Raw genomic sequence first — 72089 nt, 5'->3', positions numbered from 1 at the left:
GTTATGATGTCATATTTCTTTATTTTGTTTGGTTGCTTGTTTTGATCAATTTTGTTTTCAAGGTCTATTGCTAGGTAGATATCATTATTAATTAGTATGGTAGGTTTTCTAATGTCACCACATTTATGATCAGATTGTGCAGTGAACATTTCTTTGATATTTATAATTTGTGCTTTGTTTGCATTGAATGCTACAATCCATGTTTCATGAGCAAGTAACAATGTGTGTTCATTAGTTCTAAAAAGTGCATATAACATATGTTTTTCTCCACAATAATTCTCATGATCAATATGTAGATTGTACCTTACATAGTGTATGGTATGTGGATTTTCTCTTTTTTGCATCTTTGTTGGACCACTAGAGTAGAAAGTTACATATTTAGTCAATGATAGCTTGTCAAAAAACTTTTGGTTGCTACACATATTTGTCTATTGTAGATGCATACATGATATTTTTAGAATCATCTTGTTCCTTTGCCAATAGCTTGGGGCTTTTTAACATGAAAACTCTACTTTCTAGTGGTGTAGTGTTTATGAAAATAGTTTTACTCGAACATTTACACAATGACAATGAGAAGACAATGTGAATATCTTGGTGACTAGACATTTGTCGATGGTTAAGATTTCCATTACCTAATTTTTGTATGAAATATATCTTATCATCATAGACATAAGTGCATTTTTGTTTCAAGTGATAAAATGCAAGAGAATGTTCTATCTTGGTTTGTCATTTATGAACTACAATGAGATGTAACAACATATGCATCTAATATAAATTGTGTGCTTTTGATAAAGTGAAACAGGTTTTACAGGGACCTAAAACCCAGAGTATTGCAGACCAAGGCCAACAGCCAACTAGACTGAGAAACTAAGAAAAATCAGGGACAAAACCCACACAAACTGACAACCAAAAAAGAAAAAAGGATGAACCAAAAAATAAGGCAAAGCACTCAACTAAGAGAGTGCATCAATTCAATAGTTTTCTGAATAATTCTCTTATTAATTTTCTCCAAATCCTCTATGATGAATCTGGAGGTTCCCTAGTCTTGGCTCTGACTCTTGGTTCTACTACAAGGACCCGAGCTAGTCTTCCCACCAACAACACTCTATCCACCCTTTGAAGCAATCTTTTTCTGTTTTTCCACCAAAGGAGGGTCATTGGCGATGTTCCTAGTTCTATAATCAGTCATCATGGAATTTATTTTTTCCAAACCATCAACACTATTGTTCATTGCCTGCCTACTGATTTCCACCAAATTGTTCAGGTTTTCCTTGATCTCACTCATATCCTCTTCCAGTTTCTCAATTTGGTGCTCTTGCTCAACCTTCTTAGTTTCCACATCCTTAGAAATTATTTGGATCATACTCATGATCTTCTCAGTTTTATTGGGCCCAAGAAATTCTATGAAAGTCTCAACAATTCCTTTAATCCCATCTTTTAGGGATCTAATTAACTTCTCAACCGACTTCTAGTAGTTCTCCTAAGTTCTAGTAGTCTCCAATAGGAGATTCCCATCACCCTCTCCTCCTTTATCTTGCCTTTATTTTCCTTATTCACAAACCCCTATTTCTCATCATCCACATTGATAGGGATGTCCAACCTAATCTCGTGGTCCAGGAATTTGGACCCACTAGATTTGGTTAATTTTGTTTTCTTTTTGGTGGGTGGCTAGATTTGAACTTACTTTCCACTCACCTTGGAGGATTGATTTTCCTTCTACTGTTAGTTCCCGATGTCACCATAAGCTACCCTTCTTTCTTTGGTCTATACTCAAGGTCCTTCATATCCTTGATATCATGCCAATCCATGGCAACACCACTATCATCCTCATCCATCTCCATATCAAAAACTAATTGCACATTAGGGTTAGAGGAGGAAATATGGGTTTTATCCTTGGGGGAGGGTTTCACTTGATGAGCTTGGGTGTATTCCATAATCAACAAGATAAGCCCTTCACGAATCATGGGGTTATCCTAGTTTTCAAAATGTTTAACTATATTATTCTCCAAGGATGAAACCAAATAAAAGGGAATGGAAATAAATCTACCATGCCTAAAATGGTTTAAGATAGTAAAATGATGTGCGAAAATGCTAGCATATCTACCATCTAGGGTGATGTACCTCATAATAAATTCTATCATATCAGCCCAGAGGGAAATCAACTCTTTCCTGTTATAGCCATCGTCGGCCATTTTCATAACCCTTTGTCTATCCTTTTCCTTATCATAAAAGATAACAATATCCTCCTCGCCCGACTTCTTGTCTCTATAGAATTTTATGCCTTTCATATCTAGACCAGTAACAGTGCCAACCAGGTTTTTGTCAACTTGAAACTCCGCACCAAAGGAAGTTAGCACACCCTTATTCCAACCTTTAACAAAACTTTCCGTAACAATGGTAGAATGACTGTGCAGTCTCTCCAAAAAGGGCACCATCCCACCGTCAGAAATTTCCTCCCAAACCTTCTTATTATTTTCCAAATTATCATAGGTTGTGGGTTCAAACCTATTCTTTTTACCTCCCATTCTATAGCTCGAGGAAATAAGAGACTCCAGAAAAACCAAGAGGAAAAAAAACCAGAAACAGGGCAAACTGAAAATTCTAAAACTTCTCAAAGTGGTAATAATTCAAAATAACACCCCAACAACTCTCATCCCATCATAATATTTCATCATAAATTTCATTGGAAAGGCTGAAAATCTTGGCATGATTTCTTTCCAAGTCGCACAGGGTTTTCAGGAAAGTTTCCTCTCCTCTCCACCATTTAAATGCCACGTTACCCACCACAAAGTTGGCCAAATGATCCATTAGTTTGTTTCCTTCCCAGAAAATGTACAAGATCTTGAAATCCTCTAGGTCAGCTATCATTTCAAGGAAATCCTTGATTAAGTTTTAAATAGTCCATCTAGGAACCGTACATCTCTTAATGCATTTGACAATGTTAAGAAAGTCACTTTCTAGCTAGACCCATTTGAACCCCTTCTTGCTCACGATGTGTAGTCCTATGTAGGTGGCACTGGCCTTCGCAAAATGGTTAGTCTCTATTTGTATTTGTATTTGTAAATTATGTGTTTGTATTTGCATACCATAGAGTTAGAACTTGATTTTCAAATTAATTTATCCAAATTTTATTTGGGTGTCTTTTTAGTAGCACAAATTTATGTGATAATATTTCTTATAGAATTGCAATGTGGTTTGCTTCATCTATTTGGAATTTGTCCAAGAAGGTATCAACTGTACATCTATCTTTGTGACGTGTTTATTTTCACAAAAATATTCTTTCTCTATCTTTCATAGCAACACTAGACATTGTAAATGGGTCTAATATTCTTGTTTTAGTCATGCAAAGAAAGGGGGAGTTGAATCAACAACTAAAGGTTTTGAAATTTTTACAAGTTTTTGTGTGATGATGTATTTTCATTTTGACAAGATTTGTGTTTAGTAATGAAGAATCATATGATATATACTTGTCAATAAAGTTTTCTATTTTAGTGACCGCAATTTCAATTTATAGGTGCATCTCTTATCCATAGCATGGATTGGACATGTTCATTTCTTTGGTTACTGACATATAGGTTTTGGTTATCGGCAGAGGATCTAGTATTACTGGCAGAAGGGACTACTTATTGGACACTTTCGACATGTTTGGATCGATCTTTCGACATGCATTTTTTCATATCTCAAACTTCCAAAACCCTCATCTTTCAGATCCTAATTGTTTGACTTCATAAGATGTTCATGTACCTTTCCTTTCTAATATCCTATAAATCTAAAGCCAATTTTGATATGTGGCGACCTCTAACAATTGACTATTTGATCCAAAGCGTCTATGCTCTTCCCAAATTTTAACTTTAGTTGACTGTTTTCTTTTCAACATCTCTTCTTAATGCCACAAACTTTGCTTCATATTTTTCACAATATTTTTTTACGGTTAGTAGCCTCTTTGTCAAAAATTATTCAATTTTCTTTACTTCTACTTAAATCCTTAAATATAAATTACTACCTTTTCAAGTTTATGAGTAACTTTGTCATTAGCCTTCAATTCTTTAATGATTCTCTTCTTCAATATCTTTATATCATTTCCATCACAAAGCAATTCACCCACAAGATCAATCTCATCATCATCATTTATGAACTTCATTCTAGTATTGCTAATAGGAGTCTCCATCACCATGAATAAAGACTTTTTCATCTTTATTTTTGGAAGTTCATGGATCTTCTTCTTCATTAGATGAACAAATATCCTCATTTACAAAGAAAATCTTCTAATCCTTTTAAAAAAAAATCTTCTTATTGAAAAGACATGTTTTCATTCCTTTGAGCTTCATTGTTAGGATCCTTATATAGACACTTTGCCATAGAATATTTTTTGTCATTACAAGTGAAACATTTAAAAGGCAGTTCTTAACCTTATTCTTTCTAGAACCTGTTTGCAATCTTCTAACAAAATTTTCCTCCTCTATATTTGATTTATCTTTATAATTAGAGTATTCTTGCTTCTTTGATACCTTGAAAGCAACCTCCTTTGTTGAGGATTTTGCACTATAAAATTTTATCTCATAATAGTTAAATATCCGTGTAAGTCAAATATAAGTTTTATTTTTAGATCTTTAGTGTTTTCAATTATAACCACCTTTGGATCAAAACATGGGGGTACGGATTTGGGTATCTTCTTTATAATTATTATTTCCTTTAGTTATTTAGTGAACCCTCTTCTCAAGAGGACTATCATATAAAACCATAGTAAAAAGATAGAAATATTATCATCCTCTTTCACTTTTAGACATTCCAACTAATTTGTTTAATTCTAAAGCTTTGATTCCTCAAGTTTATCATTTCCTTCATTGTCTTGCAATGCATGACTTTCACAATATCAAATATATGTTAAGAAATATTTACTAATAGTTATTGCTCTAGAATTATTCTTACATATCTTGTTTTGTACATGATCCTTTGGGGGGTTATATAGAATTTCATATCGATCCATACCTAATCTCCAAAGCTCAAATCCTAAAGCCATTAAATAGGATTTGATCCTTCCACTCTAAGCATGGTTTGATGAAAAACCTTTTAGGGAAATTGAGTGTTGCATTGCAGATCCACCTCAAGTTGTTAATCTTTCTCCAAGGAACTCATACCTGATACCAATTGATGGGCGCAAAATATCCTAAGTGTGGGAGGTGAATCAGTTTATCCCAATTTCAACTTAATTGAAGATTAATTACCATTCAAAACTTCTCTAACAATGTACCTTAAGAACATCAAAGTAGGTCTAATAGGTCTCTCCAATAAGGTATAAATTAAACAACACATTAAATTAAAAAATCACACATATGAACACAAGATATAGGTAGAAACTCAAGATGGGAAAATTCAAATTGAGAATAGCTTCTTGGATCTATTGTCCAAATCTAGTGTCACAAAATAATGATTCACTCGCAATTATGAAGTAGATGTCAACCTAGTAGAAATGTTGATCTCCTATTATGTTTGAAAGGACCAACCTATAGGACTCCATGTACCTAAGAAAGTGTCCAAGGGGCATGGTGTTTGAAATTATTTAATGTTTGTGCCCTATTTCTAAAGACAATTATATTTTTCATGTGTTGACACATATTTTAATTATTTATCATGAAAAAATAAGAAAATATTCATAGTTTGCATGGATTTGGAGAAGGGGAAAATTTATGCATTTGAATGCATTGGGTGGTTACAAATAAAATGAGAATAGATACCTTGTTAAGTGCCCACTTTAGAAAATTGAAGAGACACCACCTTAGGTGCCTTTTCAGATAAACTGAAGAGTTATGTATTGGCTATGTGTTTATTTTTTAGATAGCCATATGTTGTGACAATATATTGAATTTGAAAAATATTGCACTAAAATTTGTGATGGAGTGTGCGTTTGATAAAGTTGAAAGAGGATCTATGTAGAGAAATTGTGGAGCAAGTTTTTGAGAGTATGTAAATAGATCACCAAATGTGAGGCAATTTGCATTAGGGCTTAAGATTGTTAGTAAGAGGATTTGTGTAGAGGAATAAATAAATATTGAAAGTGTAAAAGACTTGAAGAAGATAATAATATTTTTTATTGGATGGATATATAAGGATTCTTGCACTTGAGAGAAGAGACAAGAAATTTAGAGATAAAATGATAGAGATAGATTGGCAATTGGATGATAAAAAAGAAGAGATTAAAAAGAAAAAAGGAAAGAATAATAAAGGCGAGATTGATTTTCTTTCTAATGATGTTTTGATTGTAGGAAAGAAGGGAGATGTAGTATATTTCCTTGCATGTGACACTAAAGAAGAAGAAGTTGCAATAGATGACTTGGAATGTTTAAAACTCAATGGAGATGAAGAAGGGTTTGCGATAGAGACATATATATTCAAAGACATGGAAAAATAGTTCAAGGAGGTATTGGAAAAGACAAAGATGATGGAATTTGATGTTTCCTCACATGACAAATAAAATCGATGAAGTTGAATCTGAGGATGATTAGATTATAATAGAGGCAAGTCTTTACGAAGGCTTGAAAATATTGATAGTAGAATAGGATGGTGAAGAAAGAGTTGAAATAATGGATGGGATTGCAATAGTAGAAGCATAATGACTTGCATAAAACAAAGGTAAAGGAGCATACCTTTGAGAAGGAATGGAAGAAGAAAAAGAGATTGTAGTTGTTGGTTTAGTAGAAGATAAAGATGTGTTAAAATTTAACAAATATCCTTTGATAACCATATGGAGAGTGTGAAGTAACTCAATATAGAGAAGATGATTGTAAAGAAAGACATAGTATCAAAAGATGATATTATAGATATTGCAACAAAGGATGCTAGAGAGATGTATATTGAGGTGGTGAGTGTAGAGGAGGTTATAGAATGCATCTAGTGGAGGTTGTCAAAATAGGGTGGGTTAAAACCCATGAAGAAGGGGAAAGGAATGTTAAGTGGAGAAATGAATAGGAATGTTGAGTGCAACTACATTTGGAGGAGCAAGTCAAATGATGGTGTAAGAGATTCCACATTAAGGAAGAGGAGTGCAAAGAGGATACAGAGAAGGCGATTAGGTTATGGTGGAGCTAATTTCACATTGAGGAAGAGGATTCAAGAGAAAATTTGTCAACAAAAGAGTATGGTTGTTTTGATTAGGTGTTGAAAGATGAGTAAGAAGAACCTATTGGAGGTATAGACTATAGTGATGGATTTTAATGAAGTTTTCTTACCATCTAAAAGGATACCTCTATTAGGATAATTAGTGAGAAACTGAGAGGGGAGGGGGGGGGTGAATCATTTGTTAATAGACTATAACTTTTAATCCATAATGTAACCTTAAACAAATCAAGTATCGGTAAAGCACAGATAGATGCCAGAAGGAATAGATACCGGTAAACAATACAACTTAACAACTAACCAGATAATCAATATAAAGCAACCATACCACATAACACCATGATTTGTACGTGGAAAACATAGAAAGTGAAAAACCATGGTGGGAAGCCTACCCACAATTAGATGATACTTCTGAAGAAAGTATGTGTTACAATGAAGGGACTGCACTTGCAGGAAGGTGCACTGCCTAGAGAGTACTGCTCATTACAAAAGAGTCTCACTGACTATAGAGAGGCTACAACCTTCTCAAGATAAATGGACAACAATCCAATAGAGTGAACTGCCAGAAATAACATCTATGATGCTTGATAACAGTCTCTGTTAAGCTCAATACCGAAGGACTAAATCCTCTTCTAAATCTAATTCGATCACCAATGATCTATCAACTCCTCTGCCTAAATGATATTACAATATTCACACATTACATTCCTTGACCATGACCTTCCCAATAACCATGATACTTTACAAAGAGTTTCTACCTCTTATTTATACAAACCCTAAGGCCTAAACCAATTAGGTTGGCCACCTAAAGATATTACAAATAAGATCATTGCATAATTATTTATTACAATGATATGCCATGTCGGCTTAAGACCAAAACAATAATAACAAATCCATAAATTATCTCGAACATCCAGGTAATGTGTAGAGTACACGTTAGCATGATACCGGTCCATAACCTAGATAGGTATTGGACCTATTCTGGGTCCACCATGCCAAAGAAACATCTTCAAGAAGTTGGAGCACAATCAAAGAACATCTTCAGCATCCTGAAATCCATGAAGAAGTTGCACTAACACCAATTATGCATCTTGTCATGATTCCTCAATGAAAGCTCTACCGGTAAAGCCTTAAACCAGTGCTAGTAAGGGTTTACTAGAGTGTATGATAACATCCAATTACCAAGACAATACCAATTGACCAAAACATGCTCATGGAGCATATAACACATGAAATCAAATATATTTTACTGATCCAAACATGTCAGAAGTGTCAACAGATAATCTCTTCTTCCGATAACACTAGATCTTCTACCGGTAACCAAAAACCTATTTGTCGGTAACCATCCATAATAGCTAGTGTTGACATCAATGACAAAACATCAATGCAACACATAATCAATTCATCCATAATGCCAACAACCTTTACCATCTAACTCCATTTTGTGAGAGGAAACTCATAAAATTCCAGACTGAGTATTTAATTTTGGAGAATATAGGGGTGTAGGATAATCTTGCATCATCCAAAAATATTTCTATTTAGGATATGTGAATAAATTAAAATATATGCATATATATATAGGTGTACATGTACTTAGGAAAGTATCCAATACGACATAGGGGTTGAAATTATTTAATATATGTGACCCATGTCTAAAGGCAATTGTATTCTCATGTGTTCGCACATATTTTTATTATTTATAATACATGTATTGGCTGGTTACAAAGAAAGTAAGAAACAACACATCTTTAAACATCCACTATAGAAGATTGAAGATCCTATGCACCTTACTTGGAATGGTTATGAGTCATCTATTGGCTATGTGTTTCTTTTATTGATGCCATGTCTTGTTCATCAAGAATGGGTGTGGGATTTTCAAGATGCAACAAAATTGTACAAAAAGGAGGATTAGTGGTGAAACATTAAAAATTGTGTTCTTCTCTTAAGAGATAAAGAGGAGTAGTAATCAAGGAGTCTAAAATAATTGCTTGTAGCTTTGGCTTGCAAACTATAAAATCCATGAGGCTAATATTTTGTAATTGATGAATTTTATTTCATTTTAAATTGAAATAAAAGGCAAGTCATCTCTTTGTTATGCTATGCATGAATATTGGGTGACTAACCATTCATCTAGTGCAATAGAGCATGTGTTTGGATTAAGGGTTACTTACCTTCCAATATGCTTGGAATTTGATGTCACTCTTATGTATCATATAAAATTTCATAATTGTTTGATCCTTTATTTGAAAAAGTTTATTAATTGTCAAAAGAAGTTTGATTTATGAAATTTTATGTAAAGTTATTATGTATAAAAATATTTTTATCTATCTTGTTAATCATACATACCAAATATTTAAAAATAAATGTATCTTTAATAAAGTATTGCAAATAATTAGTTAATATTTAGAATATATTAATAATATATAATTTAAAATTATTGAAGAATTTTGAATAGAAATAATAGTACATTAAAGTGTTAATAAACAACAAAATATATAACAATATAATACAAACCTTCAATATATAATTTGTTTATATTATAATGTATATCTTATATATTACAATTTGTTTATTTATATTATTTATAAATGATATAAAACAAGAAAGCAAGGATAACTCTTTGTAATAAATGAAAAAATTTAAAACATACAATTGTCAATAAATTTTTAAATTCATATTAAATATATTAAAAAATTTAAAATAATTATATACTAACATTAAAAAATTATATTATATTATATGATCTTTGCATCTCATATATATGGTCTATTAAATTTTAAAATTGTCATATACATTTAAAATTGACAAAATAATTAGAAAGACCATTAAATTCCATGGTCAAAATTGAAACTGAATTGAAAAGTCATTTTTCTAATACTTTCTGCAGTGGATAGCTGGCATTTAAATTTTACTTTCTGCTGATATATATGTGTTTATGTAAATATAATGCAAGTTTGTAAGTTTTAGAAAGGTCGATCAAGGATCTATATAACGCGGAAAATCTTTTATAATCTTTAGTGCAAATGGTGAAATTTGATGTTTGATGCTGCGAAAATGGCCCTTAACTTTGACTGTTTGTCAAACCTTATGTGCGAGGAAGATGCAGATTGGGATGATGAGGTCACGAGTTCGAGTTTTCCCGAGGACAAGGTCGAGAATTTAAAGAGGCATTCAGCTCACTACACTACCAGACTTTCCTGTTGAAGACGACGAAATGATATCTTTGTTAGTGCAGAAGGAGAAAGAGCATCTTCCCCGTGAAGACTACGTTGAGCGTTATCTAAACCTCGATTTAGATCTCGCGGCTCGTCAAGAAGCAATCAGCTGGATGAACAAGGTATATCAGAGCTCAGTCTCGAGAAAACTAAAATTTTGAATCTTGTTACAGATTATTAAGTTTATTTCAATACTGTCTAGATTACGCGACGGTAAAAATAGGAATGCATTAACTCCAAGAAAATAATTGCTTTATATACAATTTGTTTTTCTGTATACGAATTAAGGAGTGGATTTAATTGAAGGTTCAAGCGCATAATAATCTGAGACCTCTTACAGCATACTTATCAGTAAATTATCTGGATCGCTTTCTGTCAAGCTATCAATCGCAGGTAAAGCATCGTTGAGGCCTCACCGCTACATTCTGCATTGAATTTTAATTATTGTACTGTTAAAGTTTTCTTTGCGTTTGATTTGTAAATACTTTTGTTAAACAGCAAGGGATAGGCTGTCCGTTACAGTTATTATTGGTTGCGTGCCTGTCACTCGCTACGAAAATGGAGGATAAGGTTCCGCCACTTACTGATTTACAGGTAAAATAGAGTCTCAGCTCTATTACAAGCTTCAACAATTTCCGATATGGTAAAAGCGGAGCAGTTATGGTAAAAAGTCAGAGACTTTCTATTTTCGATTTCTTTACGTGGTTCAACAATTTTCGATCTGGTAAAAACTGAACAGTTAGGGTAAAAAGTCAAGGCTTTCTATTTTCAACTAATGTGCAGATCGGAGGTGCAAAATTTGATTTCGAAGCTCAAACAATATAAGAAATGGAAGTCAAAATCCTGACAACATTAAAATGGAGATTATGCTCCATTACACCTTTTAACTTCATTCATTACCTCCTGTTCAGACTCAAAGGCACCAATGCAGTGCCTCAAGATTTGATATCTCAAACAATCGCCTTCATTATGAATACTACTAGAGGTATTCAGTTACAGTACAACCTCTAGAATGAAAATTGGTGAGTCTACTATATCTATAAATATACCTTTCGGTTCTGACAAGCGCCTATTCAATGCATTCAATATTGCAGTGATTGATTTCTCGGATCATCGGCCATCATCGATTGCTGCGGCAGCCATTATGTGTGCTTGTAAGGAGGTTTTACAGACAGAATCAGCAGATTGCAAAGAAGCCATACTATCTTCCAAACAATTCAACAAAGTATAATTTCAGTTTTAAATATTTTGCTTCGATAATGGCTTATTTAATCTTTAAACTATATTTCTTTCCTAGCAAATAGACTTGGCTTATTTTATCTTTGAACTTTATTTTGTCTTGAAATAGATTATCATGAAAAAAAGTGCTCGGAACGCAGGGTAGATTTCTGGAGAACTAAATGTTTTACTCTGTTTTCTGCAGGAGAAAATCATAAGCTGTTACAATTTAATGCAGCAGCTTGTGATGGACAATTTCTCTACTACAAATAAGATTTCAAGTGGCACCTCTCACACTCAAAACACTGTACATGGCAGTGGACCAACGGTGGTAAAAAATGAAATCCCCCAGATAAATTTTGCTAAGATTTTAGTATTTATTATGATTTTTCCAAACGATTTGTAATCCGAATTGGTATAGCTCACGAGTAAGTGAATGGATTGATTTGAGTCAATCAGTCGGTCACGAGACTATTTCGGCCTTTTTTGAGAAATTAAATATTTTGGATTTGGTGTATTTTGAAGATAAACACTCGCATTGGATTTCTTCTGTTTTTCAGAGATTGGGATTGAGTTATTACATTGCAATTTGTTGACTACTCGAATGTTGTGTTTCTCTCTAAATCTCAGTTAGTTATTATAAAATAAAAGATTTAAGTTCCATTTGGTTGTTCAGTTCCAGTTCTTTTCTGGATTACGCGTTCATTTCTGTCCGAAAAATTACGCCTTAGTTTTATATTTAAAGAATTTCGAACTTTTCTCCTATCCATCTTAAATGAGTTCGTTTTCTATTTTAAAAAATTCAAACTTTTCTCCTAATAATTATCCATCTCAAAATCATTGACTGAAAGGCAACACCCATTCAATTAGGAGATAACAGGGACTTTGGGTCTACACAAATAATAGACCCCACGTCATGATAAGCCATTAATACAGAAGTAATGAGTTCGACGGTAATAATATTGAGTATGTTTTCCAAAATGATTCCCAGTTTTTACCACCGTATTGCATTTCCATTTTTCATTTCGAGTGTTGCATTTTAAAAGTCTTGAAGTAGTTCATCCAATTCAGTAGGATCTTTGCATACATTTTTTAATACACATCTTTGTATTTCTACCATTCTATGCACCATCGTCTTCAACAGATTGTGTAGCTTTGCTGATTGATGGCTCACGTTGGGATGATTAATGGTTACCATGAGAATGGATAAGCAATATAAGGTTATTCATAGGATATAGTTTGGATTAGAGAAAAAAATATTTAAGATGGGCAAAGATTGTTTTAGTATTTTATATTAATAATAATTTATCATTAAAATAATTTTATCATGTTCATAGAGCTTATTCTATAGTATGAAATTAGTTAATTTTATTTGTGTGTAGATTATTAAGTGTTAGATATTTTCAAAAACATGATTACATAAATGATTAAAGAGTTTTCTATGGATAGTATTAGAAGAAAAGTGTGTAGTAATTAGTAAACATAATTTTAAAGATTAGACATCATAATTTCTATTATAGGGATTATTTTTGACACCTTTTATTAATGAGCATATTTGAGGCATTATGTTTGATGATGTAGGCTTGAATTTGAGGCTTCGTAGTGAAATTGGAATGTAACATACCCTAAAAAATGAGAATAATTTGGTGAATGTAATTTTGAGAAGAAAAAAAAGGTAAGGATTGGCACGAAAGTAATGCCAATGACCAGTAGGCCATCTCTTTGCTTTGGTCCTTTTTGTGTTTAGTGGTCTTTAGTCTATTTTATGTTTTGGACTCTTTTTTATAGGTGTGCAGTTCTCATGCACCCTAGGTGGCACTTTTTAGCGGATATGTAAAGGTAGGGGCCTATCCGGCTTTTTATTAATCATACCTTTATTTTCAATTCCTTGTGGATTTAAATCAACATAACCTTTCTTTCTTGAAGTAAGAGTTAATATATTTTATTAAAAAAACTTACACATCAAGTATGTATTAATATACATTTATGTGTTATTATATACTTTTATTTTGATGTGATTTGTTTTAAACTATTTCTAATTTAATTCTTACTAATTAAATTCACCATTAATATATAGATGTATCAGGTAAACTTTTAATTTATTTTTAGTTATATTTTGATAAAATGAATTATTATAATTATATATCACTCATTGGCACACTTTGTGTGGGAAAGAAAGTTAGATACAACTACAATTTTAATTAAATTTGGGAAGAAACAAATGTTATACACATTACACACACATAAATGTACACTTTGAGAAGAAAAAATGTTAAATAGATACATATTTGATAATGAAAACATATGAGAGAATTTGCACATTGTAGACCCATAACCTCTCTAACTATCCTAGGCTCATTAGTGTTAGTAATAAAAAAAAATGCAACTAGAATCCAACAAGAAATAACCAAACCTTTTCATTTTCCAGCAAACAAATGTAAACCACCTCAAAGGCTAAGGTTGATGATCTCATTCATCTTTAAATCTCTCAGATTTGCCAAAGCTCTCCTCATCATTAGGTCTAATAATAGTGTGTATTTCATCTTTCTCTAGAGTGGGTGAAAGTTGAACTACCTCCTTTTGTTTCTCTTCTTTCTCTGGCTACAAACCAATAGTGGAAGGTTTCAAATATCAAAATTTCACACTTATACTATAGAGCATCTTCTCGACAACTATATCTCAAATCTTGTACCCTTTCACACCTACACCATAGCCAATAAAGATACACTTAATTGTTTAGTTCTCCAATTTTGATCTTTCTTCACTAGGCAGATGAGAATATTCCTCACAACAAATACTCTAAGATTTCTCAATGAGGGCTTATTACTAGACTATTCTTCCATTAGGTCTTTTCAAAAAGTGTAAAAGTCTGAGATTTGTTAATTAAATAATATGTAGTTGCTACCACCTCAACCTAGAACTCTTGTTCAAGGCTAGCACTACTCATCATACTCCTAGCACTCTTTATTAGTTTTCTATTTATCCTCTCTGCAACTCTATTTTTCTATACGGTATATGGAGTTTTCTTGTGTCTCTCAATCTCATGGTCCTTATAGAATCTATCTATCTCTACATAACAAAAAATACCACCATTATTTATTCTTGAACACTTAATTTTTTCTACTAGTCTAGTTAACAACAAAGGATTTGAATTCCTTAAGCTGAATGAAAATATTGTATTTACCTCTAAGGAAATAGACATATGCCCTTCTATAATAATATTCTATGAAAGAGAAAAAGTAAATAGATTTACATAATAAAGGAACATTAACATGAAAAAAAATATTAGAAGAATATAATCCAAAACCATAGAGACTTCTAAGAAGTAGATTAAAAGGAAACATAGTGTTGTTTTCTATCAATACGATGTTCGCAAAAGTTAAAATCGAGATTAAAATCATTAAGGCCTTTAAAAAATGTCTTATGTTTTAGGGATCCTAGACCCTTTTCACTAATATGGTTTGATCCTTAGTGCCACAAAATTATTTTCTCTAGTGGGGAACTTCATCTCCAAAGTATGGGCACCCTTAGTTACACAAAACACACAAGCATTAGATGTAGATACGACAATATTCTTCTCTGGATGATTTGATGACAGTGATGAATAATCCGGTGTAGTTTTATTAGAGTTCATAGAATTACTATTCCACTAAATAATGCATGCATGTAGCTTATACAAGGTGCCAATTAGAACACCCCTAGCAAGCACCACAAAACCTCTAGTCATATTGCATCCACCACTCAACAAAAGAGCTTGTACATACACACATCACTCAACTTACTTTTTAAAAGTAGGTTCCATGCCAAACTAGGGATATGTAGGACACTTGATCAATCTCCTTCACTCTACCATGAGGGAATTGGAGGTTGAATCTTCCATGACCAAAAATATTCATGTGATAATCATCACCAAGATACACCTTCCCACCATCATATTACTTTGAGAGGAAACTTTTATGAGAAGCTATGTAGAAAGAAGAAATTGAGAAAATAAACCACACATCTTCCTATGTATGTGTTTCCAAGGCTAGAAAAAAGGCATCACAATCATCTTGAGATGATTTATTAGAATGAAAGACTTTCTTGTTTTTCTTTTTCTTCTCTTCTGTACATTCCTTTCAAGAATACCATATTTACTATAGCTCCAACATTTTTCCTTGGAAGTTTTACTAAGAGACTTGACTCTCCCTAGAGACTTAGATTTACCTTTCATGTGATTCTTCTTGCCTTTCTCCATTTTTATAACATGAGAAATTAGGGCCTCATTAGCCATCTTAGAATATTTCATTCACTTTTCTTTAGATAATATAAAAGCAACCACATCCTCCATCTTGAAAGTGGTTTTTGTGCTTCCAATGGCCATCACAAGGTAATCCTGTGAGTTTGGCAAAGAACATAACATAAACATTTTTTTTTCTCATCAATATTTATAACAACAAAGCTCAATTGGCCAACCAACATATTGAATGCATTCATATGACACACAAAAAATCCTCCTTCCTCCATCCCCATAGAATATAAATTATTTATTAGAAAAAATTATTTATCAAGGATTTACCCTAATAAATACCGCCAAGCTTCTTGTAAATCTTAGATACAGTCTTATCTTTATGGACTTTTAGAAGCATAGATTTAGCTAGATAGTGTCTTATCATTTGAACATTTTTCATTTCGATCCATTCTATCGGTTACATCCTTAGTTAATTTTTTAGTATTTGTTCTAGATATTACAACCCATATATCTCTATATAAGAGACTATCCTCAATTTTGAGTTTCCATAACTCAAAGTCTCCACCATTATAAATCTCCATCTCTATTCTACACACCATATAAAAATTGCAATATATTTATGAAGCCTTTCTTTGCAAAACTCCCATTGAAACAAGATTTGAACAAAAAACCCTACAACCAAATAGGGATAACTAGGCTCTCTAGACTCAATACCTACTAAAAGGAAACTAGAGTAAAAAAAACAAATCTTTTTAATATTAAATCTTATAGGATAGTAAATGCAAAAATTTCTTACAAACCAATAATAATTATATAATTAGATACATAAATGAAAATTATTTTGAAGTGCATAAACACATAAAAGAAAAAATCCACACACTAAAGAATAGATAAATTATATTATTAGTGATAAGGATTATATAGAATATTCAAAGTCTATGCTCTTTCAAGTGTAGGTACAAAAATAAATATTTCTAGAGTGATTTTAATTGCATAATAAAACTCATAAATAATTAACATGTCTCAAACAAAACAACAAATGCACCATCATATTTATAGATCCCAATACATGAAAGGTAGGTTCCCATGGTATCCAAAACCATCTCCCACAACTATATAGACAAGTGGTTTCCAAAACAACAACTATCCATGTTCATGACATGTTGGAGATAAAAATTTCCCAACCACAATATACTTGTCCTTCCAAAATGGTAACTTTCTATATACAACAATATCCACATCATATAAATGTGCCAAATCATCATTTGCGAATTCAAAATGCATAAAGCTACCTATTAAAATGAAAACATCATAGATGTAGAATGTTGCACATTAACTCTTCCTTACCTGCAAGTTTTGACTTAACAATTTCCATATCTCACCAAGAGTAAACTACACACTAATATGCCACATGACACCTACGCACTTCTCTGTAGGATTTACAATACCTTTTACCTAGACTGAGAACCCATATGACAAGTGTCACTATTTTGTGCTCTCCACTTTACACTTAAGAATGCATATCTCTCTTTGGTCCCACAAAGTGATATGTAACTATAGAAAATTAACTTAGGATATAAAAAATAAATGCACAATGGTATTTAAAAGTTAAATAATTAATTCATGTTAAGACTCTCAAAGGTTGATACGCCTTAATGAAAACAATTTTTGAGTACCATATTTTTAAAATTTAATATTTTGACATTCCCCACACATCCTACTTATTCACACTATATAACACACTAAATTACAAAGTACAAAAATTTAGGATGTTATTCTATATAATCAAATTTGGGAGTTGCAAGCCATAACTTAAGTGCCTCAATTGTGTGTTGCTATCATGTACCAAAATGTTTCTAAGTTGACCGTAGAGAAATTTTTTTCATGGTGCACTAAAGTAAAGCAATTACATAAATCTAGGGGTAGTGGACTATGTTACAATTTGAACAACTAGAAATCACAAGGGCCTATAAGGAGTTTATTCCATGAACACACTAGATGAAGCTATGGGTATCATTAATCTACATGTTTTAGATAATTTATATTTTCACATATTTGATTATAATATCTTGAATGATATTTAGGATAAGTTAGAAGAACCATTTTTTGGGTATTTAAGACTTGATGACCTACAAATAGAGGTTAGACTCGCATCCGTATCTTCTAACTCTCTTCTCTCAATTGAGGATTACTTGGTGAATTTCACATCCCTTTCATCTCTTTTGCATGGTTATGAAAATACTAAAACCAACAAATAATTGATATTCCTAAGCTTTTCTAAGATAAGAGGCCCCTACCAAATGTTTTCCACTTGCTTCTTTTCCTCTATAGAAGCCTATGGAACTAATTTTAAGATGCGTAATTCAGAGAAGTTTTACAATAGACTCACTAGAGAAAAATCCAAGTTGCATTTAATAGACGCTCTTCCTTATAGAAGTCAATAACTTATAGAACAATGTCAAGATAAAGGAAAGAAAAAAATTCAAGCTAAAATGGAATTTACACCAACAAATGAGACTAACTTCAAGAAATAAAATAAGTCTAATATGAAACAAAATTTCACATCAAACATTAGTAAATAGTCATCAAATAGATACAAGAGGAATGAAAAAGGGCCTTGCAGCTATTGTGGGAAATAAAATCATGACCATTTACACTATTCTCAAAGGATTGAGGCTTTAGACTAGGCAATGAAATAGCACCATCTCACATGAGCCACACCTTCTAAGGGTCAAGCACTCATAGCTAGAGGTTTGAGTTCATCTAATTTATATTGGTGTTTTTTCTCTTTGGAGAATCTCACCATATTTTCATGATATATGATCATCTAGAGAGTAATACACATTATCCTACATCATCTATTTCAATTGGAGATTCTTCATAGATACCTATTTTTAGTTTCAGAATTGTTTAGTTGATAGATGGTTGTATAAAGGATCTATTTTAAGTATTCAAAAATTTGTCCAATGTTATCTCCATTTATCATATTTGTCATACTAAAGAAGGGAAGATAGCTTAGTTTACATCAGATGATGAAGTTATTCAAGAACTCGAGGATCTACTCACATCACCCACATAGACTCTTTGTGTTAATTATTGCATGAGAGGTTGAGTCACCTAAATTATAGTTATCTTAGATAACTAAGTATAGAATAGATGATAGTTGGACTCATTTAGGCATTTTTCATAAATGGAATTTGTCAAGTTTGGATCCTTAGAAGAAAGTATCAGGGTCCCTTTCATAAGGGTCTAGCTCAACCCACCACCTCTATACTTGGGTTGATTCAAATTATTATATCAATTCATTTTGAATTCCTTTTTTGGGAGCCAAGTATGTACTTATGTTCATTGATGATTTCTGTTGACAAAATTGGGTTTACTTTCTTAAGTACAAGGGTTGTGCATTTCAAACTATCAAGACCCAATCATATTCTTTTATTTATCAACTTCACATAAATAGTGGGGAGGAAATTATACGCTTCATTCTAGTTCTATGGATTGATCATTTTGGGGCAAAGAAATCAATTATGCCAAATACATTTAGAATAGAACTCCCAAAATGTAGTCCAAGACATTACTCCTCAAAGAGATTTTAAATAATAAGTAATATGTTCCCAAAAGTAAAATACTATTTCAAGTTGCAAAAGGAAATCTCAAGAAAACTAAGCTAAAATTAAAAATTTATATAAAATAAAAAAAGAAAGAATAATAAAATGTTTCCTATGAATTAAATAATAGATTTTCAATTATAAAACAATATGTTTTGAAAAGTAAAATAATATCTGCATGCTGTAGAAGAAAATGTAAGGAAAATTTAGTAAAACATTGATGTAAGATAAATTTAATTTTATGATTTTATAGTTTAAATTATTACTTCAATCTGTAACAGAAATCTCTTAACAATAAGAATCAATTTTCATCTATTTTATTAAAATTAAATATCAGCCATTTTTAAAATCTATGGAGTAGAAATAATATATAAAAAATAAAGATTTTCCTTACAAAAGAATACGTTTCAATCAGACTTGCTGTTTTTTGCCTTTCCCATTGTAGAGTAACGCCTATCAGCATATTAAATTAATGCTTAAAATCTACCGTTCAAGCCCAGTCGTTTCAACTGCAAACCACAGGCCAGTTAACGAATGGTCTCCATGCCAAAACCCTATAAAAACGATTCACTATAATCCAGTGGGAAGAGGAAGAAAAGAATGGAGGGAATACTTATTTCTGCTGTTGCAGGAGATGGAGAGAAGCGTGGTATGTCTGACATGGATGACTATCTAAAGGAACAAATATTTAAGAAACTTCCATTAATATCAATATTCCAGATTCGCCTAGTTTGCAAACAATGGAATGAGATTTTGTCCTCGCGCAAATTTCTGTCTTCGTTGCCCGAGCAGAATCCATGGCTTCTCATATTCGGTGAAGATTATTGTATGTCTTACTGTTTTTCAACCAAAAAATGGAGGGCCATCTCTCTCTCCTTCCTTCCACCTACTCTGCAAAATAATTTCGGACTCTATATGAAATCAAGTACAGCATTGGGATTGCTGGCTTTTTTCAAAACCCACTTTGATTTCTTTAAAAAAAAACCAGAACTATATCTTTGCAATCCGCTTATGAGAATTTGTTCACGTACAGAAATATGGATGACTGAAAACTTTTATGTTGTACATGGGACAAATTCGGAACCATATTTGTTAGAGGAAGAAAATAAAAAGTCCTTAAAAATATACCATTATTGTCAAGATTCATGGGAGATTAAACATAAGTTTGCAAAGGATTTAGACTTATGCCCTGATGAAATGGTTGAATGCAAGGGCGTTATTTTCTGGAGGACAAGTAGTCCTGCAATAGTTGATGGTTTTAGTATGGAAGTTGATTGTATCAAACCTGTGAGAATGGCTCCGCCACCCTCCCAATTTGTTGAGGATGACTATAAGACTGGAACTTTATTTAAAAGTATTGTTGCATATGGATCGTCTGTTCTTCTAGTGACATTAAGGAACGAATATGGGGATGAGATAGAGCCGCTGCGTATGGTTATTTGGGAGTTGTTTGAAGACAAGCAAGATAACTCGCTTTGGAAGTGGAAAGAATTGGTTAGAATGTCTGCACATGACTCACTCCCTCAAGTTTTTCGTGGAGATAAGCGGATCAATGAGGGCATTACAGTGGGGAATTACTTGTGCCTTCGCTTTCGAGAACCATATAGTCATTTGATCGTTGCATATGATTTAAAGAAACGAATTTGGCAAATTCTTCCACAAAGCGGACGGAAAGACTTTACTCAAATGCTGTCATTTGGCCCCAAACTTATTTTCCCGGAACTTTTACCTATATTAAAGGAATGATGGATCACGAGATCATGGCAAAAAATTGTCATGTACTGAATTTTTTCCCCATATTTTCCTTGTTTGAGAGAATGATGAGTTATAAGACTGAGAATAAAACTATATTGAGATATCTGTTTTTAAAAGTGATTTTTTTTTTAATCTTAAAGACTTGTTTCAATCTTGATAAATTGGACAATATTTTGCTATATGTCAAATGGCTTTTATTCATTCATTTATTCAATATTTAGTAACTTGTACATTTATTTAAAAAAATGTTTCATTTTCAATACAAATTTAAATGGTGGATAAGTATCTATTGCTTTAATCAATTTTTTTTTTTTTTTAAATAGTTGTCTTGGATATTAGTTCAAATCTTTTTGATTGCCAACGACTTTAAAATATTCAAAGAATAGAAGAATGTAAATAACTGATTATTATTCAAATTGTAATATGAAAGAACATCTTTGATTCAATTATATTGACACCAGTATATAAATCCCTACTTTAATTTTTTTTTTAACATATATTACTTTATTCACTTTATTAATGTCTATTATATTAATTAACATTAAATTTTTATAACAGCCTTATTTATATTTCTATAAAAAGAAGTCTTTAAAACTATATAATAATTATGAAAGTTATTCATATTTATCCCTTCCAATATATTTATGTGTGAAGCCTAAAGCACTTAAGCACATTTTATTATATGTGTAAATAACTTTTAAAGAGGAGTAAAGTTTGCTCAAACATCTAATTATTATAATAATGAAACTTTCTCTTAATAAAGCATTTCTTTAGCATGAAATAGTAGTTCCTACCTTATTTTATCAGGTGCACCAAGTAGCGAGTATGTTTAAGTATATTTTATCTTTGTTTATCTTAAGAAAAAGAGGTATCCCCACATAATATGGTGCCCTAATTTCTATTTTAATGCACTCCTTATTTATTCGATACTTTGAGCATGTGTGCAGAGTGAGGTGGACATTTATTTGGAAAGTGCCAAATAAAGTGCCCTCTTTTATATATATATATATATATATATACTCTCCTGTATTCTGTTCTCAATATGAATTAAAATATTCTTTCTTCTCTAGAAAGATATTGGTGTATTCTTTTCACCATTAAAAATTTGCACTAATTGCTGGAAATAAGTAGTTACGTTTGTTGGCAAAACTCAAATCTCATTACATTTGGCTGCGGTAATGATTTGAATATTTTGTCAACAGGATTGCTGTTACTTTACTGATTGATACATGGTAATCACGTAAGTACGTATTGCAGAACTGGAGAGTGATAGACAAGATTGTTCTACCAAAATACATTTATGAGGAATGGATGTAAGATGTCCTACTGTCAATACAATTTACTGCAATAAATTTTACATACTTCTTACACGAATCTTGCACGTGTGAAGTCCCATGGATTTTTAATGTCCTCAATTAAATTTTGAGCTGAAGATGTACAGAGAGATTGAGCTTGTTGTTGTGGTGATGTACCTTGCTCTATTTAATAACCAGACCAGAGAAATTAAAGATGCCATTCCCAGTGAAGTATTCATTGACAGGCATTATAGTATGATTGAGACTACCCTTGACCAGAGGTGGCATGAGTTCAAGTCTGGTTTCAATGTATCCTTTTGTTTTTCTTTTATATAATATATCAAACTGCTGGTTACATTAATATTATGAAGCACAAATTACTGTGAAATATGGGCGTCTAAGAGTGAGCCTAGGTCCTTAAGCAATTAAAGAGTTTGACTGGTAAAGTATATTATCATTTCTTAATGTTTCTGTTTGTTGAATCCACTCCCTTCGCTAGAAAGGGATCTGTCTGCAAGGAACTTCATTTTGTTGCTGACTTACATAGGGATTGTTCTTTTATGTGAGCAACACACAAATTACATTTGTTTAAAAAGAAACACCTAGATGACTATTACAGAAATATCAGCCAGGTTCACTTGTACTCGCAGTTCCTTTCATAGAATGAGCAACCAAAGAAATATTGTACTCAGCCTCAAAGTTTCTGTTAGAAGTCGTCCCCTATGTATGTACACATATTCAAATTTTCTCAGGGTATCTATTATTTGGCTTTATGAGGGCTCCAATAAATTATTGACTTAGGGTTTATGCTGAGAACACTCAGGTAATAAGTATGATTCGATAATCAAGCTTACAATCGAAGAACATCGTAGCATACGCATGACAACTATGGTATATAATATGTTAGGTATGTGAGCATGAAAATTTAGAGATCTATATGCAGATAATGGGCTCAATGTAGCATGAACAGATCTATTATTAAGTTGTATTCTATAATTACAATATTATGATCTTGTCATGTTATTATTCCTTGTTAATATTATTTTCTTCTTTCCTTTAGTTGTATATATCATTAAATGCACTTGTGCTCCTACACTCATTTATTTCTCTTCTACGTATATATATTAAAAAGATTACTAACTTGTATATGGTATGATTGCATAACTAAATCTTAACTAATGAATGATTAATGGCATTAAGCGTTTTCTCTTTTCTATTTTCTTCTTTCAATCCAAAGTTGGGTGGGTAATATGGTACGAATGCAGCAATGCAATATGCTTGACACTATCATAAGCTCATCCCATAGAGTACAAAAATCGTGTTACAATTATTACTTTTTATTGCTCGCATGACATAATGAATCCTTTCCTATTCCAAGGAGGACTTTCTTCTTTGTTCCCATTCAGGCATCAAATACTTGTCCCTCAACCATAAGAGGAATTTAAAGGAAACACACGAAGACTTCCATCCTTCTAGAATGATTTTAAATTTAAAAAAAACATGAATATATGTAACAGGCATGCCAATACATGAAATCTGCAATATCATCTTCATGAGTCCAAACAATTTTATGCCAAATAAAGCAGCTTTCTCTTTCATTACACAATGAAAATCTTTAATCAAACATATTGAAACATCCTTAAATTTCTGTCTCAAAACAGTCGTACATTCTTCAATCAATGTATATATAAGAATTAGAAACAAAACACTAATAGAACTTTCTTTTCTATTACTTAATAAGTTTTTTAGTCAAAACATGATAATGTATCTCTCAAATTAACATTTTAAATATAAACGTATAATCTTCATTAGATGTATTCAGATGGAAAAGAACTCACAAAAGGTTGCTCTCCACCTTACCATAATGGCGTCATGAATCCTCGTAGGCTCTAGCCATACCATCGAACAAGAATATTATTATAAATCCATATTAAATTCATGGATTCTTCTCATATGCTACAAAATGACCAAGGATAATATAATACCCAAATTTTCACATGACCACTACTAAATTCACTTAGATCTAAAAATAGCACTCAACCTCCCATATTAGCTTTTGTTCCTATCAAATTAGAGATGAACCTTCTCAAACCATATCAATCTTACAACACATAAATAAGAAGGTTAGATGGAGTAGGGATGACTTATCTCTCTAATTCCATGCATAATTGGCCTCCATCTCTCCATGCAAGGCATCCTTCCTTCTCTCAAATCTATCTTTTTTTCTTCAAAATCTTGCAAAGGGTGTTCAAATATGGGGAAGTGGGTAACAACCCATTCCCCCTTCAAAAATCAATATAAGGGAGATTAACTTGGAAGGGTTAGATGTGGAAGTGACAATTGTCACCTTCCCATCCTCTTCCCCCATGTAGTCTTTTCCTCATTTAATAGGGGACAACAATTAGGATACTCCATTTCCCAAAGTATCCCCTCATAAATGAGGTATGGAGGGTGGAGTGGGTACCCTCAACTCATTTATCGTCCAAATTCGTCACTCATCTTAATGAGAACTTTTAGAGGGTGAAATCCAGTCCCAAGGTCTTTATTGTATGCCCAATAGGCCCCCGCCTCAAGGGTATAGACCTTGGGAGTCTATTTTTGTAATTCAAACATGGAATTTGACTAAAAAATGCTCATTAAAGACCCACAATAATAAACCTCGTAAAAACATCTATATCTAGTAATAAATCCCCATTTCCTTATAAGTAAACAATACTTGAACTTATGACTTTTCATAGAGTAAATTGATTGGAAATATGTATTTCTCCCTTAGTCCATGTTACTTTCCTGCACTTAGTAAACACATTCAAAAGCATAGTTAGACCACAATAATAATTCATATTATTTGTTATCAATTTTCATCTTGTTTACAAGGGAAGATCAAGAATATTGAAATCAAATTATATCATTCATAATACCATGATCTATCTATTAAAGAAAAACATAATTGGAGTTGCATTAATTATATGTGAGGTGGGGTGTTACGAGACTTGAACTTTCCTCATTATCGAACTTCATAGTATTCACATCCTTGGCCATATTTTGGATAAGAGAAAGAATTTTATTTGCATTGTCCACAAAAGGATTTGATTCAAACTATTCTAATGCAATTCGAGTTTTTCATTAAGAGTATTAACTCTATCCTTAATCAAGTTGATTTCAAATGGCATCCATTTAAAAAGGTTGGTTTTTTCCTTTTGTCACATCTATGGCTACCACCAACATGTCCCATGTTCCAAAGGTAGAGGACCTCTTATCCACTCCCGTGGGGGGTACCTTTCTCAATTTCAATGAGGATATCAATGTGGAAATCCATCCCCTATGGGTCGACACCAAAATCAAGGATGCTAACCTTGTCCCATGCCTCCTCATCCATTTTCTTTTTGAAATTCCCACTTAAATTCTCCAAATTCTTCTTGACATGGGGGGAACTGGACGTCCTTTTATCCCTGATAACAGAATGAGACAAATTAGGGCCTTTTTTCTTCTTTTCTTTCACCTTTATATACTTTTAAGACAAATGATTTCCCCACCTAAGATTTACCCTTCTTAGTAGAGCTAAGGGTTAGGCAATCTAGAGCATACTCCTTCAAGGGCACATAATCAAAGTCTTCTTTATTTTTTTCATACCCATGAGGCCAATTGGCAGTAGAATTATCATTCTTAGGGTATTTGTGATTACCAATATGGTAGCAAGCATCATCAGTAGAAGGGATATATTCAGAGTCAATTAAAAAATTAGAGAAATACTAGCAAACATTTTGGGTAAACCCAATATTACATTTAGAACAAAATAGTTCATATTTAATAGACAAAGCTTTTTCATGCTCCGTGATAAGGAGACTGAGGCCTTCATGGATAACCAAGGAGTTGGGGTTTTTTTTATGAGCATTAATCCCATGTCCCAGAGAAAAAAGAATATAGGAGGGAAATGATATCCATCTATCATGCCTAAAATGATTTAAAAAAATGAAATGATAGATAAATAGGCTTATAAAGTGACCATCAATGGTTAAGTACCTCATGATAACTTCTACAACTTTATCCCAAACGGATTTGATGGACATATAGTTGTATTCCCCATCAATAGTTTACTTAACCCTCTTCCATGTGTGTGTGTGTGTGTGTGTGTGTGTGTGTGTGTGTGTGTGTGTGTGTATGTATGTATGTATGTATGTATGTATATATATGTATGTATGTATATATATATATATATGTATGTATGTATGTATGTATATATGTGCGTGTGTATATACTTATACACACACAAACACACACATATATACATACATATGTACGTACATATTATGTATATGTGTGTGTGTGTGTGTGTGTGTCTACACACACACACACATATGTACATATATATATATATGTACATGTGTGTGTGTGTGTGTGTGTACATATATATATGTATATGTGTGTGTGTGTGTGTGTGTGTGTGTGTGTGTGTGTGTGTGTGTGTGTGTGTGTGTGTGTGTGTGTGTGTGTGTGTGTTGGTGTGTGTTTGTGTGTGTGTGTACAAATGTAAATATATACATATGTACACACACACACACACACACACACACACACACACACACATATGTTTATATATATGTATGTATGTGTATACATATATGTACATATATATAGATGTACTTATATATACATACATATATATACTTGTATATTTGTACTTATATGTATATATGTACTTATATATACATACATATATATATGTGTACATATGTATGTATATATGTGTGTATATATATACACACAGATATGTATATACATGCATATGTATGTACATATATATGTATATATATGTACATATGTATGTATATGTATATATGTATATATATGTATATATATACATATATACATATATACATATACGTACATATATATACATATATATATATATATACATACATATATATATATATGTGTGTGTGTGTGTGTATGTATATATATATGTATATGTATATATGTATATATATGTGTGTGTATATATATATATATATATTTATATATATGTTTGTGTGTGTGTACATATATATATACATGTACACACACACACACACACACACACATATATATATATGTATGTGTGTGTGTGTGTGTGTGTGTGTGTGTGCGCGCGCGTACACATATGTGTGTGTGTACATACACACAAGAATATATATAATGAATAACTCATATTTATGTTTGTATATGTATTTAAGTATATGTATATATGTATGTATGTATACACATACACACACACATATAATGAATAACTCATATTTATTACTCTCACCATATATATAAATTAATTTAGATAACTCAGACTTATATATTTCATTTCCCACAGTTACATCATACATGTATTAATGTCTTATGGCTGCCTAGCTTGAATGTTTATACCCAGATATAATTCTCCAATGATCTTTCTTAGTGAGATATCATTCATGGGAAGAAGCTATGTAGAAATGTGATGTCCTTCTCAATGTCTTAAGATTACTAATAAATATGCCTTGGTTCTTGTATGTATAACTTAAACTGTAAACCTAACTATGATAAGAGTATATGCTTGTATATCTTTATTATGTATGATATGTGCATGATCTGAAGGCACGTCTTTCATTTGCAAGTTAATTTCTTGGTAAGTTCAAAAATTCCTTATCTTAACTTAATTAATCTATGATCTTAGGTCAAGTTTGTAAAACTTAATATGGGGACATTACATCCGAATTTGGATTTATTATGCTTCTCATTCTTCTTGCCTCTTTCCTTAGGTCTTCCACGAGTAGTTAAGGCTTCCTTTGAACTAATGGATACCTTCCTCCACATCTCTTCACCAATAAAGGAACCCACCACATATTTAGACTTCAAAACAATATAAGTACTAGGTTGATAGCCATAACAAGAGAATCCCATGAATTAGGAAGAGAACAAAGCAAGATGTAACATTTCTCATCCTCATCCATCACCAATAGATGCCAGTTGAGGCACCAACATATTGAATACTACCAGGTGGTTTGTAATCCATCCACCCTCTTCCATTTTCAAGGAATATATTTTCTTGTTCAAGAAAATATAATTCAATAAATATTTGGTTTGATTCATCTCACCAATCTTACTTCATAGCTTCTTTGCAAATGTCTCTTCATGGATATTGACTAGAACAGAGTCTACCAAGCACAATCTGATTAGACCCTTAGCGTTATGGTCCATAACATCAAACTGAGCAACTACAATAGGATTGGAAGGTCTTGAGATATTCATATCAATAGTATCCCACGGATCTCGATCTATTAGCGGATCCTCCAAATTTAGCTTGCACGTCTCAAAATTACTTCCAAAAAAATTATCCACCTCTATTATCCCTAATGAGATTTCCATGTAATAACTTACTACAACAAGATCAAAAAGCATCTTATGCACAAGCTCCCACTCAAATCTAGATTACATTAAAAGACCCAACAACCTCCAACCGAGACCAAAGGTGATTGGCTCTAATACTACTTGCAAGGAAGCTAAGTAGTAGAACAACTTCCTACACTAACCTTGAGAGAAAGATAATACAAAAATTTTTGCAAATCCTTACAATAGTTATAGAAAAAATATAAATAACATGCATACCACAACACAGTGATTTATGTGTGGAAAACCCTTTTGGTAAAAAACCCCACATTGGAAAAGCCACCCAATATATCATTCATAATCAATAATAAATTACAATATATACTTGTAGATAAATATTTTCATAGGAGTATAACTAACTAGAGATTTAGAGATAACTAAATAGCTATAAGACTCTTACACATAACCTCCATCTCATGCACCTCATATATAGGAGATACAATACATGAAACTGTCAAATGGTATTACAAAACAATGAGCTAAAACCACCCAATAAAGTGGAACCGATCTTATGTTCAATCCTAAATGTCCTATGATGTGTCAAAACACACATCAACATGTGTACCTCCCTTTTACAAATCATTTATGTGTCTAAAGCATTTTTATATTTCCTATTTCAGGAGACCAAATTTCCTTTTAGCATTTAAATTCTCCAAGGATATTTTGACATGGATATTTTGAACCTTTTTTTGTCCCCATTGACCAAATGAGATAAATTCAGGTCTTTTTTATTCTCTTTCACCTTTTCAAAAGATTTGGATGACTTCCTCACTAGAGTTTTATTCTTCATAAAAAATCTAAGGGAGAGGGAGTTAGGGACATACTCCTTCAAAGGCACATACTCAGAATCTTCGTTATTAGTTGCATACCCATGCGCCCATCTAGGAACATCCTTTTCCTTCCTAGGGTATTTATGACTCCCAATATGGAAGCAAGAATTATCATAAAAGGGGGCATCTTCAAAGGTAGGGTAAAAATTTAAAAAAGTGATGACAAACATTTCTAGAAAACTTAATTTGGTATCATGATGGTTTAGATTGAATGGTCAAGGCTTTACCATGCTCCATCAGAAGGAGAATGAGTACTTCATGAAGGACCAAGGAACTAGGGTTCCTTCTATGAGCCATAATCCCATTTCTAAGAAAATAAAGAAGGTAAAAAGATAGATAAATCCATCTACCATGCCTAAAATGGTTCAAAATCATGAAATGATAGCTAAACAAGTTGGAAAAATAACTATCAAGGGTTAGATACCTCATAATAACCTCTATAATATCAATCCAAAGGGGTTTGATGGACACGAATTCATAACCCGTATCAATAGATCTCTTAACCATATTCCATTTAGCACCCTTAAAGAAGACATTGATTGGCTTGTCAGATACCTTGCGGTCTTTGTGGAATTTCTTGCCCCCCCATCAATATTCCTGTATTTTTTGTAATAATGTCTACTATAACAATATTTTGACCTTGTATGCCTAAAGAATTCAATTCTCCCAACCATCCACAAAAATTTTAGTAACTAAAGGATCATGACCATGAAGTTTGTCCATGGGGGGGTAATACCACCTGCTGAATTTCAATCCCAAACAGAGTGATTATTCTACCATTTTCTATAGGAGGTGGGCTTAAATCTATTTCTATCTCCATATATAGCTTTTTTGTAGTTAAAAGAGAACCCACAACCAAATAGAAAGAAGCAAGTCCCAAGAAAATAAGAAAAAGCTAGTCTTGAAAACAACTTAGACCTAGCAAACTTGAAATTAAAAGATCTACCTTTTCCTTCCATAATCAGGAGTAGACATTTCATCCATCCCATCCACATGAGCCAAGATTAATGAACCATCATACCAAGAAAGCCATCCACTTAACACAATCTAATATCATCAGTGATTAGATATTTAATTTCAATAGGGATGCAATAAAAAACCCCCCACCAAATGATATAATGTTGCTTAACACAAATATTAGCAGAACCATTAGCAAACTTATTGGCCTCACAAAAGACAAAATATTTTATGCTCTTCCAATGAATTAAGTATATCAATGCAATCAAGGATCAAACTTTTAATTTTCCAACTAGGGGCTTGACCAACCCTATAATAGTTAATAAAGTTTAGAGAATCACTCTCTAATTTAACCTTTCTATAGCTATTGTAGACTACCATTTTGATACCAATGTAGGGTGCCTTTTCCTTGATATAGTGTTTGCAATATATCCAATGTTGTTACAATTATAAAAAATGATATTAAAATCAAACAATAGAGAAAATATAATTTTGCTAACAAAGTTATTCCTTCTTATTCAACCCTTTCTACAATCCAAAAATTTATGACCAAAATGATTGGAATTAAAACAATAACTAGAAAAAGAATAATTGAACCTAGTATTGAATCCTTGTCCTCTTGATGCTTGTCTTTCAGATACCCAATTCTGTCTCTACACTTCAATGAAACCATCAGACATATTTCTAAATTTATTAAGTGGTCACAAATTTTTTAGATCTCAAACTTCCAAAACCCTTATGTTTTAGATCATAATTGTTTGACTTCATAGGATGTTCAAGTACCTTTCCTTTCTGATACCCTATAAATCCAATGCCATTTTTTATATGTGGTCACCTCTAACAGTTGATTATTTGATCCAAAGTGTCTATAATCTTCCCAAAATTTAGCTTTAGTTGACTATTTTCTTTTCAAGATCTCTTCTTAATTCCATAAACTCTACTTGACATGTTTCACAATATTTTTCTATGGTTAGCAGTCTCTCTATCAAAAATTATTCAATTTTCTTTGCTTCTACTTAAATCCTAAAATAAATGACTACCTTTTCAAGTTTATCAGTAACTTTGTCATTAGCCTTTAGTTCCTTAATGATTCACTTCTTCAATATCTTTATATCATTTCCATCACAAAGAAACTCACCCATAAGATCAACCTCATCATCATCATCATTTATGGACTTCATTCTAGTATTGCTAATAGGAGTCTCGATCAACATGAATAAAGCCTTTTTCATCTTTATTTTGGAAGTTCCTAGATCTTCTTCTTCATCAAATAAATAAATATCCTCATTTACAATTAAAATATTCTAATCCTTTTAAACTTTTTTCTTCTTATTGAAAAAATAATTTTCCATTCCTTTGACCTTCATTGTTAGGATCCTTGTATAGACACTTAGCCATAAAATATGTTATGTCACTCGAAGTGAAACATTTAAAAGGTTATTCTTAACCTTATCCTTTCTAGAATCTATTTTTAATATTCTAACAATTTTTTCCTCCTGGGTAAAAGTACAAAGTTGTGTCACACTTTTATAAAGGAAATGGTCAATGCTGATTCAAATTTTTTGAAGTAAATCAATAGAAATTGAAATATATGTTTTGAATTTTGAAATGATGTAAAATAATAAAATTTATATTCTTTTGTCTATTTTATGTTTGTAATTTTAAAAAATTATTTGAATGTAGTGTTTTATAAAGTAAACACCATAATTTAGTTGCTGATAAAATGCTGAAATTGAAGTTACACAAGCCACCACACTTTAATTAGTAAATCTTACTTTTTTTTAATCAATTTTTTTTGTGTATATTGATAACTTGAAACTTTAGTGTATGGATATATTTTTAACTATTTTTTATAAATATATATTTTTCAATAAATCTGAAAATTTGCGTCTGCTGAAATGTAACTCTTCCCAATTCCCACCAGTTTTTTTCTTAATTATTTATCCAAATTCAAAAAGAATTATATCATCTTGACATAGATTCCTTTCTCTACTGCATCATATTTTTTTAAAAAGTTTTAAATAAATTTTGATATTTTTCCTTGACAAGATAATCAACCTTATATTTTAGTGCTGATGACCTACTTTCAATAAAAATAAAATATAAAATATAAAAAATGATTAAAATATTAAAAGATATATATATTTGAAAATTCACTTATAGATCTATAAAAGGGTAATTTTAAATTTCAAAAAAAATATATTATTTATAAGAGTAGGAGTTGTTAAAATATCGAGTTTTTTTTTTTTTTTTAATTAGACCCAAAGTGGTATAAAATATACATGTAGTACACAATTCCAATTGGAAAATTTGTGGTCCACATATAACTTAACTATAATGAATGTAGATAGACCATATGTTTGACTAAAATTAAATTTTAGTTAGAATTACTTAAATTCACTTGTGCTGATAAGTTAGCCTGAAATGTGACACAATTTTGTGCTTTTACCCTCCTCTATATCTAATTCATCATTAGAATTAGAGTATTCTTTCTTCTTTAATACCTTGAAAGAAACATCATTTCTGGAGGATTTTTTACTATAAAATCTTGTCTCATAAGCAGTTAAATATCCATGTAAGTCCAATACAGTTTTTATTTTTAGATCTTAGCCTTTTCAATTATAACCACCTTTGGATCAAAACATGAGGGTAGGGATATAAGTATCTTCTTATTAATTACTATTTTCTTTAGTTCTTCACTTAATCCTCTTATAGAGTTGACTATCTTATCAAACCATAGCAAAAATATAGAAATATTATCATCCTCTTTCATTTTTAGACATTCAAATTGTTTTGTGCAAGTCCAAAGCTTTAATTCCTCAATTTTATCATCTCCTTCATTGTCTTGCAATACATGACTTTCACAAAATCAAATATATGTTAAAAAATATTTATTACTCTAGAATTATATTTACATGTCTTCCTTTTGACATGATCTTTTGGGAGATTATATACAATTTCATATCGATCCATACCTGATATCCAAAACTCAAATCCTAAAGCCATTAAATAGGATTTGATCTTTCCACTCTAGAAAGAATAGTCAAGTCTATCAAATAGTGGAGCGTGGTTTGATGATGGACCTTCTAGGTAAATTAAGTACGCCATCGCAGATCTACCTCAAGTTGTTAATCTTTCTCCAAGGAACTTATACCTGATACCAACTGAAGGCCACAAAATATGCTAAGAGGGGGAGGTGAATTAGTATATCCTAATTTCAAACTAATTGAAGATTAATTACCATTAATAACTTCTCTAACAATGTACCTTAAAAACATAAAAGTAGGTATAATAGGTCTCTTCAATGAGGTAGCAATTAAAAAATACACTAAAATACATATGAACACATATAAACACAAGATATAGGTAGAAACTCAAGATGGGAAAAGACTCATTGAGAATAGCTTCTCGGATCTATTGCCCAAATCTAGCCTCACAAAATAATGAATCACTTGCAATTACAAAGTAGATGCCAACCTAATAGAAACACTAATCTCCTATTGTGTTTGCAAGGACCAACCTATAGGACTCCATGTACCTAGGAAAGTGTCTAAGGAGCATGGGGTTTGAAATTATTTAATATTTGTGGCCTATTTCTAAAGACAAATAATTTTCATGCGTTGATATATATTTCTATTATTTATAATGAAAAATTAGGAAAATGCTAATATTTGCATGGATTTGGAGAAGGAGAAGAGTCATGCATGTGAATTCATTGGGTGATTACAAATAAAATGAGAAAAGACAACTTGTTAGGTGCCCACTTTAGAAAATTGAAGAGACACCACCTTAGGTGCCTTTTGGAGAAATTGAAGCGTTATGTATTGGCTATGTGTTTTTATCTCAGATAGCCATATGTTGTGACAATATATTGAATGTGAAACAATCTAGCACTAGGATTTGTGATGGAGTGTGCATTTGAGAAATTTTAAAGATGAGTTATGTAGAGAAGTTGTGGAAAAAGTTTTTGAGAGTATGTAAATAGATCGCCAAATGTGAGGCAATTCGAATTAGGACTTAAGAGTGTTAGTAAGAGGATTTGTGTAGAAGAATAAAAAAATATTGAAAGTAGAATAGACAAAGAAGAAAATAATATTTTTTATTGGATGGACTCTAAGGATTCTTGTACTTGAGAGAAGAGATAGGAAATTTAGAGATAAAATGATAGAGATGCATTGGCAATTGGATGATAAAAATATAAAATAATTATATTTTAACATTACAAATATATATATATATATATATATATATATATATATATTTGATCGATAAAAGGCCGAAGCCAGAGAGAATTTATTAATTAAAAAATGATAATTAAAACTCCATTCAGTGTGGGCACTAGTAGGAAAGAATGGAGGGAAGAAAACCTTCGGTCTAGCCCAGATCCATTAATGGATCAGAAAATTTAATGCTAGAGAAAGTTGATAATAAAGAACATGATACATAAATCCCTAGATAATGCATATCCAGGTGAATCTACTTGAAATAATACTTAAAGATCATCCACACTTTCCCTTAGTGCTACGTTTTGACCCTTCCCTGATAATGATAACCTCGATCGTGATTATCAACACAGCTCTAACCTGAATGCTTGTTTTGCCCAGTTTGGATCTAACCATTCCACTGTTGTGCATAAGAACCTTATCGTACCTTACAACCCATATCAATGTTAGAATGTTTACAATAATTATATACTCTACAAAATGATAATAGCTTGAAACATAACTTTCTAATTGATTATTAAAGACAACTTCCCTCAGTGGGTATCAAACCCTTAAACTTGTTGAGATAATACCTGCAAGAACCCTCATTCCTGCCATACAGCAGAATATTGCAAAAAATGTTAGCCAAAAAAATACCCCCATCCATAATGCCCAACCTATACCAAATCATCTGCCAAATAGCTTTAGAATTGAAAGCACTACCTTCACTTCCAATATTGAAGGATATGCAATCAGAGACAAAACCTATTAAGAAGACTGGGCAGACATTTATTTCCAGACAACCCACCCATATAAAACACTAAAAAGGATTAAACATAGAGAAAACTTCCAACCATCACAGATCTAAATCAGAGCGGTCATCCATCTTAATTTGGAAAACCTTCCTTTCATAAGACACAAACATCTTTGTTTATAAAATCATGCCAATAGAAGTGCGATTACAAGAAGATGGCCATATATATATGTGTGTGTGTGTGTGTAAATATCTACCTAAATATATGCAATTATATATATATATATATATATATATATATATATATATATATATATATATATATATATATATATATATATATAAAGCAGAGAGCAAAACATTATCATATCTAACCAAAAGCTAAAAGAGCTTCATGATGAAAACTCTTTCGTCAAAAGGCTCTAAAAATTACCTCACTCCCTACAGAGAAACCTGGTTTAAAACACTAAAGAGAGAATATGAAAATCTTACCTTTAGACGGAATAACATATATACTTAAGGATAACATATATATATATATATATATATATATATATATATATATATATATATATATATATATATATATATATATATATATATATATATATATATATATATATATATATAAACATATGTATCTATATATATGTATATTTATATATATATTGTTGGAGCCAATTTGACCATAAATTAAGAGAGCAGAATAGAGGCTAAGATGACAAATAAAAATAGCTAAACCCATAAGCAGAAATCAGTGAGCTAGATAGAGAAAATCATAACAAAGTCTAGAGAGTATATAGATTAAGCATCCATAAGTCTTTAAAATATAAGTTTGAAATAGAATGAAAGTTAGACAAAATTCTTGAGAGTTAAAAAGGTAACGAAAGGGAAAACCCGAGACAAACCCCCTATTATGGTGCAACATTTCCATCCCTACTACTCTGATAGACAAAAAGGAACCAAAAATGAAAGAAGGCCCCCCCTTCAGTAGAAGCCTCATCCTTTCCTTCCCTGCTCATGAGGGCCCTTGGTTTCTGAGCACTCTGGCTTTATTGAAGAGGGGGAGGCAGGAGAGGGAGGAATTGGCATATCATCTGGAATCACTGTAATGTTCTTAGCTTTGAGATAATTAATAAACCATTTGGTGGATTTTTAACCTACAAGAGCCATAAAAGGAAGAAAAAACTCCTGCTACTGATAGGGCTATAAGCTTCAAAGGCCTGAAGATCCTCTATAGCTAGAATGGGGAATCGTGGCACTGATTTATTCATCCTGATAAGGATATCGTAATCCCAAGGCTTTGGAGCTGAAAGCTCTTCATCAATGTTGACCACCACCCTCTCCAATTCGCCCAACATTTCCTTTTTGAAGACCTTTTTGCAGAGCTTCATCACTACATTTCTATCTTTCTGAAGATGCATAGCTATTGCTAAGAACATCGCTGTGATGTCTGGATTAGCTCTAGTGCGGTCCTCATTTAAGATATAATCCCTCCCCAAGGTTTTCATAACAACTCCGATAACCAGGGGATTCGAGTGAATCAGAATGCCCTTCAATCTCTCCTTTTTGATTTCCCCTACAAAGGCCATCTGCCGTTTGAGCCCTAGAAGTCTTAGCAGAGTATCCATCTGAGCTAAATGGAAGATAAACTAGGACCTCAACCAAATGGTTTAAATATAGCAGGAGCATTAATGCTTCATGAAGAATAGCTCATCTAGCCATAGAGGAAAGCATAATACAGACAAATGATCGATATCGAAGGGCCAGGATGCAAATGGAGTGATCTCAAGGATCTAAGAAATAATTACCGCCGCCTTAAAGCATATAAGCAAAGGATAATTATGCCTTCAATCGCAGAAGGAGTGTCACATCATCATTACTAGAGTACCGTCACATTGGTACTAATTGAGGAAGAGTTGGTGACGAAGGACATCCAAAAAAGAAAAGTAAATCCCTCTTAAAAAGCCAAAGCTTAAGCTTAAAAAGGCTATAATGAGCCTAGAAGGCTTAGAGAAGAAGATAAGGCGAACTCTAAAGGGATTCATAATATTTTATTCCTTTTAGTATGCAATGTATATGTAAATATTAATACCTATATATCCATGTATATATATTTCAGTTGTAATGATACATATGAATGCATGTCTATATACATATGCATATTCCTATATACCGTTGCATACTACTAGTCATAAAATCTCATATATCATCTCATACTATATATCAAAATATATATATATATACATATGTATAGATATATGTTTATATCTATGTATAATAATCGTGGTTTATACATATACATATAACTCTATACTTTATGTATATACCCATATTTATATATCTAGCAGGGTATATATAAGTTTTGGATTATATCTTGAATGCATACCTATATATATAATAGAAACTGCTAATCAAATTGTATATATATATATATATATATATATAGTGAGAGTAGGCATATATATAGTTATAGGTATATATCTATATATATGTTTAAGTAAAATATATATATATATATATATATATATATATATATATATATATATATATATATATATATATATATATATATATATATATATATATATATATATATATATATATATATGAGTGTATGAGTGGATAAGAATATATAAATTTATATGTATATATAAATACATATACCTGTATATATTTGTATGAGTATGACTGTATATAAATCTGACTCCTATGAATAAATGATTTATATTTGCCTATCATAATTATGGTCTATTAAATTTTAAAATTGTCATATACATTTAAAATTGACAATAATTAGAAAGACCATTAAATTCCATGGTCAAAATTGAAACTGAATTGAAAAGTTATGTTTCTAATACATTCTGCAGTGGATAGCTGGCATTTTATTTTTAGTTTCTGCAGATATATATGTAAACATAATGCAAGTTTGTAAGTTTTAGAAAGGTCAACCAATGATCTATATAACGCTGAGAATCTTTTATAGTATTTAGTGCAAATGGTAAAATTTGATGTTTGATGCTGCAAAAATGGCCCTTAACTTTGACTGTTTGTCAAACCTTCTGTGCGAGGAAGATGCAGATTGGGATGATGAGGTCACAAGTTCGAGCTTTCCCGAGGACAAGGTCGAGAATTTAAAGAGCATTGAGCTCGCTAGACTGCCAGATTTTCCTGTTGAAGAGGAGGAGATGATATCTTTGTTAGTGCAGAAGGAGAAAGAGCATCTTCCCCGGGAAGACTACGTTGAGCGTTATCTAAACCTTGATTTAGATATCACGGCTCGTCGAGAAGCAATCAACTGGATGCACAAGGTATATCAGAGCTGAGTCTCGAGAAAACTAAAATTTTGAATTTTGTTACAGATTATTAAGTTTATTTGCATAGTATTTAGATTACGCGGCAGTAAAAATAGGAATGCATTAACTCGAAGAGAATATTTTCTCTATATACAATTTGTTTTTCTCTATACGAATTAAGGAGTGGATTTAATTGCAGGTTAAAGTGCATAATAGTCTGAGTCCTCTTACAACATACTTATCAATAAATTATTTGGATCGCTTCCTGTCAAGCTATGAATCGCAGGTGAAGCCTCACTGCTACATTCTGCATTGAATTTTAATTATTATACTCATGTTAAAGGTTTCTTTGCATTGATTACTGCTACATTCTACATTGAATTTTAACTATTTTATTGTTAAAGTTTTCTTTGCGTTGATTTGTAATACTTTTGTTAAACAGCAAGGTATAGGCTGTCCGTTATAGTTATTATTGGTTGCGTGCCTGTCACTCGCAACGAAAATGGAGGATAAGGTTCCGCCGATTATTGATTTATAGGTAAAATAGAATCTCAGCTTCTTTACAAGGTTCAAGAATTTTCGATATGGTAAAAGCGGAGCAGTTATGATAAAAAATCAAGCCTTTCTATTTTCAACTTCTTTACGCGGTTCAAAAATTTTTGATAGAGTAAAAGCTGAGCAGTCATGATAAAAAGTCAAAGACTTTCTATTTTCAACTAATGTGCAGGTCGGAGGTGCAAATTTTGATTTCGAAGCTAAAGCAATATACGAAATGGAAGTCAAAATTCTAACAACGTTGAAATGGAGATTATGCTCCATTACACCTTTTAACTTCATTCATTACCTCTTGTTCACAGTCAAAGGCACCAGCGCTGTGCCTCAAGACTTGATATCTCGAACAATCACCTTCATTATCAATACTACTAGAGGTAGAAAGGAATAGTATTCAATTACAGTAAAACTTCTGGAATGAAAATTGTGAAGACTATATCGATAAATATACCTTTTCGGTTTTGAAAAGCGATTATTCAATCTTGCAGTGATTGATTTTTCGATTCATCAGCCATCATCGATTGCTGCGGCAGCCGTTATATGCGCTTGTGAGGAGGTTTTAAAGACAGAACCAGCAGATTGCAAAGAAGCCATACTATCTTCCAAAGCATTCAACAAAGTATAATTTCAGCTTTAAATATTTTGCTTCGATAATGGCTTATTTAATCTTTAAACTTTATTTTCTTTGCCAACAAATAGATTTTGCTTATTTTATCTTTGAACTTTATTTTATCTTGAAATGGATTCTCCTGAACAAAAGGGCTGAAATCTTTGCAGCGCGCAGGTTGTCTTACGTTGCTTGAGAAGGCAGGGTGAATTCCTGAATAACTAAATGTTTTGCTGATCTGTTTTCTGCAGGAGAAAACTATAAGCTGTTACAATTTAATGCAGCAGCTTGTCATGGACAATTGCTCTAATTCATGGACAATTGCTCTAAAAGGAGTAAAATCAGCCATGAAACATTGTATATGGTAGTGGATCAACGGTGGTAAAAATGAAATCCCCCAAATAAATTTTATTAAGATTAGTGTTTATTATGATTGTTTCAAAGGATTTTTAATCCGAATAAGCATAGCTCGAGAGTAAGTGAATGCGTTGATTTAAGTCAGTCAGTCCGTCACGAGTTGATTTAATATTTTGGATTTGGTGTATTTTGAAGATAAACAGTTACACCAGGTTTCTTCTGTATTTAAGAGATTGGGATTGAGTTATTGCATTGCAATTTGTTGACAACTCGATCGTTTTATTTCTCTATAAACACCAATTATTTATTATAAAATAAAAGATTTAAGTTTCAGTTCTTTTCTGCATTATGGGTTCATTTCTGTCTAAAAAAAGATACGCATTCATTAGAAAAGTTTACACTTTTCTCCTAATGATTATCCATCACAAACGTGTTTGTTTTCTATTTAAACAAATTCAAACTTTTCTCTTAGTAATTATATTCCATCTCAAAATCAGCCAGCACCCATACAATTGGGAGATAACATGGACTTTGGGTTTACGCAGATAATAAACCCCACATCACGATAAGCCATTAATTCAGAAGCAATGAGCTAGACGTTAATAATATTGAACATGTTTTCCAAAATGAATCCCATTTTTATCGCCGTATTGCATTTTCATTTCTCATTTCGAGTGTCGCATTTTAAATTTTTTTTGCAAGTAGTTCATCCAATTCAATAGGATGTTTGGACACTTTTTTAAACACTTGTCTTTCTATTACCATTAATATATTGTGAGAAGCAAGAAACCTCCTAAAAAATGGGGGGAAATAGGAAAAGGGTGGAGCCAAAAAGTTATGAAAAGTACTAGAAGAATCAGAAGGTGTGAAATCAGATTGTCGAATGGGAGTTGAAACCTTTCTTGGAAAAGATTCATGGCGCTAACCTTGACTTTGTGAGGTATTTCGTCAAAAACTAGAAGGAGGAAGGCATTATTCTGTCCGGTAGAAATGTGATTATCAATGAGGGTCTGATTGAAGAAGTTATGGGCCTCTCTACTGAAGACATGAAATTCTTTCATGACAGGTAGATACTTGATGAAGCGGTCATGAATTTTCTTAAATCTGAGGAGGAGAGGGAAGCACTGGTAAAGGTTTCGAATAGCTGCTTCGAGGTCGGGACCATAAAAAATCTCTGGAGGGAGGTTCTAAGGGTGGTGATGGAATATATAACTATCGATGGGAGATTTACAAGGGTGTATGGCTACCACTTCGTCCTTCTCAACCACTTCAAGTACAAGGTCAGGGTTTCTTTTCCCCATTATCTAGTGTGTTCTCTTAAACACTGTATTCTAGAACACCGTAAAAGTCCTATCAGTACCCCTGTTTTGTATGTTGGTCTTATCTAGCTCATTCATGAGCACTTTGCTAGTCTATGTGCACCGTCCAATCCCCTTTTTCCCCCGAACTCTGATGGGTATGACACTAAAAGCATTTTGTGTTAGTTCCAACCGGTACTGAGAGTGGAGGGGTGGATCATCACTTAATCAAATTTTCACAATTTAACTTTTATCTTAAATCTGCATTCATCTAAGATCCAACAATATACTTAATCACTGGAGTAGAAATATACAAGCATGAAAAGTTGACAGTGACACCAAAGAGTTATCTCGTGGAAACCCAATAGGGTGAAAACCATGGTGTGAGTAGGAACTCACAAAATTTGTACTCTTCTGGAGTACACCTGGTTAAGAGCCATCCCTGTTAGGAGATACAAAGACACTTGTTAGGTGCCACCCAGTTAAGGGATTTTGTTCAAGGTCGGTTAGTGCCTTTACCCTATTAAAGGTAGCCTAATTAGAGGACAGAGAACATCAGTTAAGATGTCACCCGGTTAAGGGATTTTTACAATAGGGACCTATTAATGTCCACCCGGTTAAGGGATTTATGTTGCAGTTGTTAGAAAGAAACAAATGGATGATCTACTAAATTAGCTACTTGATAGCTTGATCAGATCTCAAAATGTATCACACTTTATACATACTGGTAGTGTCTTCTCTACACAATACTGATTTCCTTCTTACACCTTCGGCTCTTTACTCTGCCAATACTGATAAAAAAACTTTTGAATGAACTCAACAACACTATATACATTTCCTGCCGACACTTACAGGCATTCCCTCAATCAAAGCAATTGTGGATTTCAGAAGATTTAAAATTCAAAAAACTCCCACTCTTTCTCTGCGCGCCTTATAGCAATTCTGCCAAGTGTCCAACCAATTCTGCCACCGCATCTTCCAAGGATAGAAACTTCTTAATCGTGTTCAGTCAAATAAGTGCAAACCAGAAAATCTACATTAAACTGTGCATTACTGCATGGTAACTGAAATTTGACCTTACCAACATATGATTAGGCATAGACACACATCTACCAGCTCATCCTTTACCACCGCAATTGAGTAACCGATCACCACTTCAAGATTTTTGGTGATCACCTGTCTTCCTTCTATCATATCGGTGTACCGGTATGTCATTGCAGTTCTACATCACCTGTTCATCCTTTGATTGTTGGTTTGTTGTGCTAGCACCAAATCTCTTCCCCTATTTACCAGTGAGTTACTGGTTTGTTAGAGTCAACAAGTTTTCTTGCCTGAGTCACCTTTTGTGACTTCACCATCACCAAAGTGATCGATCTTCCTAAATGATAGATCGGTTGACTTATTTTATCTTTCCTTTAGCTGAAGTAACCTTTGATCATTCAAACCCAATGTTGTATCCATTCACTTTTTCTTACTAAAAAGTATCACCGCTCTACCTATACCACTTCACCAATTAGTGTCTTCACTAGTAAGTGTTGGACATCAATGACAAACCTTAGCACATATACCGGTTCTCTGGATTGACCAGTTTTGTCAATGCCAACAATCCAACAATCTCCCCCTTTGGCATTGATTGCAAAGACTTCAAACTCTGGCTAATTAGATGCATGTTTCTTCATCTTTGTAACAATCCAGTAATTCTGCCCTAAATGATGAATGAATATCTCCCCCTATCAGTGATATTAGTCAATGCTCAAGTACTCTAAACATATCTCCCCCTTTGACAACAATGCCAAAGAGTCCATTCTAAACACTTACAAGACTACTCCCCGTAACTGGAGTAGTCCACACTCATCAATCTAGTTGTTTTTATTTAAAAAGCTTGAAATCATACCAGATTAATGTAGAACCCTATTTGCTTACTTTATTCAATGGAGGGGCATAACCCCCAACTTACTTGTGAGATATTCAAAGGTATCCTTCTGTAATGGCTTGGTGAAGATATCAACTACCTTCTCCTTTTTTGATATGTACTCCAACATCACTTCCTTTTCCTGAACTTATTCCCTTAGATAGTGATATTTTGATGATTATATGCTTCATTTTGGAGTGCATCACCGGGTCCTTGGATATGTCAATGGCACTAGTGTTGTGACAATGAATCACTACTGGTCCAACCACTTTTTAGATTGTATTCCTTCCAGCAGTTGCTTGATCCAAACTATCTTTGTGCAGTTGATTGCAACAACTACATACTCAGCTTCAGCTATGGATTGATAAATGCAGTTTTGTTTCTTGCTTGTTCAAGATACAATCCTGTCTCCAAGAAATAATGCACCTCCACTGGTGCTCTTCCTGTCATCAATGTTTCCAACCCAATCTGAATCAGTGAAGACACTTAAACTGAAATCTCCCTTGTGTGGATACCAGAGTCCATACTCATCAGTCCCGTTTAGGTATTTGAATATTCTTTTGACTGCCATCATGTGAGTCTCTTTCGGGTTTGCAAAAAATATGGCAACCAAGCTAACAACCTCTGCTATGGACAACATACTGTAACTTAGTGATCATGGACCAGTAAAGTATCTCATTTACTTCTTTAGCCTCATCATGTTTAGACAGCTTGCAACCTGTAACCATATTCCTTCCATCTTCAAATGTAAACCCTTTTGGTTTCTCTATGTATACTTCTTCGTCTAACACCCCATTTAAGAATGTCTATTTGACATCCATTTGATAAACTTTAAACCTTTTATAAGTAGCATAGGCCAGTAAAATTCTGACCCCTTCCAGTCTAGCTATCAGTGAAGGTTTCTCCATAGTCTAAACCTTCTTCTTGAGAATAGCCTTTACAGACCAATCTCACCTTGTTTCTTATCACCTTACCGGTTTCATCCCTTATTTCTGAACACCCACTTGGTGCCTATGACATTTTTATTTTCCGGTCTGGGCACTAGAGTCCATGTATCATTTTTCTCTATTTTCTCTAGTTCTTCTTTCATGTCTTTGACCCAGTCATCATATTTTAGAGCCTCCTTTGTTGTTTTGGGCTCAAAAATGGAGACCATACACCCATTCTCTCTTTCTCTTCTTCTAGTTAGAGCTCTTGCATCCTTGTCACCAATAATATTTTCTGCAAAGTGATTATTTCTTACATATTTAGCTAATACCAGTTCATTCCTCGGAGCTTTTTCTATTGGTTGTGAAGGTTCTACTTCACTGACATCTCCATTAGCCACTTCAACTAGATCTTGTTTAGTAGGTTCCACCGGTACACTGTACTCAAATCCTTTATAGTCCTCTGGTTCACTCTTACTGTCCTATTCATTTTTCTCATAGTATTCATCTACTCTGACATTTGCACTTTCCACAATCTTACCGGTCCTTTTGTTTAAACACTAGTATTCCTTGCTCTTTGTTGAGTAACCTAATAAGGTTCCCTCATCACTCTTGGGATCAAATTTTCCAGTGTACTCGTCCCTTTTGACATAGCAGCTACTTCCAAATACTTTGAAATAACAAACATTAGGTGAGTATCCACTCCATAATTAATAGGGGATCTTGTTTGTCCCTTTCTTTACCTGTATCCGGTTCAGAGTGTATACAACAGTTCTTATTGCTTCTCTCCAAAAAATATGTGGGATGTCCTTCTATATCATAAGAGTCCTTGCACAATAAATAAGAGTTATGTTTCTTCTTTTAGCAACTCCATTCTGCTGAGGTGTTCTGGGTGCAGACATTTGTCTCATAATTCTCTATTCCTCACAGTAGTTCATGAACTCTTGACAGGTGAACTCTCCTCCTATGTCTGATCTCAATAACTTAAGATTCTTACCAGTTCCTCTTTCAACTCGAGCCTTAAATACCTTAAACATGTGAAAGGCTTCAGATTTTTCCTTCAAGAATACAACCCACATCATTCTTGAGAAGTCATCCACAAATAACATAAAATACCGGTCTCCATAGAAACTCTTGGTTCTCATGGGACCACATAGGTCAGTATGAACTAAGTCCAGCACACTTTCAAATGAAAAATTTTTACTACTGAAACTGGACCCAGTCAACTTTCCTAGTTGACACTCCTTGCACATAGCATTTTTAGGTTTTACTATGTTAGGCATACCTCTGACAGATTTTGCCTTACTATCTTTAGCTATGCTATCAAAGTTAACATGACACAATCTTTTATGCCACAACCAACTGTCTTCAATCTTATCCACCAGACAATTAGCTATGGTGGTGTCTAAATGAAACAAATTGCCTTTTGATTGTTTACCGGTGACAATCAGACTTTCAGATTTGTCATTAATTTTACATACCCCTTCATTGAACTCTAACCGGTAATCCTTATTGTTAAGTTGTGCAACACTTAAGAAACTATATTTTAATCTTTCTACCCAGTAGACATCATCACAATTTGTCTTTTCATTCAAGGCTATAGACCCCTTACCTTTTACTGCACATGGGGCATCATTTCCAAATCTCACTATTTCTCCATTGCAATCCTCCATGCTGAGGAATTTTCTTTTTTCACTGGTCATGTGGTGAGTGTAGCCACTGTTGATCACCCATTCTCCACACTGGTTTGTGCTAGAAATCAATGGCATTTCTCCTTCCTTTGTGTTATCCTCCTTGACTACCACAAATGCAATGCCATCTTCATCAGATATCTCTGATTATTCATCAGTGACTCCTTCTGCAAGATAACATTCCTTCTTGCTCTTGTCCTTGTAACTTCTGAAACTATCTTTTCTGTCTCTATCATTGTCAGGGCATCTTGAAGCAATATGACCTATCTTATTACAAGAGAAGCACTTTAAGGGTAATTTACCTTTGTATTTACCTTTACCTCTTGGCAATATTCTTGACAATAGAGCTTTAATTTCATCTTGCTCCTGTTCCTCAGAGAGAAGATTGTGACTCTCATGAGAATGACCAGTTCTAGTAGTAGAACTACTACTGGTTTCTTTCCTTCTCCTTGTTGGTTCATGCATCATGGATGCTTTGAAAGCAGCATCAATTTTCGGTACACTATTGTCATAATTACTCAACTCAAAACTAGTCAACTTACCGATCAGTGAGTCAAGAGTTATATTGACTGTCCCCAATGATCTGAGTTCTTGGATAGTAGAGACCCTTATTGCATATTGTGGTTGCAGAGTTCTCAGGATTTTTCTAACCACATCCTCCTCCTCGATCTTTCCTCTTGCACTTTTAATGGAGTTTACTGCATCCTTTATCCTCTTGCTATACTTCTCTATGTTTTCACTTTCCTACATCCTTATCTCATCATATTTTCCTCTCAGGTGATCTACTTTGACCTTTTGAATGTGGGGATCTCCCCCATAGACTATCTTCAACTTGTTCCATATCTGAAAAGATTTTTTGAAATCTTGTACCTCAACAAATTCATTATCTGAAAGATTGCTAACAATTGGATCCATAGCAACAGTATTATCTTGCCTTTCCTTTATCTAGTCTGGAGTAAGATTCCCTGAAGGTTCATTGTATTCTGTGATCAAATGGTTCTAGTAGTGTTCACCTAGGGATCTTAGATAAAGTTTCATTCTTCCACACCATAAGGTGTAGTTCTCCTTAGAGAACTTAGGACCCTCCTTACGCATCATCTTGGATCTCTCCCTAAACCAGTTAAGATTCTTCTGATTATAGGGACCTAAAGCTCTAATACCAATTGTTAGTCCCAACTGGTGCTGAGAGGGGAGGGTTGAATCAGCATTTAATCAAATTTTCACAATTTAACTTCTATCTTAAATATGCATTCTCCTAAGATCCAACAATATACTTAATCACTGAAGTAGAAATATGCAAGTGTGAAAAAATGACAGTGACACCAAAGAGTTATCTCGTGGAAACCCAATAGGGTGAAAACCACGACATGAGTAGGAACTCACAAAATTTGTACTCTTCTGGAGTACGCCCAGTTAAGAGCCATCCCTGTTAGGAGATACAAAGACACTTGTTAGGTGCCACCCGGTTAAGGGATTTTGTTCAAGGCCAGTTAGTGCCTTTACCGTGTTAAAGGTAGCCTGATTAGAGGACTTAGAACATCAGTTAAGATGTCACTCGATTAAGGAATTTTTACAATAGGGACTTGTTAAAGTCCACCCGGTTAAGGGATTTATGTTTCTATTGTTAGAAAGCAACATATGGATGATCTGTTGAATTAACTACTTGATAGCTTGATCAGATCTCAAAATGCATCACTCTTTATACACATCGGTAGTGTCTTCTTTGCATAGCACCAGTTTCCTTCTTACACCTTCGGCTCTTTACTTTGTCGGTCACCTATTCTTCAACGCTGCACTCTGACGGTTCTCTGGTCTTCAACTCTGCACTCTGTTAGTTCTTTGGTCTTTGGCTCTTCACTCTGTTGATCCTCTGATCTTCATCTCTACACTTTGCCAGTTAGCCACACATACACTCTACTATGCTAACACCTCTTAGCACTTCCTTTTTCCTCTTCTCTTCACCTTCAGATCACCTTCAACAAGTTCTCCTTGTTGCAAGTTTCATGATCAAAAAACTTCTGAATGAACTCAACAACACTGTATACATTTCCTGCCAACACTTATAGGCATTCGCTCAACCAAAGCAATTGTGGATTTCGGAAGATTTCAAATTCAAAAATCTCTCACTCTTTCTATGCACGCCTTACAACAATTATGCCAAGTGTCCAACTAATTTTTCCACTGCATCTTCCAAGGATAGAAACTTTTGAATCGTGTTCAATCAAATAAGTGCGAACCGGAAAATCTGCATGTAACTGTGCATTACTGCATGGTAACTAAAAGTTGACCTTACCAATATATGATTAGGCACAGACACGCGTCTACCAACTCATCCTTTATCACTGCAATTGAGTAACCGATCACCGCTCTGAGATTTATGATGATCACCTATCTTCCTTCTGTCATACCGGTGTATCGGTATGTCATTGCACTTCTACATTACTAGTTCTTCCTTTAATTGTCGATTTGTTGTGCTAGCACCAAATCTCTTTCCCTGTTTACCAATGAATTACCGGTTTGTTAGAGTCAACAAGTTTTCTTTCCTAAGTCACCTTTTGTGACTTCACCATCACCAAAGTGATCGATCTTCCTGAATGATAGATCAGTTGACTGAATTTATCTTTCCTTGAACTAAACTAACCTTTGATCATTCAAAACCAATGTTATTTCCATTTACTGTTTCTTACTAAAAAGAATCACCAATGTACCTATACCACTTCACTGATTAGTGTCTTCACAGGTAAGTGTTCGACATCAATGACAAACCTTAGCACATATACTAGTTCTCTGGATTGACCATTTTTGTCAATGTCAACAATCCAACAATTTTTCTGAGGCAAATTCTGATTGGGATTTGCACTAGGAAGAGGAAGTTTCTCCTCCCCCTAAAAAGACATCTAAAAAAGCCCCTTTTAGCAGGCCTTTAGATAAACCAGAAACCTTTGTGAGAACCCTCTCCATGGAAAAAAAGAAAATGAAAGCCTCTTCGAAGAAAAAATTGGTGTCTTACTTTGAGGACTTGTTGGGTGACCCTTTTGATACTTCTTGTTCCCCTAAAGATTCCCTTTCCTCCCACCTTTCTATTGACAGAGAGAATAGGCCAAGATTTCCAAAAGACCTCAAACTGGATGAAGATTACTTTAAATTGGACAAGGAATCTCCTGATGATGTGTTGGCTATTGCAAGGAATAGTGTAGTAGACCTTTTGAGGGTTTTTAAATGGGCCTTTCATGAAATCAAAGACCTTAACCTAAAGAACAGGGCAACAACTAGTAAACTGGAGGAGTTGGTTGATAAAGAGAAGCCCCAGAAGATTGTAGGGGCAATCTAGACAGAGGAGGAAAAGCTATCCATGGTTGAGTGTCTACAGATCACAGTGGAATGTATTGATAAAATGAAAAAAGAAAATGAGAAGAAAACCTTGCAGCTTGAGGGGGAAGTTAGCAAAATCAAGGAATCCTTGAATGCTAAATTGTGAAACAAAGTCATAAGATCATCAATAATTGTGCGGCTGCAATGAAGATGGTGGTGGAGAAACTGGAAAGATCCTAGCACATCACCCCTAATTGTGGACCTTGATGCTGATAGAGAAAAAGACCAGAAAGAGGATTCTTGCTCGTCCAAGAGAACCAAAGCTAATCTGAAAAGAAAGGTGGAGTCCTCAAATCAGGAGCTTTAGGATATGAAAAGATCGGCCCAAGAGATGAATAATCTGGAGATTGATATAGCTGAGACTATTAAGTCTTTAGGTTAATGATTTTCTGGTTTTAGTTCTTATTGTCTTTTTATCTGGTCTCTTGACTTTTTGTATGTTTGACAACTTTTCTGTGTTGGTGAACTTAGACTATTTATTTTAAATATTTGTCTATAACTTGGGTGTTTTGGGTCCCTGTAAAACCCTCTATTTCCCTAATCAAAAACATATTGTGTAGCTTTGCTGATTGATGGCTTACGTTGGGATGATTGATGGTTGCCATGGGAATGGATAGGCAATATTAGGTTATTCTTAGGATATAGTTTAATATTAAGGAAAAAAATATTTAAGATTGGCAAATATTTTTCTTAGGTTTAGGATTTTAAATTATTAATAATATATCATTAAAATGATTTTATCACATTTATCAAGTTTATTATATAGTATTAAATTATTTAATTTTATTTTGAGTGTAAATTTTTAAGTGTGAGATCTTTTTGAAAATATAATTACATAAATAATTTCAAAGTTTTCTATGGATAATATTATATAAAAATTGTGTAGTTATTAATATAAAAAATCTATTTTAGACATCTTTTATTAATGACATATTTAAGGCATTATGTTTGATGATGTAGGCTTGAAGTTGAGTTTTAAGTAGTGAGTGTCTAATAAAGTGCTTGTAACCCTTCACACCTACACCATAGCCAATGAAGATGCACTTAATTAACTTGTTCTCTATTTTGATCTCTTTTCACTAGGCACATGAGCATATGCCTCACAACAAAAGACTCTAAGATGTATCATTGAGGGCTTATTACTAGACCATGCTTCCATGGGGATCTTTTCAGCAAGTGCAAATGTATGAGATTTTTTAATTAAATAATATGCAGTGGCTACCGCTTTTTCTAAGAACTTTTGTTCAAGGCTAGCACCACTTGTCATAATCCTAGCACTTTTTATTAATGTTCTATATATCCTTTCTACAACTCTATTTTTTTATGTGGTATATGGAGCTTTCTTATGTCTCTCAATCTCATGGTCCTTACAAAACCTATCTAACTCTACAAAATAAATTTCACCACCATGATTATTTGTCAAACACTTAATTTTTCTACTAGTCTAGGTTTTAACCAATGATTTCAATTCCTTAAATTGACTAAAAAATTCATATTTACTTCTAAGAAAATACAAGAATTCCCTTCTACAAAAATCTTCTACAAAAGAGACAAAGTACATAGATCTACATAATAAAGGAATCTTAACATGATAGAAATTAAATTAGAGGAATATAGTCCAAAACCATCTTCTCAAAACTAGAATAGAAAGAAACGTGATGTTGTTTCCTATCTATACAATGTTCACAAAATTCAAAATTGAGATTACAATCATTAAGGCCTTCAACAAAGCTTTTATATTTTAGGGCTCTTTTCACCAATGTGGCGAAGTCTTTAGTGCCATAAAATTATTTTCTTTAGTGGGAGCTTCATCTCCAAAGCATTAGCACCCTTAGGTACCCATAAAGAACAACCATTAGATTTATATACCACAGTCTTCTTCTTTGTAGGATCTGATGATGAGGATGAATAATCTAAAGCCCTTTTCTTATCTACTTTATAAAAGTACTATTACGCTAAACCATACATGCATCTAGATTATACAAGGTGTCAATCTGAACACCCTTAGTAAGCACCACAAAGCCTCTAGTCATATTACATCCACCACTTTAGAAAATAACTTGTGCATGCACATATCACCTAGCTTTCTTTCTAAAAGTAGTTTCCATACCAAACTAGGGATATGTAGCACACCATAAATCCTCTTCACTCTGCCATCAAAGAATTGGATCCTGAAACTTCTATGGCTAAAAATCTTCATGTGATAATCATCACTGAGATATACCTTCCCCCTCATCATATTACTTTCAGAATCAACAATTACAAGAGGCTATGGGAGAAAAGAAGCATTTGGACAAATAAATTATATATCTTCATATTCTTATATTCCCACGTGTATGGAAAAGGCATCAAAATAATATTGAGACAATTTATCAAAATCAAAGACAATCTTTTTTTTTTCTTATCCTCTATATATAATTTTCAAGAATGACCATATTTAAACTATACTTCCAACATTTTTCCTTGGAATTTTCACTAGGAAACTTAACTTTCCCTAGAGACTTATATTTGACTTTCTTATTCTTCTTCCTACCTTTCTCCATTATTATATATGATAAATTAGGTTGTCCTTAGCTATTTTAGAATATTTTATTCACCTATATTTAGATAACAATATAGAAACCGCATTCTCCATCTTGAAAGTGGTTGTTTTACTTTCAATGACCATCATATTGTGATTCCATGAGTCTAGAAAATAACATAGCATAAGCATGCATTTTTCTTTCTCATCAACCTTTATACCAACAAAGCTCAATTGCGCAGCCAACATATTGAATGCATTCATATGATATGCAACAGACCCTCCTTCCTCCATCCTCATAGAATACAACTTATTTCTTAGGAAAACTTTTTTTATCAAGGATATACCCTAATAAATATCACCAAGCTTCTTATAAAGCTAAAATGTAGTCCTCTTTCATGGATATTTAGAAGCATAGAGCTAGCCAAATAGTATCTTATCAAACATTTAGATTTTTTATCCATTCTATCACAAATATCCTGAGTTTCTTTTTGAGGTTTTGATCTAGATATTAGAACCCACAAATCTCTATATATGAGCCTATCATCCATCTTGATTCTCTACAACTTAAAATTACCCCCTTAAAAATCTACAAATTTATTCTACTAGACATGCCTATCATCTCAAACTTACAATAGTCTTATGAAACCATTCTTTCCAAAAATCCCACTCAAACAATATTTGCACAAAAAACCCTATAAGCAAACAAGGATAACAAATTTGGCTAGACTCTAATATCAACTAAAAGGAAAATAGAGTGGAAAAACAACCTTCTTATGTAAAATATTATAAGATAGTAAATGCAAAAATTTCTTACAAACCAATAATGGTTATAGATTTAGATAAATAAATAAAAATTAGTTTGAAATTCATAAACACGCAAAAAAATTTAACATTAATTTATGTGGGAAAACCCTTTTGAGAAAAAAAACTATAGACCAAAGAATAAATAAATTGAATTAACTGGATAATGGTTATAATAAAATATTCAAAGTCTATGCTCTTTCAACTATAGGTACAAAAACAAATATTTCTATATTGATTTGATAGCATAATGATGTCTCATAAATAATCAACATCTGATACAAAACAACTAATGTAGCCTACATTGCGCTTAAAATGGTTAGCCATGAAGGATTTAAGAAGGTATGGTTGGAGACTGATTTGTTAAATATAATAAATTGTTTGAACAAAAAATCTCCTCCTAGTTGGACGATTAACCATTTAATGCAGGAATGCTTTGAAATGATGATGAAATTTGAGGCTTTTAAAATCTCACATGTTGTAAGGGAGGGTAATAGGCCAACTGACCACATGGCTAATCTAGATGTGGTTAGAGATGATGAAAATTGGTGGTAGGAAGGGGATTCCTTTCCATTCTAGTTGTGTGAGTTGGTGATGAAGGATGCCAAAAATCTCTCTTCGCTTGAACATTAATGATGACAGATCACATGTGTAGACCTCTTCATAGAAAGGAGCGAAGGTGAGTTTCCAGATTGTTCTTGTGTCTCTGTTTGTTTTGCATCGGCCTGAAACCTGGTTTTGGTGTCATTTGAAAAAATTATAGTAGTAGTATCACAATGGTGGGAGAAAAAAAAAGAATGGAGTCGTCCTTGTGTGAGATTTGGGTGAAAAATGAGGAGGTCTGGAGGGAAATTATGGATGGGGGAATGGAGCACTTTGTTCCTAAAACTTCATAGACAGAACCATCAACTCACAGATTTATTTGTGAGTAATTGGGATAATGGAGTGTTGCATGTGTATGGGGTAGAGCTCAAAATCAATGAATCCTTCATTGCCAAGATTTCTAGGCTCAGTATGGAGGGCGGGAAATTCTTCAAGGAAGGAAGAACTTGGAAGAAGCCCTCTCAATTTTCTATGAAAAACAGTATGAAAGAAGAAGGGTTAAGAAGAACTCGGATGGTGGCTACAACTGGCTGGATCTTCAGAGTCTCTCGGTGGACATAGCAAAATTCATAATGAGGTACATAACCCTCGATGGCCACTTTGCTAGCATATTCTCTTACCATTTCACAATTCTGAATCATTTTAGGCATGACAAAACAATTTCCAATCCGTTTTACTTGTTATCTTCTTTGGAGTTATCTATTAGTAAGAATTCTAAGAATGAGGATAATTTGATTCTTCATGAGGTTTTAATCCTCCAAATCATGGAGTATACGAAGGCCCATGAGGCTAAACCCTCCTCTACTATAAAACACCCTAAGTCTTTAGCTGGCTAGGAGGTGCATGATGTATCCACTACGAAGTCTAACGATTCAATAGGTGGAAAGGCTATGAACTAGAATGATGTCTAGGTCTCGAATGACTTAGATTATAAACCCTCAGAGGATGAGGGTCCCTTGAAGAAGACCACTCTTGGTACTAGCAGCAACAGAGAAAACCCACCTACATGGGCTGCTAAAAATAAACCCCCTGTTTCACAAACCCACATCTTGGGCCTACAAAATCTGAAAAGAATAGATGACTAGAAAAAAGGTGGTGAATCTTGACAAGGAGGATAATGAAATAAAACTTGACATCCTCCTCAATGTGGACCTCAATGAAACTAAAGATGATGAAATGGATGTTGATAAGTTACTGGGGAAGTCACTAATGTATTAGGAAAAGTGTTTCCAATGGTTTTTGGGAGAAATTAATATTCTTAAATAGGGGATTAAAGATATCATTGCCACTTTCACTAAGATTCCAACTCCATATAAGACTGATGAAGTGCTAAAGTTATCCTGACAATTTGTGAAAGATATTAAGATCAAGAAGACTGGACATGAGGTGAAAATTGATAGGCTGGAGAAAGAAATACAAAAACTGAAGAGAAAACTAAAGGGTTTGGTGGAGGTTAGCAAGGAAGCCATTCATAGCAGTGTCGAGGGTCTCAAAAGAGTCAATGAGTAAATTGCCATGCAAATAGAGTAGATGATCGAAGCCGAGAGATCCCCAGATATCAACTTGACTAAGATGAACCAGGAGGTGCAGGCGTCCATGGGACCACGTTCCAAGACTAGGAGAAAACATCAGGTAACTGGTAGTTTGAGGTTCATTATGGAGGAACTCGAGGAGATCAATAATAAAGTGATCCAAAAGAATGTTCAGCTTATGAAATCTCTTTCTTAGCTTGTTTTGTTTATACATCTTGTTTAGGTCTATTTTTTGTGTTTTTTTTGTTCTGGGGTAAATCCCCTATTTTTGTAGCTTATTAGAGACTAGTTAGACTCTGGTTATTGTGCTTAAATTTTTGTTGGAATTTGGTTTCAGTTCTCTGTAATACCTATTTTATCTTATTCAAAAACTAATGCACCAACATATTTATAGATCCTTTTACATGAAATATATGTGCCCATTGTTTTCAAAACCATCTCTCACAACTATATAGACAAATGGTGTCCAAAACAACAACTTTCCATGTTCTTGGCATGTTGTCAATATAACTTTCCCAACCACTAACACTCGTCATTCCAAAATGGTAACTTTTTGTATACAACAACACTAACATCATAGAAACATCCCAAATCCTCATTTGGGTGTCCAAAATACATGAGGCTACTTGTTAAAATGAACTCATCATTGATATAGAATGTTTCATATTAATTCTTCTTTACTGGCATGTTTTGACTTAGCAATTTCCATATCCCACCAAGAGTTAACTCCACACCATCATGCCATGTGATAACTAGGCACTTCTCCCAGTTATTTACAATACCTTTTTCCTACACTAAGCACTCTTATGATACATGTCACTATTTTTTTAATCTCCAATTTACATTTGAGAATGCATCTTTCTGTTGGGTCCCACAAAGCGATATGCAACTATAGAAACACAACTCTTAGGATATAACAAATAGAAAATGCACGATGGGATTGAAAAATTAAACAATTAATTCATGTTGGGACTCTCAAAGATGGATACATCTTAATAAAAAAAAAAGGTACGATTTTATCAAAATTCAATGTTTTTGACATTTTCCACACATCAAACATTTCTAAGTTGGCCCCACACACAAAAAAAAATTGTGGTGCACTAAGGTAAAAGAATTACATCAATGTAAGAGAAATGGACTAGATGCTACAATCTAAACAAGTAGAATTCACAGGTGCATATAAGGAATTTATTTACATAAACACATTTCATGAAGCTATGAACATCATTATTCTACACAATTTAGATAATTTACAGTTTCACATAGTTAATTATAGCACCCCTTTGGATATTTAAGATAAGTTAGAATAACTTGTTTTGAGGTATTTATGAGTTTAACACACTACAATTAGAGACTGGACTCACTTCTCTATCTTCTAACTCTCTTCCCTCAATTGAGGATTACTTAGTAAATTTCATGTCCCTTTCATCTCTTGTGCATGGATGTGGAAAGACTAAAACCAACAAGGAATACATGTTATTAATTTTGTCTAAGATAAGAGGCTCATACCAAATATTTGTGTCTCCCTTCTATTCCTCTATAAAATCCTATTAAAATAATTTTAACATGCCTAAAATAGAGAAGATTTATGATAGAATCACTAGAGAAGAATCCAAGTTGAATTTAATAGATATTGTTCCCTCTACAAGTCAGACACTTATAAAACCATGTAGGGATAAAGGTAAGACAAAATTTAAAATAAAATAGAATCTACACCAACAAATGAGACTAATTTCAAGACACGAGACAAGTTTGATATAAAATAAAATTTTACATCAAAGATGAGTAAATGGTCATCAAAAGGATACAAGAGGAATGGAGAAGGGCCTTGCAACTATTGTGGGAAAGAAAATCATGACCATTTACATTTTTCTCAAAGGATTAGAGCCTTAGTCTAGGGTCAGTGCAAGAAGTTGAGTCCACTTTTTGGCCAAAAAGTGGAAGTGTTTTCCCTGATTTTCAGATTTTATCTCATTTGAGCTTAAATTTTGAAACACTTTTAGATTGAATCTTGGAAAAAGTCAGTAATATAAAAGATATCTCTCTGAGTTTACTTTCCAAATATGTAATTTATTTTAATACCCACATAATAAAAAATAACTTTTGGAATGGAGTTCAAAAAACTATGTTTTAAAAATGCATGTTTTAGGACCATACCATGCATGTGTATGACACACACTTTTTGACACAATTAAAATTATTTTCTCAAACCATTTTGGGAAATGGTTTGTAACACACTGAAGATTGATGAGCATATTTTTTTGTATTTTTTTTTTAAATATCTTATTTTTAATTAATTTTTTAATGATCGTAATTATCTTTTTTAAAATTTGACGTGTACGGCCCACATAATTTGACGTAAACTTAACATTTTTTTTAGTTTTTTTTAAAATAGAAAATAATTTTGTGTAGATTGATGACATATACTTTTTTTTTCAAAATTCATTAAAATAAAAAAGTTATTAAATTAACAAAATTAGTTAATATTTCAAGTTTATAGACCCGATTTAGTATAAATTAAATGGAAAATAGTTAAAATAATAAATTTTTAAATAAATTTACATACTTAGAATCTAGATAGTATAATCTAAAATGGGTTTTAATTTCATATAAAAATTCTCTAATTACAGGCACGTAAACTATTTCAGAAGGTCATATTTGTGCTTTCATTCATGGAGATTTGAATTTGCAGGTCCATGTCTTAGGTGTGGCCATCTCAGGCCTAATCCCAAGCCAAGTGGCAGGTTGTGGAATGAACTTCCATAGAATGGGCTCCCATTTTCAAACAAGGGGGAGTTGTGAAAGAAAAGGGTAAAATACGATTTAGAAACGGGGGCTCGTTTATTTTCTCTTCTGGCCCTCGTTACCTTTCAGCTCAAGAGCTCGAAGCATAAACGGGGTCTTATTTTTTTTAAACGGGCCCCCATTTTTAAGAGTGCATTTTCCAACGAGCGGACTTTCGCGAATTTGTGACTCATTACCTTGCAGTTTCCCTCTAGGCAATAAAATAACACCATCTCACATTACCCACACCTTCTAACTATCAAGCACTCATAGCTAGAGGTTTGAATTCATACAATTTAAATTGGATTTTTTTTACTTTGGAGCATCTCACCACATTTACATGTTACATGATTACCTATAGAATCTTACACACTATCCTATATCATCTATTTCAATTGGAAATTCTTCATAGATACTCATTTTAAGTTTCAACATTGTTTACTTGAAAGATGGTTGCATAAAGGTTGTACTTTAAGTATCCAAAATTTCATCCAATATTATCTCCATTTACCATATTTATCATACTAGAGAAGGGAAGATAGTTAAGTTTACTTTAGGGGTGAACCCACAATAGTGGGTTACACTTTTTTGGATGAAAGAAATTGACTCTTTTATCCAAAACTCAATTTTATCCATGCTCTATCGAAACCCCCTTTCGATCGAATGTAAAAAACACATTTGATCGAAACCCCCTTTCCCTCGAATCCAAAAAAGTGTTTAATACAAAATTTGTAGCAAGGGGGTTCGATCGAACCCCTTTGAATAGAGCATATGTTCTATTGAACCTCCTTGTTAGAGATCTGCCCCCCAAACTCTCCTGGCTTCTACAAATTTATGGCCTTCGAAGCTCAAATTGGGGGCTCAAATGGATGAATTTTGACAAACCCAAATACATGATAGTAGTACTTAAAGAGAGCTTTCCAATGATTATTATTTTAATATATATTGAGTTTATTATGATTTTTCTTTTTTTTTTAGATTAACTAAACATAGGTTTCACACCAAACATCAAGTTCTGACTTCCGCGCTTATGGAAAAATAGTAAACAAGTGAAAAATATCTATGCAATAGGTATTGATTTCCTCTTTCCAACAACAATAATAATAATTTTGATACATACACAACAAGTTACGGGTGGTGAAAAGAACAAATGTCAATATTACAATTAACTCGATTTCAAAACTTCATAAAATATGAAATATTGAAGATAATGTTATGAAACCAATTGCAAATATTATATATGAATGCTATAAAACTAAATTCTAAATAATCACATTTATATCTATTTTAGAAAAAAAAGTTATGCCATACCAAATGAGTATCACTCTTTAAAAATGTTGGTTTTTGTAAAAAACTAGTTTTCAAGGGAGATAGAAAAATGGAAACAAATTTATTCCAAAAAAAATTCAAATAAATATATTTAGAATATATACACAAAATTTCACAAATCACTAGTTCACATCATCTACAAATTCCTTAGGGTTTAGCAGTAATAGGTGTTTGAATGTGAATTTTTTTTATGAAAATGACTATTCTAGTGTTAAAGTTGGCAAAAAAGTGTAACCCACTATTGTGGGTTCACCCTTAGATGTTGTAGTTATTCAAGAAATTTAGGATCTACTCACATCACCCACATAGACTTGTTAAGTTAAATATGGAATGAGAAGTTGGGTCACCTAAACTATATATATCTTAGACAACTTAGTGTAGAATAGATGACACCTAGACTCCCTTAGGTATCTTGCATAGATGGGATTTGTCAAGGTTGCATCCTTGAAAAAAAGCATCAAGATCCCTTTCCTACATATGGGTCTATCTCACCACACCACCTCTATACTTTGGTAAATTCATAGTTATATCATATCATCTCCAATTTATTTTTTGGGATCCAAGTATGTACTTATGTTAATTGATGATTTCTCTTACCAAACTTCAGTGCACTTTCTTGAGTATAGGGGTGGTACATTTCAAAATATCAAGACCCAATCATATTATTTTAATCATAAAATTCACATACATAATGGATGGAAAATTATACGCTTCATTCTAGGTCTATAAATTGATCATTTTGGTCTAAAGAAATCAAATACACTAAATACATATAGGATAAGACTCCCCAAAAGGTAGTCCAAGACATTACTCTTGAGGATGTTTGCTCTAAAACCAAGTCTAGTGTTTCCTTCTTTAGGGTATTTTGTAGTAAGACTTGGGCAATCATACCATATGATCCAAGTAAAAGAAAACGAAGTAGAAAACTAAAAAATTTACAATTGTGAGTTACTTGATAGGAAATGAAGGCTTATAGCTTATATGACCCATGCACTCAAGAGATACACTTTAGGAAAGATGACAAGTTTAATAAATCCTTCACCCATAGAGACCCTCCATTTTATACAACACTACCTACCTTGATCTCATCCTATTAGATAGAGCACTGGTCTTTAAGAATGTTTTTGTATCGATGACTTGGCCATGTTGATCCCCCACCATCACCATCTTCACAACTTACCCTATCTACTATTCTTATTTTTCCCAAGTCGGCTAAGCATCTATATAAGGAGGTTGGATCTTTAGTTGGTGATCCCAGTACTTCTCTTTCCACACATTCACAAACTTGTGGTAGTAGTATAAATTTAGTCATGTAGTATTTATTGATCCACAAAGTTTTTCACGGGCTTCAAGAATCCCATAGTGGCACAATATCACGGCTCGTCGAGAAGCAATCAGCTGGATGCACAAGGTATATCAGAGCTCGGTCTAGAGAAAACTAAAATTTTGAATTTGGTTACAGATTATTAAATTTATTTGCATACTGTTTAGATTATTAAATCTACTACAAGTAAGATTTCAAATAACACTTCTGCAACCTCTATTACCTGCGAATTAAACCACTCAAAACACCAATTCGTCTAAAAAGAGTAAAATCAGCCATGAAACATTGTACATGGCAGTAGATCAAGGGTGGTAAAAATGAAATCCCCTAAATAAATTTCATTAAGACTAGTATTTATTATGATTATTTCAAAGGATTTTTAATCAGAATCGGTATAGATTGGTAGTAAGTGAATGCTTGGATTTAAGTAAGTCGATCGGCGTGTTTGAGAAATTAAATATTTTGGATTTGGTGTATTTTGAAGATAAACACTCGCACCAGGTTTCTTCTGTATAAGCCATTAATTCAGAAGCAACGAGTTAGAAGGTAATAATATTGAATATATTTTCCAAAATGATTCCCATTTTTACCACCTAATTCCATTTTCATTTTCATTTCGAGGATTGCATCTTAAAAATATTGAAGTAGCTCATCCGATTCAATAGGATTTTTGGACACTTTTTTTAACACTTTGTATTTCTACCACTCTGCACCATGCTCTTAAGCATAGGGCAGAATGTGTAGCTTTTCTTATTTATTACTCATGGTGGGATGATTATGGATAGGTGAATGGATAGGTATGTAGATTTGCTTATTGATTGCTCATGGTGGGATGATTATGGATAGGTGAATGGATAGTTAATATTAGGTTATTTTTGTGTAGCATCATAAATTGTACTGGGTGGTAAAATTTTACACTTAGGTTAGCACCTGTTTTAGTATGTTTTTGCATCTTGCATTTCAATTTTTTCTTAAGCATTTTATTTTATTTATTTATTTATTTTAATCAGTAAATGACATAACCAAAAAAATATTTACAGAAAGCAAGTAACCAAATATGTCCATATTAACAAAATGATAAAGGGGCCAGACTCGAATCAACCCTTTACCAAAAAGAAAGCATTTTAAAAAATTTCAGAGTATGGAGATTGATCTACAGAGTAATAACAACTTTAAAGAAAAATATTAACATAAAATAACATAATTTTGCAAAGTCTCCCATATGCTACGCAAAACAAGAGGGAGAGCTAGTGGAACTTGAGCTTGAACTTGAAACCACTCGACGACCTCGATCCCTTCCATGACCCCTACCCTGTAGACGGTCACCACCCCTATGACATGCACGAGAATCTGCTTGACCCCTTCCATGAATTGGACTTCCACTTCGTCCACTCTCTGAAACAAGCTAGATATCTAGCTAGGGTTGGCCAGGTAGGATTACCAGATCATTTGGCTTCAGAGGAGGAATGAAACCATTTCTAGCTGCATATTCATTAAACAATTCCTCCCTCATGATATTCTTTGGTTGGTGGTCGAGAATTTTCCACCTAAGGAACTCAATTGTTTCCCTTACATTCTATCTATGTTTTCTCAAGTCCTCACCCTTAAGGTCCAAAATTAGGGGACATAAGTTGACCGAATCTCCATATTGTGTTCTACAAAGACATCAAAAGGCCTAGGCATAGTAGAGCCCGACAGTGCATAATATAGGACCTTATCTAACCCACCCAAGAGCTTTGGCCCAAACAATTTTTTCGCAAGAGAGGAGGTGACTACCTTTGAAAATCCTACATCAAGAACCAAGGCCACAAACCTCGAGGATATCTATGTGTTGTCCCTATAATATTCAGACCTGTCAAGATGGCCTTGCCCCAATACTAACTTCATAGCCAAGATGACTAGAGAGTTAACAATGTGAAGTAATCTCTTGATCCTGAGGTCCGAAATTTCTTTAAAACTGCACTATCGAATAGGACTTGAAAGAGAGATGGGGGCGTCTACACCAAAGAAGAAAATTGGGTCCGTGTGAAGCTTGACAACAATCATCTCCACTGACAATGAGGCCATTTCGAGAAGAGTAGAAGGAAAATTCAGTTTACTATCAAAGAGACCAAAAGCTTCAAATGGAAGATTAGATATGATGAAAAGCAAAAAAAATAAACTGGCAAGGAAAGGCTCAGTTGTGCATGATATAACACCCATCATAAAGAGGAATTAATTGAAAAGGAAATCCAACCAAGAAACAGGGGGAATTAAATGTTGAGAGTCTTGGGTCGCTCAAGCAATCTCATTCTAAGATACATTCTCTGATAGAGGAAATATTGCACCACATGTTTCGGCTATTGTGAAAAGGTGGGAGATTTGAAGCCTACCACACACACCTTTCTAGCTAATATGGTAAGGAAGCCTTAAATGCATGAAGCGTTGGAGAGGAATGTTGTCCTGCCAATAAAATTTAAACCAAGAAATCTCCAGAATAGTCAAAAAGTACCACTTGCTAATTTGGTGGAAAATATCACTAGAAGGGGGCCCTAGCTTAAAGCCATGGAAGGAAAGAGAGAGAAAATATTTGATAGAAAAGGCAAAAGCACTAAAATTTTGAAAGAAAAGTGCTAAAGTTAGAGCAGCAAGGATGACACAAATCAACAGGAAGGAGAGATAAGTAGAAATATAGGAAAAGACAAGAATTGAATGCATGAAAAAAATAGGGGGCAAAATGGATAGGAGAATGCCACATCAAATGCCAAGTAGACCAAACAAGCCATAAAATTTGAAAAAAATTGTCCACTTGAGACAAATAAGCCACCAACCAAATGTATACCATAAAGAGCAATATCGAATTAAATGAATGCACATGAAGGCACAACAAGCATAAGTTCTTAGCAGTATAGGTTGGTTAATACAACCATGATAGAGAAGAATGCAGGAAGTAATTTGATTAGGCCATCTATCCCATATCAAAACCATGCACCCACCAAATTAAATAATCCCATGTTCCCACAATTTTTTAGAGAAAACTTGCCTCTGAATTAGCTTCTCTGTATATATGTGTCTGCATGAAAATTTATCAAAAGGAATCAAAAGCTATAGAATCCTATCCAGAATCCTATCAAATTAAATCTGAAGTCTTTTTTAATCACCTTACACTTTATAAAACTAGGCCCTTTACCCTAAGTGTGCCCCTTTTTATTTTATTCTTCTAATTAATAATTTCATCAAACAACCTAATTATGTCTTATTTTGACCTTCAAGGCCCGATTTTGCATATCTAAACATCACAAATTCCCACATACTCCTAGAATTGGCTTTAAAATCACAATATCTTTCTTCCCAAAAAATTTGGCAAAAAGTTGGTCAGAGTGTGTGTTCGGACCATGTGGGTATCCACATGGTCCCGAATTTTTCTCCTTGAATTTGGGGAGCATGTTTTGGTGGTATTTTAATATTCAAATCCAAGAGATTGGTGAAAAATATTATTTCTAAGTCAATCTATGACTCAAAACAAAGTTAGGGTCTCCTACATAAACCCTTCCTTTCCTCATTTGAAGGAGCCTCTTGTGAATTGAAAGTGTAGCTTATGTGAAGTCTACAATAGAAAATCAAGAATTAATTAATCTTTTATAAATCCTTTAGCAATAATTTTTAACATCTATTAGGAGCTTTGAAGACATTGAAGAATAATAGGAGATCACCGACTGTTATTGGTTTGTACCTCTCCCTTAGGGTTTGGTATGGTTTCATGTTATTTTCATGTCTTTGCATGAGCTTCATTTTCACATTTACATTCATGCTTTAGATCTCTAGTTTATTTGTGATTCGAATCATTTACATTTACATTTATATTCATTTAGGATTTACTCTCCAAAGCGTAGGGTAGAACTCTAGATCTACTTTCTTGTTCAATTAGGATCTTGCATACACAGAAGATTCTTGCACACACATTTTCAATACATTAACAGTTATTTTTGGAGGTAGAAACCACCAAAACAAGGGGTTTGACTAAGGTAAAACCCTATATAACCACCTAGACACCATATTTCAAGTTGCGGGTGCAGGTACAAAAATCTGACAAACACAAGAATTTTAGGACCGACAGAAGACATAAGTACAAACTAAAATTTAGAAGAAGATCCCATTTTAAAAGGACTAGGGTGTGGTGCCCTGGTCCCCTTTGTTCTACAACATTTTTTAGCAGTTTAGCACTTCAGGCACTCAGAATCCAAAATCCAGAAGTTTATCTTTTTGCAGTATCAAGGACTAGGGCGTGGTGCCCTGGTCCTATGTCAATATAAAAAAATTAGTGCTAGGTACACATCAAAATTCCCCTCCCTTCTCTATGCTCAGCTTCTCAGTTTCAGTTCTCTCATTTTCTACATTTTTTCAGTTTATACTTGCTTCCTTGTTCATCTCCTAGCATAGTTGATCATTGCATCATATTTTGCACATATCCTCTTCATTAAAGAAAAGGAATAGAAACACTAAGAGATATTCCTTGACCCTCTCTCTCTCTCTTACAAGAAGTGGTCAAGGTAAATTATCTTCCTAAGCTCTTATGTATTTCAATGTGTACATGAGAGTGGAATTAGGTCTAAGCAACTTGGTTCCATTTTTCTGCATCACATTTTGGTGAGCCCGATGTGAAATCCAACCTTCTTAGATTTTCATTTTTTGAATAGATCTTGTTATTGCATGTTTCATTTCTATCAAAAACATTAAAACCCCAAAATATTGTTGTATGCATTGTTTCTTTTATTATGTTTTATTAAAAAAGAAAGGACAATTTCAAATATTTTCCTTCCCAAAAAAAATTTCAAGGTGTTGCCTTGAACCCCACTTTACCTACGTCACCCTTCAACCAGCTTTTCCTTGCATCATGATAGTTTCTTAGATGTTGTTCTAACACTTCACCCCTTCCTAATGAGCCTATTGAGGACATTTTAAGGCAAGAGGATGATTTCAAGAGCACCTTTATTAATTCTCTCCCTCTTAAAGATGAAGCATTAGTAAATAGTGCTATTCTCTCTCCCAAAATTGACCTTACCCATGAGGACAACATTATGTAAGGAGATATTTTTAACACTCCTCCTAATGATCTCACTATTTGGGATGAGCCATTGGATGATGATGTTGATTATTCTCTGAATTTGTTTCTCCCCAATGAGAGTACCTTGGCTAGAGATGATGAAATTATGAAAAAAGGGGGTGATATAATTGACAATTTGCTTAATAGCACCCCAACTTCTATTGATTTCAATCACTTTTCATCTAAATATAAAGAATCTCGATCTCCCCAACTTGAATTTATTCATGAGCATACCCTAGTTCAATAAGAGATCATTAATATTTCTTTCAAAGATCTCCCTCTAAAGGATGAACCTTTGGAAAGTAATTTTGATCCTTCTCCTAGAGCATACCTCCCCCATGTGGGTGCTTTGGAAGAGGAGGAAATTATAGCTACCTTTCTTAGTCACATTACACCTTCTTTTGATGAATCATTAATAGCTAATGGTATTCCCTCTCCCAAAATTGATCCTACCTATCATAACATTTTGGTGCAAGAAGAGACTATCGACACTTCTTTCAATAATTACCACCATATAAATAAAGTTGATCCTTCTCCTAAAATGTACACCCCTTGTAAGCATACTTTGGAACAAGAGAATGATCTTAGGTCACAAAGTCTTGATATCTTTAATACTCCCTTCTATGAGGATCTCCCCTTCATAAAATCCAAAGAAAAACCGATTTATGAAGAAATATTTAAGGATGATAAGTCTATTTATGAACCACGTCATGATTTCATCTCTACTAGATCCTCTTTACATGTTTCCAAACCATCTTAAATCAACATGATACATGTGAATGAAACACTTAATAAACCCCTCTTCATAGTTAAAGGTGCCAGTCCTTCTCCAAATTCTCAGCCTCTAAACAAGTCTCTCTTTGTGGTTCAGGCTAGCTATAGTAATTATTCCTTTTTCACTCCTAACAAGCCCGTTATTATTGTGCAAGGATATCCCACTAAGAGTCCTTATGAGTATGCTAAACAAATCACTAGAGAGAGTTAAAAATCAGTTTCCCACACATATAATTTATGGAACAATAGGCAACCTAGTTGTCCTCTAGTTATCCCTTCTTGGCTTCCCACTTCTCAAACAATTCTTCCACAAGCACCTGATATCTCACAAACTCTTGGTAAGGAATATGATATTATTGAACAACTCAAAGATACTCCTACCAACATATATCTTTGGGATTTAATTCAAAATTCATCTACACATCATATAATGTTACAAGATGCTTTAAAGAACTTAGATATCCCACCCGCAGTGATACCTAATAATATGGCTTCTTTGATTGATCCTATAAATACTCCTAAAGCTCAAATTTTGTTCACCCAAGATGAGTTTTCCTCCCATGAGATTAAACATTAATATGATCCCCTTATGATTATTATCATTATCAATGGTAATGCTATAAGATGAACCCTTGTTGACAATGGCTTCAGCCTTAATGTTTGTAGCATTTATCTATTACACAATATTAAGGTGGACACATCTCTTATTAAACCAAACTCCCTTACTATTCATGTCTTTGATAATGTTGCTAGGTCTTCGTTAGGTATCATAACCTTACCTATCAAGGTAGGACCTGTTATTTTACCCACCCCTATTCATTTCATTCCCGATAAGCTCACCTACATTCTTTTATTAGGATGACCTTGGCTTCATTGTATGCAAGTTGTCCCTTCTACTTTGCGTAGGTACCTTAAGTTCATCTACAACAATAAGATGTGTACCTTTCTTGTTGATACAAATCTAAAAGCTCCATTGTAAACTTCATCTTCTTGTTCTACTACTTTCAATCATTCTCAAAATACTCCTACATCTCCAAGTATGCCTATTTCCTTGAATACCCTTGTTCCCTCCAGTTATTCCAAGACTCCTAAAAAGGATTCTACTCAATCTAAATCCTCTCCCAAAGATATATTTTCTCCTAAAGGAGTACTCCCAGATGATGATTAGGGATCTATACACTTTAACTCTACTTTTTTGGAAGAATATAAGGTCTCTTGTAAAGGATCTAATATTGAGAAGGAGAAAGATGAGGATGAACCTAAAAAGCTATCCACTTTGTCTAAAAAATTAACTAACAATTTTGTGGTTGCTTCTAATTCAAGACATTATTTACAATCTTCTTCTTAATCTTCTAACTATAACATCGAGACCTATGAGGCCCCACAGTCGCTTTCCGATCTGGCATCCCTTTGTGGTTGTAGTTTTCACATTTTGGCTAAGAGTGGATATAATGGAAACGATTGTCGTGCAAATGAACAATGGATTAAAATTCCTTAAGAAAATAACATATGTAAATCTTCATTTGGACTTGGATATAATCCTTCAAAGCCCACCAAAGAATCTAAAAGACCATCTCTCAATGTGAATGCTATATTTAGTAGTGATTGTGACTTCCTCTCAATTTAATCATCCTCTACATGTCTCAACACTCAGTTGAATTATAATAAAATGGTGACAATTGACAAGTCTCTTTATGAATCTCCCAAAGAGATTGCCAATCCCACTTATGAGGCCTTATCCTCTATTCATTCTAATATGCTATCTTCTAGAAATAAGGCTCTAATTAATTATACTTATCCCTCTCATGAGGCTTCTTGTGTGCAAGAGGAACATGACGTAGTGATGGGGAGGAATCACTCAAAGAGAGTCAAGCCTTTGTCAAAGGGAAGTCAAGTGTTAACTTAGTGGACTCACTTCATTATCCTCTAGCCTATCAATCAACTTAGGTAGCCAAAATCTCTAAGAGTGCTCCCAATCAAGATGTTCTCACCAGTTGCTCAAGCATGGTTGAGATTCACAAGGGTAAATCAGACCTTATACTCTCAAACTCCTAAAAAATTATTGTAGAGGTGGTAGTGGGTATTTATGAGGTTTTCAAAGACTAATCAATAGGTTTTGAGTTTGGGTTTGATCCATTTCCCCATCGCTCCTTCCTTTCTAATCCTAGTAGCCCTAGAGCCCCGATTAGCCCTACCTAACTAGTTTTTTGTGGGTTTGTTCACAACTTTCCCAAAGACCCATACAAACTCACTGGTGATATGAGTACCCTTTTGTAATTACTTTAGGATTTATGAAATGAGAAATCTCATTATGACCGTATAGGTAGCGAACCTAAGAAATGCTTGTTTTAAGGGGTTTTAGGCTCTTTTTGGTCTTCTTTCAAGGGTTTGGTGTCTTCCCTGATTTTCCACACCTCCAAACTCTCACATATGCTCTTCCACACCCCACTTGTTCATTCCAATCACTCTGTAACTCCAACTCTTCTCATCCTTGCAAGCACTTGCATAATTTCATTCATTTCATAACCGGGCTATGACTGAGCTTGCCAAGGAAATGATGCTCATAGGCCTTTCAATGACCTCAAAATAAAAATAAAGACTATATAAACTATAAAAAGGTTCCAAGTCTTGATTCCCAAGGTTTATTGAGAAGAAATCAAAGGATTTCAAGCTGGAACCATGTTTGGGCCTCTCAAACCCTTACTCATACCGAGAGCTTACAAAATTAAGAACTCAATTTAAACCTGCAACAAAACTAATCAAAATTCTTCCTAGGCACTACAAGAACATGTAAAAAAAAATGATCAAAGAACAACAATGCAATCAATCGATTAAGTACGGATTGTTGCTCTAATTCTTAGAGAACACAAGATAAAAACTCAAGAAAAAGGTCTCCAAATTGTATTCAAAGCTGCTCCAGGAATTCACAAACCTTATTAAATTCATTCTCAGGGAATTTATATTCTATTTTTCACCTAACTAACTCTCCATCAGTTTCCTAACCAACCCTTTTCTCAAAAATGCAAAAAGTTGCTCAACGTTGCAAAAAGTTGTCAAGCAACTTTGACAACTTTTGCAAAAAGTGCATTTTTGCATTACATTCTTTGTTTCCTTCTCCAAAACATCTAAGATAACTAAAAACCACTACTTTAACATTTACCAAAGCCAAACAATTCTATTCAAGACATTTTACATCAAAATGTATGATTACGCCATTTTAGGCTTACAAGGGCTTACAAGACAAAATTGAGAAAATGCATTGTCCTATGGACATCCAACATACCAAAGAATATAAAAAACATATTAGGACATATGAAAATAGTATTATTCACCATCCATAACCAAACTATGAACAAACACATCAAAATGAAGAAATTGCACTCAAAACTAGGTGCACCTGCACCATACTCCCCCAATGAGAAAGAAGTCAAGTGACTCCTTTAGGCGGAAAAGAAAGGGGAAATCCATGCTTATATAATTCTTCCTCAGGTCTCAAAGTAGACTCACATGCTGGAAGGTGTTGTCATTTGATCAAGTGCTCCATATAGTTTGTATGCCTTGTTTTCTTCAAAACTCTAGAATCTAACACCTTCTCGGCTTAGGGAATGGGTGCAGTTGGTAAGGGAAGGCTTGAAAGTTCTTGAGAGACCTTTGAGACTCTACCATCTTCTTCTAGATGTGTGCCCTTATACTACACCAAATCTACCACATTGAAAATGGGTGATAAAGCCATATCACTGGGTAGGACTATCTTGTATGCATTGGTGCCATATTTGTCCAAAACTTTGCAAGGACCTATCCTCCTCATCTAAATCTTACTAGGGAAACCTTTATGAATCCTTTCCTTATTCAAATGAGCCATCACCATGTTACCTATAGTAAATTAGATATCCTTTCTCTTCTCATCTACTCTTTCCTTGATCCTTTGAGTAGTGTCCAATAGGGTTGTCCTAACCTACTTATGAACCTCTTGCATTGATTGAGCCATGTCTAAGGAATGTCCACTCTATTGTCCCATCTTTCCCACATCTCTAAGCTCCAAAACACCTCTAGGATGAATGCCATACACAATGTCAAAAGGGCTTTTACCGATGGACCTATTTACACTATCATTGTAGGCAAACTCAGCTTGATCAATGATCCGATCCTAATCTTGACCATACTCTTTTGTCAAGCACCTAAGAATATTTCCAAGTGTTCTATTGACCACCTCAGTCTAGCCATCCATTTGGGGATGATAGGCTGAACTGAAACACAAGTTAGTACCTAATCTTTTCCACAAAGTCTTCCAAAAATGACCAATAAACTTTGCATCTCTATCTGACACAATGTTGATAGGTAAACCATGGATTCTAATAACCTGCTTGAAAAACAAGTGAGAAATGTGACTAGCATCATGAGTGACCTTACATGGAATAAAATGAGCCATCTTACTAAACCTATCAACCACAACATAGATGCTATCAAAACCTGATTTGGTTTTAGGCAAACCAACAACAAAGTCCATACTCACACACTCCCATGGCCGGTGGGGAATAGGTAAAGGCTGATAAAGACTAGCATTGGAAGATGTACCCTTATCTCTTTGGCAAACCACACATTGCTCCACATATCTTCTAATATCTCTTTGCATTTTAGGACAATACTAGAATCTTTGGACAAGTTTCAAAGTCTTATTCAAACCAAAATGTCCACTCAAGCATCCATTATGCTTCTCTTACATCAAGTTTTATCTCATAGACCCTTCAAGCACACATAGTTGTCCTCCTTTGAACAAAAGGCCCTCTTGCAAGATGTAATCTGCATATTCACTATGAAAATGGTTTCCAAACCCTTGGCAAACCTTGTAGGCAGTAGCAAAGTCTTCATCTTCTTCATACAAATCCTTGAAACTGTCCACTCCAATGCTTTTGAGCTTCACTTCTTCCAGTATTAATAACCTCCTACTAAATGCATCAGCTACCTTGCTACATTGTCCTTTCTTGTGTTTAATGGTAAAGGTATATGACTTCAAATATTATACCAATTTAATATGCCTATGGTTTAACTTTTCTTGAGAATTAAGAAAGCTAAGAGCTTGATTATCAATGTAAACAACAAATTCCTTAGGCAAGAAATAATGCCTCCATTTCCTAAGAGATTGAACAAGTGCATACAATTAAAAATCATAGGAAGAATAATTTTTCTTTTCATCATTGAGCTTCTCACTAAAAAAGGCAACCGATCTATTGTCTTGGCTTAAAACAGCTCCAACCGCTATGTTTCTTGCATCACATTCAATAGTGAAGAGCTTGTAAAAGCTTGGTAGGATAAGTACCAGTTGAGTATCCACCTTTGTCTTCAAGAGATAAAATCCTCTTTGTGCTTCCTTTGTCCATACAAATTTGGTTCTCATACCTCCCTTGATTGTCCCAAGCATGGGTGCACATATTTCACTAAACCCTGTAATGAACTTTCAATAAAACTGAGCCAAGCCATGAAAGTGTCTTACTGTACTTGTTGTCTTAGGTGTAGGCCAATTTATTATGGCTTCCACCTTAGAGGTATCCATCTTCAAATCACCTCTTGAGACTACAAACCCAAGATACACCAACTCATGTTTCATAAACTCACATTTCTCCAAATTGATGGTTAGTTTCTCATCACATAGTTTACTCAATACAATTTCTATATGCTTAAGATGTTCATCTTTAAACTTGATAAAAATTAAGATGTCATCTAACCAAACAAAAACAAATTTACCAATGTAGTCCTTG

General features: G+C 33.4%; 3 protein-coding genes across 5 annotated transcripts; all 3 read left to right on the top strand.

Annotated features, from left to right (window-relative positions):
* Window positions 1-10150: 10150 nt before the first annotated feature.
* Window positions 10151-12054, top strand: LOC131049294 (cyclin-D1-1-like). 3 transcript variants are annotated; one of them, XM_059210797.1, is made up of 6 exons: window positions 10151-10450; window positions 10635-10721; window positions 10827-10922; window positions 11112-11313; window positions 11423-11553; window positions 11752-12054. In XM_059210797.1, exons 1-4 carry the CDS (start codon window positions 10328-10330, stop codon window positions 11151-11153), a joined length of 348 nt encoding a protein of 115 aa, XP_059066780.1. In that variant the 5' UTR covers window positions 10151-10327; the 3' UTR covers window positions 11154-11313; window positions 11423-11553; window positions 11752-12054. The 3 variants fall into 3 exon arrangements, with proteins under 3 accessions (XP_059066780.1, XP_059066778.1, XP_059066779.1); XM_059210795.1 differs by having other exon boundaries at window positions 10827-11313; XM_059210796.1 differs by lacking the exon at window positions 10151-10450 and having other exon boundaries at window positions 10625-10721.
* A 7931-nt stretch (window positions 12055-19985) lies between these two features.
* Window positions 19986-21131, top strand: LOC131049297 (F-box/kelch-repeat protein At5g15710-like). The gene has a single exon (XM_057983346.2). The coding sequence runs from the start codon at window positions 19986-19988 to the stop codon at window positions 21129-21131; it is 1146 nt and encodes a 381-aa protein (XP_057839329.2).
* A 17466-nt stretch (window positions 21132-38597) lies between these two features.
* On the top strand, window positions 38598-40391 carry LOC131049296 (cyclin-D2-1-like). The gene is made up of 6 exons (XM_059210565.1): window positions 38598-38879; window positions 39064-39150; window positions 39331-39399; window positions 39592-39793; window positions 39905-40035; window positions 40275-40391. The coding sequence occupies exons 1-6, from the start codon at window positions 38598-38600 to the stop codon at window positions 40389-40391; spliced, it is 888 nt and encodes a 295-aa protein (XP_059066548.1).
* Window positions 40392-72089: the final 31698 nt, after the last annotated feature.

Source organism: Cryptomeria japonica, chromosome 8 (genome assembly GCF_030272615.1).
Source record: "Cryptomeria japonica chromosome 8, Sugi_1.0, whole genome shotgun sequence".
Lineage (NCBI taxonomy): Eukaryota > Viridiplantae > Streptophyta > Pinopsida > Cupressales > Cupressaceae > Cryptomeria > Cryptomeria japonica.
The sequence above is the reverse complement of the archived record's forward strand: the minus strand, read 5'-3'. Positions and strand labels throughout refer to the sequence as shown.

Excerpts from the sequence above, each read along its gene's own strand:
- LOC131049297 (XM_057983346.2), top strand. The coding sequence starts at position 19,986 with ATGGAGGGAATACTTATTTCTGCTGTTGCAGGAGATGGAGAGAAGCGT.
- LOC131049296 (XM_059210565.1), top strand. The coding sequence starts at position 38,598 with ATGGCCCTTAACTTTGACTGTTTGTCAAACCTTCTGTGCGAGGAAGAT. Across the intron at positions 38,880-39,063 it reads CAATCAACTGGATGCACAAG|GTTAAAGTGCATAATAGTCT; the intron begins GTATATCAGAGC and ends ATTTAATTGCAG. Across the intron at positions 39,400-39,591 it reads TTCCGCCGATTATTGATTTA|GTCGGAGGTGCAAATTTTGA; the intron begins TAGGTAAAATAG and ends ACTAATGTGCAG.
- LOC131049294 (XM_059210795.1), top strand. The coding sequence starts at position 11,157 with ATGGAAGTCAAAATCCTGACAACATTAAAATGGAGATTATGCTCCATT. Across the intron at positions 11,314-11,422 it reads CATTATGAATACTACTAGAG|TGATTGATTTCTCGGATCAT; the intron begins GTATTCAGTTAC and ends TCAATATTGCAG. Across the intron at positions 11,554-11,751 it reads CTTCCAAACAATTCAACAAA|GAGAAAATCATAAGCTGTTA; the intron begins GTATAATTTCAG and ends TGTTTTCTGCAG.